The sequence below is a fragment of the Solanum dulcamara genome, chromosome 3 (genome assembly GCF_947179165.1).
Source record: "Solanum dulcamara chromosome 3, daSolDulc1.2, whole genome shotgun sequence".
Lineage (NCBI taxonomy): Eukaryota > Viridiplantae > Streptophyta > Magnoliopsida > Solanales > Solanaceae > Solanum > Solanum dulcamara.
The window spans coordinates 25,598,759-25,670,847 of NC_077239.1; the positions used below are offsets into that span (position 1 = coordinate 25,598,759).

The 72,089-nt window shown below is 38.0% G+C and overlaps 1 pseudogene; it reads left to right on the forward strand.

Moving 5' to 3' along the window:
- Positions 1-36,479: 36,479 nt before the first annotated feature.
- Positions 36,480-36,599, forward strand: LOC129883836 (5S ribosomal RNA; annotated as a pseudogene).
- Positions 36,600-72,089: the final 35,490 nt, after the last annotated feature.

Sequence of the window (72,089 nt, forward strand, 5' to 3'; positions counted from 1 at the left end):
TTCAAGAATAGACTATGCTTGCATGTCTTACTTACAATTCCATGTTTTAAATAATATTTTCATGAGCTCTTAGAGTATAAATATTTTCATATTTCAGATTTATGTTCTTTCATATGCATATTTTAGATTATCACGATTCATGATTTTAGATACTTTCAAATAAAGTGTCTCTCTAATTTTATCAAAATTTTATCAGTTTTATCATGATTCATGAGCTATTCAATTATTATCAATTTATTAGTATGAATCAGTATTATCACACTATTACTACCTTCAGTTAATTGCATATTTCTGTTGGGAGTTGTACTTAGCACTGAGCGAATTTTAGAAATGAAGGATCACGATCAGCGTCCGAAGAGACCTATAGTAGCAATACCTAAGCCCCAAAACTACGTGTACCCATAGGATTTAAAGGGGTCTCCTATCAGTTGAGGCCGACTCCTTAGTCTTATACAGATATTAGCTTAGTGGGTCCAAATTAGCTTAGATTAGTTTGTATACCTTGGAAAGGTATATTGGGCACTTTTGATGGGGATTATACATCAAAATCCATGTTGTACCTATATGATTATATGTCGATTAATTGTCTTTCAAACAGTTCAGTCTCAGATATTGCATAACCTTATATTTAGCTATGTTAATTTTAGTATTTATCGGTTGCATGTTTTACTACTTCGTAATTGCACTAGTTCATCAATTTCAATTGCATATTCAGTTTAGCATCTCAGATTCATCATGCTCAACTTTATAGATTTTCATGCATGTCACACATACCTAACACATTCAACGTACTAATAACATACTTTTTTTGCCTACATATTTCATATGATATAGATTCAGGTACTTACTATCAGGATCCTAGTCAGTCAGATCGCAACTTCCGGCCAGCAGGTGATCAGTTCTCTTAGTTTGAGGACTCAATTCAGTTGTAGTTCTAGTATGTTATTTCTATTCGCATGTATTGATTAAGAGGAGAAAGGGACATGTCCCCGGCTACGTATAATCAGTATTAGTAAAGGTTTCATAGACCATCAATTAGACTTGTTGTATTCAGTATATTCTATTCCAGATTCTTTTTAGATTACAATTGAGGTATACAAAACCCTGCTCCATAGTGGATTGAACTATTATTCCAAATTTATACTACCTTTTAGTCATTTTAGTTCTTTTACAAGTTCATATTTAGTTTCTTATGACTTATGCCAGTATCAAGATGTCACGACCCGACCTAGGGCCTAGTCGTAACACGGTAATCGAAACCCCGAAGGGATCCAACCAAGCCTCTTCATATCATAAGCATATATAAGGTGAAATACAAAAGCGGAAACATCATAAGAGAATCTAAAACATGAATAAAAATCTGAGAATATCTCATGACAACATAGACTCGAACATATGTCCAACTAGATGCCTCTAAACATGAGTATGGGCGGGGCCTAAGACATGTTCCTAGCTCACCCTCAATAAACAACGTAAACAAAAGTCTTTTAAAAAGAAAATAGTAACCAACTTGAAACTAGTCCCGGTCAATGAGGACTCACCATAACACCATCGGATGGAGAACACCTACTAGTTACATGGACAATTAAGATATTCAACCTCAACCCCTACATTATGAGACAATGTAGGCAAAAGTATGCATTAGTACGTTGGAATGTACTAAGTATGAGGGCGTGATATGCAACGTAAATCATGGAATGCAAAGGTCAAGTAAAACACATGATAAGATGGAATAAGTAAAGTCATGAGAAAATCATATTGACCAAAGCTTTTAAAAGCATAAATTCAAAATCATAACATACTTAAGAGATCATACACATATGGGATAGGAACCATAACCGACAATAAGACCATGCGAGCTATAACATGGAATCCGATGATTTCCACATTGAGAAGGAGGAGGCTACATTGCCAAGGTAGACTCCTAATCATGAACATGTGCTATTTATGGATCCACTAGCTAGGACAAAAGACAATCCTACGATGGCACGTAGTTATAAGACAATAGACTTTATATAAGGACCCCTTATTTCGAGCTCCCACCTCAAGTGCACATTCGGTGCTAAGTCAAATCCCATGGAATACATACATAATATAAAATCATAATTTCATATATCATAGTCATGAATCATAGGCTTGAAATCATAAAGTAGCTCATTTTGATAACATGCTTGTAATGTGAGAATTGAACTTTCATCATTACAAACATATTTGCATAATTCATATCGTTAGGCCTTAGGTCGCCTTACTTCATAACTTGCATGAAGAACCATAATTTGAAACATACTTATAATTTATGATCGTAGTGAAAATACATAGTCATAATTCATACTTTGAAAATTGATGACCATAGCTTGTACTTGAAATTTGGGTAAGACATGAATGCATGATCAATTGACTTGAAAATCATGAAATTAACTTGAAAACATGCATGATCATAAAATTTATACCAGCCCATACATAATTCATATTGATGGTATCATTTGAAAGTATAATTGAAAATACTCATAATTTACATCATAAATCCTAGAAATTAAAATAGAAGAATTCATGGAAAAACTCTTCAATTTAATTCAATAACCATCAATTTATATCAAAATAGACTCATGATCATACTTTAAATCAAAATTCATGCAATTGGAATAGAGATCACAAAATCCATAAAATACCATACTTTAATTTGATAGAAAACTTTAAAAAATTGATTGAGCTTCATGGATGAAAGGATCCATGAATCAATACCCACATATCTTGAGTGAGAACACTAATTAATTTGGAAAAACTAGAGTGTTTTGATGGAGAGCTTGAGTGAATTTACTTGAAGTCTTCAATGGAAACCCTTGAGAGCCTTTTTGTAGAGAGAGAAATATTTGATAAATGAATTGTAGAAGAATGAATAGAATTAGAGGTTTAGGTTAATCTATAGAGTTGAATTAGATCCTAAAATCGTCTAGGTTTATTAACTAATAATTTGGGAAAGGTCTAAAATGCCCTTTAAAAAAACTCAACTCGGCTAGAAAACCCTCCTAGTTCCGCGATGCGGACCTGTCGCGGACCCTTCTATTTTGTGAATTCTTTGAAAATCTATCTTAAGATATACGGGTCCTAAAAATCCACCAAGACCATTTTTTTGCAGGTTTTGACCCCCTCATCAATATTTCGAATTCGGATTTTCCAAAAAGATTAAAGATAATGCATTACATGAGCGACCTATTCCCAAGGCATTCTTAAGGTATTTGTGAGCATTTGTGAGGGATGTTACACAAGGGTTACTTGGGGTCATTTGTGACTCTAAGCACCATGTTACAAAAGGGGGTAGTCTCGAGTCATGACATGACACAAACTTGTGTATTTTTTGATACTTTGTATGGTCTCTTTTTAATGGAACAAAGACAATTGAACAATGAAGAATTTGTAACAATTGTGTCATCTACTTACTATATAATGGCTCAACCTTATCTTGGGCGAGGTCTGAGTCTTGGCAATGGCAACTGAGGATGTGGAAGGGTTGGTTAATTGCTTCTACATTACAACCTGGTCATGGGTTCTCTACTTCAGTTCAAACTGCTTCCACAAACAACAAATTCCATTACTCTAGTTTCACGCCCTGAGCCTATACTCTGGACGTGGCCGGCATTTGAAAACCATTATTGATTCCAAGGAAATCACTTGGTCTGGCTAACTCACTCAGCGGAATATTAACTCGAAGAAAGAATAACATCAAGTGGGCAATCACGTAACATTTCCATCAAGCTTTAAATAACTGAAAGAACTCATCTAATATATAATTCATTACTCAATTTAACTTTATGAACATGTAGGGAATGAAGATGAACTTATTACAATATTCTGATAGTCTTACATACCTGGAACAAAAATAATCTATGCGAAAATTAAAGATATCACTTAATAATCTTGAACCCTAGCTCTTCTTCTCTCCAATCCTTTCTCTCAAAACTTCTACGTGTTAATGAGAGAAAAATCCATTTGTTACTGATAAGGGACTGAATTTAGTCCCAAAGTGGGTTGGGTTAAGTTTGAAAAAGGAGGAAAAAGACCAAACTAATATTCATTAAAATGGCTTTGGTCCATCAACGAGCACTTCTTTAGACCGTAGAAAGCCGGTTGTAGAAGCCATCGTCAAAAATTGGACTTCACCAGAAATTGCACTCTTGGGTCTACGACCAACTTCCTACGAGTCATAGATCCTTAGACGGGTCGTCCTGCTAGCTCGTGCGAAAGGTTCTGAGGGCCCTTCTGAAGGTGGAGTCTAGGGGCCATTTTCTACGACCGGTACAACGTCCCACGGGCCAACACTTGGGTCGTAGGAATGGTCCTCGACCACTGGATTTTTTACTAAGAGATAAGGAGTTCTACTACCAACTCCTATGGGGTCGTAGTACATTCAACGGCTCGTCTTGCTCGTTCTTCTTGCATACCACAAGTTTCAAGCTTTCTAAACTTCACATATGAGCCTTCATATGGGTCGTAACTCTTCCTAAGGGTCATATACTTGACTCGTAGGAGTGTTCTGACCCTCATAAAAATGGCTAAGTTTAATGGGGTTCCACGAGCCATTTTTACAACTCGTAGATCACTCTATGGGCCGTAGAACAGGTCATAGACCCCACTGCCAGTTCTCTTCCTCAAGTTTTCTCTGGTTCTCGAACTTAATCTAGGTTATAATAATGCGGGGTGTTACATCTACTCACCCAAGCAATACCATTGGCTACTACGACCATCAGTTGTTAAATTATGGAGGATTCATACATGTGTCTCATGTTTTCCCTTAATCGAGGATTGGGAATGTTAATCGTGATGTCTATAAACCATCTTCTAACCTTCCTAGCACCTACTCACAATCCTCTGAATCATGTCTTACGGACAGCGTCACACACCATCTTATTGTTAATTTTGACAACCTTGCTAGTCACTCTGAATATCAAGATCCTAACGAAGTTGTGGTAGGTAATGGTTCTAAATTACCTATATCTTACATCAGTTCTTCTTCTTTGCTTTTTTAGGTGCTTCCTTTAATTTAAGTAATATTTTGTGTGTCCCTGCTTCTAAGCTGAGTTTAATTTCATTTAGTTCCTTTGGTAAGGTTAATAGTGTTTCTTGTGAATTTTTTTCTTGAATATTTTCTTGTGAAGTATTTGGCAACGAGGGATCTGTTTTTCAAAAGCACGGTGGAATATGGTCTTTATAACCTTCTAGTATCTCCACCACAGGGCCTTATCTAGTCATACTCTACAACATTGGAAACGTGGTATGCTCGGCTTGGAGATGCTTCTCCTTCTACATACAGTTCTTCATTTAGTCTCTAGTTGTTGTTGGAGCTCATTTTGTAAGGCTTGTGTAAAGAGCGAAATTCATAAGTTGCCTTTATCAATGTCTGTATATTCAGGTGGTAGTCCTATAGATTTGATTTGTTTGGATGTTTAGAGTCCAACCTGAGAAATCTCAAATGATGATTTTCTTTATTATGGTCTGAATTTTGATCGCTTTAGAAAATATATATTATTACTAATACATCTAATGTACTTGACACTTTTTATCAATTTTATTTATTGGCTGATAATATTTTAGGCTTCTCTATTAAAAAGTTTCATGCAGATTGTGGAGTTGAGTTTCAAGTCTTGGCTTTCTATTTGAGCACACATCGGATTACACAACGTGTTTCTTGATGTCACTTAAATTGGTTGTTCACTATTTTTCATTCTCATATCCCTTCTAAATTTTGGACAAATGCATATAAAACAACCATCCTTTTTATCGATTGTTTGCCCACCCCTCGGTTAAACCATTAAAGTTCATATGAAATTTTATTTTGTGACAAACCTAATTACAGCCAACTATGTATTTTTGGTTGTTTACATTGCATTGACTTCGTCCTCATTCAAAAAAAAAAAAATTAAGTCCTTGTTCCACTCCCTATCAGATATAATTACACTCAGAAAAGCTACAAGTGTTATAATTGTGTCTCTAATAGATATTTTATCTCACATCATGTGTTGTTTGATGAGCAGGTGTTCCTTTTTCAAGAAATCGATGGTGTGTGTACTGCATCTACTAATCCTGACATAAATCCATCTCTTGCTATTACTACTCCTCATATTGTTCTAGCTACACATATTGTTAGAATATGTTAAAATATATTATGTCTTTAATAATATATTTTGAATATATTTTAATTAATATTGTATTTTTGTATTTATAGCAAGCATATATTTAGCTTCCTTAGTTTTAACTATTAGTATCAATCCTTGTATTTAGCATATCTTGTAATTTGTATATATTGACCAAGTTCAATGAAATTAAGCAAGCAATTCACTTCCTTCATGGTATCAGACTAGTACGATCTCCTAATCCTAGCCTCATCTCTTCTTCTTCCTATCTCCTTTCATCTCTTCTCATGGCGGATTCGTCGAAATTTCATTCCGCTCTCACCGTCACTAATATTAAGTCTCTCGTACCCGTAATATTAGACAATGAGCAAGGCTTGTATCATTCTTGGGCTACTCTTTTCATCAATCTTGCTAGGGTTTATGATCTTTACGATCATTTGGTTCCACCCACGGAAGCGTCGGCTCTGGCTACCTACACTACGGTCAAGTCGGCTGATCCAACTCTTTGGAAGCATTTGGACGTTGTTATATTGCAATGGATTTACACTACCATTGTTCCTGATCTTCTTCTAGCTATCCTCAAATGCAATGACATGGCAGAGGGCGCGTGGAACCGTCTTGAATCTCTTTTTTAAGACAACAAAGCCTCCCAAGTCACCCATCTCGAGGAGGACTTTACGAATGATGTTTTCGAAGGTTTTACCTCAATTGACAGTTATTGTAATTATTTACAATCTCTGGCGAACAGGTTGGCTGATGTTGATGCTCCGGTGACTAATAGTCGCCTGGTTTTACGTCTTACCGGCTCCTTACCAAAGGCGTATAGTGGTACGGTGGATTTTATACAAAATCAAGAGCCATTGCCCCCCTTTGAAAGTTGTCATTTCAGGTTGAAAATGGCTGAGCGTACCATAAAGGCTCGGCAAGCTCGTGAAAATGGTGTGTCCGGAAGTCGGGCCGATAGCGCTGCCATGGTTGCCGCACCTTCCTCCTCTTCGAATGACTCCTTTGCAAGCAACAAAAGAAACAACAATAATAAAATCAGGAACAATTCAAAATCAAATGGCAAGAAAAAGGCGGCTCAACAAAGCCCGAGTGGAGCCAGTCTAAGTCAGCCGCCACATCAGCAGCACCAGTGGTAGCCACATCATCAGGGCACACCACCACAGTGTCAGTCGAGGTGGCATCCTAGTTGGGGAGGTTGGATAGTGCCTCCTTGCCCGTTTCCTGCATTCCAGTGGCAGCCAAGCGTACTTGGGCCCAACGCCCTTCAACCTCTGGGCCAGGCGTACTTGGGCCCAGACCTCCATCTTTTAAAATCGCAACCTTGATCACCATTAATCCAAGAATTCACCTCACCTCATACTCCATCCTATCCGCATATTCTGTTGCACCATCTCTGTCACGGGTTTCTCCTATTTCATTTGGTACTGGATCACATAATTCACAAGTTCAAAGCCTACACATTTTGATTGATGGAGATGAACCTTATTCTCAAGGTGACTATAATTCTAATGGTGCTACTTTATTGGGTTTAGACACACCCAGTAATAATCATCCAATGGTTAAAACAAGCGCGATCATCTAAATCTTAATTCCAAACGTACCTAGTCCTTCTATGTTTCCTCTAGTCTTGCTTTAGATCTCACATGTTATACTTAGGCTATTAAAATTTTTGAAGAAAGATTTTCTATGCCCGCATAACTTATTGCACTTGTACATGAAAGTTGGTTCTACCTCATTAAACAACGAATGTAATTGGTTATAAATGGATTTTCAAGATAACGAAAAAAAAAATAGATGGATCCATATAACAACATTACGCAAGATTAGTTGTTAAGGGCTTCCATGAATGCCCTAGAATAGACATTGCTGATACTTTCAGTCCTGTTGTCAAACTTACAACTATTTAACTATTGCTTTCTATTGTCGTGTTACATTGATGAATTATTAATCAGTTTGATATCTCTGACGTGTTCTTGCATGATAAAATAGAAGATGATGTATACATGGTTCAAGCGCCGGTTTCTGTTGACCCTAATCACCCTAATTACATATGCAAGCTAAGTCTATTTATGGCCTTAAATATGATCCTCAAGTCTAGAATAAATGTTTGGTTGATGCCTTGCATGAGCCTGGTTTCCCAAGGTCTAAACTAGATTCCTCACTCCTTTTTAGAATCACGAGCACTGAACTATTTTTTCTAATCTACGATGATGACATTATAGTCTTTTGCACGTACCGCAACTAGTTGTTTCATTACTTTAATTTTTGCAAATTCATTTCTCCTTGTGCAATTTCGACAAGCTTAATTACTTTTTTGGTATTGAATCCGCATGTATATTTTATAGGTCGTTGTTACATCAGTCTAAATATACACGTGATCTCTTGAAACAAAGTAACATATTTACTTGAAGTGATATTTCTACTACCATGTTCCCGAGTAATAAGTTGCACACCAGTGACAACACTTAGTTGGTGGCTTACACATCTCACTTTCACTAGGACTAATATCTCCTTGTTCATGCATAGTCTGAAAGAGAAACATTGGGAAATAGTTAAGTGCATCTTGCTATTTCTGAAATCCACTTCTTCTCATGGTACTTTTTATTTTAAATCTAAATTAGAATTCTTTGAAATTACAAGGATATTACGATGCCGACTGAGGAGGAAGTATAGATGATCATAAGTCTACTAATGGTTTGCAATTATCTTAGGTTAAGTGCTTTTTTCTTTGCTATTTTCGCAATAACAATATGTGTCGCGCTCCACTACTGAGGTCGAATATCCCTCTCTTGTTGCTGACACCAGTGAACTTCTATATATTAATCTATTGTTTAAAGAAATCGATTTTTTCTTCTGGTTGTGTCTTTCTTGTGGTATGATAATTTAAGTGCGACCTATCCTACCGCTAACCCGGTGTTCCCCTCTCGTATCAAACACATGAAGATCGATTTTCACTTTATTCAAACTTTGGGTTCAATATATTTCTTTTCATGACCAGTATGCGGATATTCTTACCAAGCGTCTCTTGCAGGATCATTTTTGTGATTGTATATGTATCAACTAAATACCTCCTACATGATCACTGAATGACTGAATGTTACATTGAGTTCTACTTTACAATTTTTAATGTACAACTAAATTACCTAATGCTATAAATATTAGTTCCTTTGTCCCAATCTATTTGATGTAGTTTGACTTGACATGTAATTAAAGAACGAAAAAAAGATTTTCGAAACTTATAATCTAAAATAAGTCACAGATGTTTGTGTGGCTATAAATCATTTCATTAAATGTAAAATGAGCATTTTGAAGTAAAATTATTGCTAAATATCAAAAAAAAATTCTTTCTTTTCGAGACTGACTAATAAAAAAAGTGAGTCATATAAATTGAACTCTTTCTTCCTCTCTCTCTCTCTGCACTTTTGAACTCTCTCTTCAATTTCTCTACGCTTGCTGCCGCTCGTGTTCTGCGAAAACCAACAACACCACGAGATACGGAACACTCAGGCGAACAAACCCCAGTTAGCTCCTCTGAGATCTGCTCAGTCACGCGCCGCCAGAAGCCGCAGATCTGCGTCGCCACGCGCTTCACGCACCGGTGCGTGTGGCAGTTTCCGGCCAGTTTTTGACTTCATTTTTTTCTCAGTGTGGTCGCCTCTGCATTCCGATGCTGACCATATATTTGTATTCAGTATTCCCGGTGAGTGAATAGTGCTTTCGACATTGAACAGTGTTTTCGGTAGTGAAGAAATTTTATGTTACATCTCGCACTTTTGCGCATTCGGAAAGAAAAAAATTGACTTGCAAGGAAAGAGGTTATGATTTATTTTATTTAATACCGGTGTAATGTTCAAGGAAAAATTGAGGTGGAAATACGGAGGAAGGCCGAGGGAAAAATTTATGTGGAATTTTTTGAAATTAGTTTTGCAAATTACAAAGTAAAGACTTATAGTTTTGGGCTTAAGGAAAAAAAAGATAATGACAATAAGAGAAGTTGAGGCCCAACACAAGAAATGGCCCAAGTTTTGGAAATTAAGTTCATTAATTAAGAGGCCCATTACCCATATACTATCTATATAGATATATTCTCTAGTTTGCTAGAAACTTCAAGAAAGCAAAGTATAAAAGATGACTTAGTAGTCATCTTATTTTCTATTCCTAGAATTTTCAAGAAACTTGGAGAAAAAAAGGGGGAAAAAATAAGAGAGAAAAATTTGCATAGCTAGAGATTTTATCCCTTGAAATCTTGTTCCAAGAATTATTTTTTTCTAGTATTCCAAGAAATTTGAAGGCCCTAATCAACATAGAGGGATTGTTGGAACAAGAAGACTATTCATTCTTGCAAGGCACAATTCTAGCCAAATTGAAGAACTAAGTGGAAAAGGTACAGTTTCAATCTTCTTTATATGTTATGGATGGTTGTATATGTTGTAGAGTGAAAAAATGGATGAAGTATATGAAAATATGTATGTGGGTGTTGGCCATGTATGTGTGATGTTGTGTGGAAAGAATAGATTAATTTTATGTAGTATGTGGTTGTTGTTGCAAGGTATAGGAATGGATGAAAAATTCATGAAAATATGCATATAGTTGTCGTGGCCTAATATGGGGGTGGTTTGGCGAGTTATGGTGAATTGATTCTATTTAGTGTTTTAGTTGTTGTTATGGATTCTATGTTGCTAATAAAAGCTTAAGGATCCTTATAAAGTTGTAGTAGTTGGAGACTTGTTTTAGAAGTTTGTAAATTTAATATAATGTTCTTGCATATACGGAAGCTAATATTGTTAGTATGATGTGGTTAGTGTGTAAATTATTGGGTTGTGGTAATTGAATTTGAAAGAAGGGATTAGATTGTTATTGTTCTTATTGAAATTGAAAGGTCTTGGAGAAAGTAGTATATTGATTTGGTATGGTTGTTGGTAAATTGACCGAGTTGAAATCTCAGATTGTTGTTGATAAAATTGGTCGAGTTAGATTTTCGGGGATGGTGTATTTACAAGAGAAGTGTTGTCGAAATTTCGGTAGACAAAATGTTAGTTTAGAATGAGGTTCTTGGATACGTATAGCTAATGTTGGCATTCATTAATCTTGTTATAAATTTTGGGAAGGCCAAGAGTTAAGTGGGATTGACTAAGGAAGCGAACAAGGTATGTAAGGCTTACCCTTTTCTTCCAAGGCATGATCCCGATGTTATGGTTTCATAAGTGCTTCCATATTTTCTTTGTTTTCAAAAGTTAGGTGTCAATGGTCCCAAGGGAATGACTACTTTTTCTATAATTCGTCAATGTTTTCCAAAATGTCTATAGCTTTTCAAGAAAAAGGTTTACAGTATTACAAGCTTTTATGATAGTAACGATAGATATGTTTTACAACGACATTGATGACGTCGAGAATGAGAATATGTTATAATGGCTATGATAAGAACGGATTCATGTCTAAAATGTTCTTGATATTACTCTCGTTTTGATTTTTAAATAATAGTGTCATCTTATAACAATTGTTCCTTCAAGGTGAGATGAAGTGACCATGATTAATCTGTAATATAATCGGAGGTTACCGACCTTCCGTCACTCCGATAAATATGCAACTTTCGTTGGGCTCTCGTGCATGCTGTCTATATGTATATGTATATGTATATGGGGGATATGGAGAGGTGTATATGTGGCGCTATAGACGCATTCCCACCTGATCAGTTGGAGTAATTTTCATCCCGGACGCGGGATGCCCAGACGCGGGATGCCCAGACGCGGAACATATGTGGGTGATATGACATGTTCTATTTTCTATATATATGAAAAAAAATGTTTTTAAAGGATAAGACAAGCATGCATGGCATCCGGCCAAAAAGGCACTCATATATACATGTTACTCTCTTATCTCACTTTATGTTCTATGATTCTATGATATGGTTGTTCATACCTTATGTTCTTTATTATGCTGATTTTCATGCCTTACATACTCGGTACATTACTCGTACCGACATCTCTTCTTGTGGACGCTGCGTTTTATGCCATGTAGGTAGGTAGGCGGACGAGTTTGGTCCTTAGGAGATCCACTGGCAGTAGACCAAGAGCGCTCCAGCTGTTTCGGAGCTTTATTTTATCGGTACTACTTTTGTGTATATATTTGGGCACGGTAGAAATCGACCCTCCTTTTGGTCATATGTATCTTGTTTAGAGGCTCGTAGATAGATATGTACAGCTAGATGTTTTGCAACTTTGTTCATCACTGTGTAATATGTTAGCAAAGTCTATTGACACATGGTTATAATTATGCTTAACAATGGTATCTCTCATTCGGCCCACTTAGTAGTAAGAATAGGATACGTTATAAGAGGTGCTCAGTATAAAACTATCGGGTACCCGTTGCAGCCCTAATTGGATCGTGATAAAGTAGTATCAGAGTAGGCGATCCTAGGGGTTGTCTACGAGCCGTGTCCAGTAGAGTCCTTTTTATGGATGTGAAGTGCGCCACACTTATAAATAGGTGGCTGCAGGGCATTTAGGAAATATGATCTTCTTTGTACTCTAGATCGTGCGATAGAGCTATGTTACCAGGTTTCTATATCCTCCTCTTAATCCTATGTTATGGTTTCAGTAATGCCGGTGAAGAGGAAAGCTATGGAGGCCCTTATGGACAAGACGGTGTATGAGAGAAGAGTTGAGCGAGAGCCACCAGCGGAGGTAGAAGAAGGCGAGTCTCATAATGAAACTTCTTCCCAGACTTCTCTTGCTCTCCCCGGGTCGGCAGAGCAAGAAGGAGCTCCAGCTCCAGCCCAATACCTCCAGTTCCGCCGCCAACAGCTTCGGGCCAGCAGATAACAGAGGCTATTCAGTTGCTGACCCAGTTAGTTGCTGCACAAGCTCAACGGCAAGGTGAGGTCCAGGGAGATAAGACGGTAAGTGCGAGAGCCCGAGATTTTATCAACCTAAAACCACAAGAATTTTATGGATCAAAACCAGAGGAAGATCCGCAAAGTTTCATAGATGAGATGCTGAGAACACTGAGGATAATACATGCTTCAGATACCGAGTCAGTGGAGTTAGCTTCATATAGATTACGGGATGTGGCGGTCCAATGGTATAATAATTGGATATCTTCACGGGGAGCAAATGCATCTCCCCCGGTGTGGCAGGAGTTCACTGAAGCATTCCTGCAATATTACTTACCACCGGAGATTCGACGGGCTCGAGCTGATATGTTCTTGAATCTTAAGTAAGGAAATATGAGCGTCCGGGAATATAGCCTCTGTTTTAACTCCTTGGCCAGGTATGCCCCAGCTATGGTGGTTGATATGGGAGATTGTGTACATCGATTTGTGAGTGGGTTGGGGCCACATTTAGTTAAGGAGTGCTTGATGGCTTCACTCCAGGATGGGATGACTATTGCTCGTATCCAGGCCCACACCCAAAACCTGGAGGAACAACACCAGCCACAAAGAGGTGAACGTTATTCGGATGGAGGTTCTAGAAAAAGAGGCAGATTTTTCGAAACTAGAAGTGAGTACAAAGGGGGACAGGCACAGCAGCATTCCGGGTATTCAGGCCAATCAGCGGCCAGCGCACCTCCTCGATTTACCGATAGAAGATTTGACCGTCCTACCTATTCAGGACTAGAACAGGGTTCTAGAGTTTAAGGGTCCCAATATAGAGCTGATTTTAAAAAGACAAGGCAACCCCCACTACGGTGTCCTCGGTGTGGCAGGCCACACGTTGGGCGATGCTACCTAGATACAGGTGCATGTTTTGCCTATGGTCGGACTGGCCATTTAATGCGTGATTGCCCACTAAGGTATGAAGGAGATAGAGCCCAGCCCGTCGGATCGGCAGTTGGTTCATCATCGACTGTGCGCCCTCCTAGACAGACTTCTCAGGCTTCAGCGAGCCGTGGCCTAGGTAGAGGAGGAGGGGCACCCAGCTCAGCCGGTCCTCCGCACCGTATATATGCATTGGCAGGAGGGTAGGATCCTGAACCTTCCTCGGATGCGACTATAGGTACACTTCCAGCATTTTTCTATGATATGTATGTGGTAATTGATTTAGGTTCCACTTTATCGTATACCGCTCTCTATATTGTTGAACGTATTGGAAATTGGAAAGTCTAGGACAAAAGGTAGTCCTATACATAGGTGAAGGATGAATACTGGGGATTACGAAGGCTAAAATGGTAATTAAAGGGGAAAGATGCGTTACGAGATTGTTTTAGAAGTTGTTAAGACCCTAACCTACTCCATATTACGTGATAAAGGTCGTGCGAGGGAGTGGAGGCAAATATACTGGTATTAAGACACCAAAATGCATTAAAGTTTCGAGGTTAAGTGTGCTAGGATGAGGGAAATATTAGGATGGGAGACCCCCTGGGAAGTGGACTGGAAATTTCATGACTATAGGTATATGAGATGAATATGAAACTAGGGCAACCTAACGTAAGTTGGGGTATGTGAAGCGGTTAGAAACCCTGTAGGGGTCATGTAGGCTGAGATAGACATAGACTGGAAAGTCCTAGCACAGTGGTATTTGGGAACAGAAAGAAAGTGGGTACATAGGGAGTAAGGAGCTTCTGAAATGAATGTGTTAAATAGTCATATATGATAGCTATAAAGGAGACCTCCCTGACGTATTATAATACCATAAGGCCGGTTCAACATTCGGGGACGAATGTTTTAAAGGGGGAGAGGATGTTACATCTCACACTTTTGTGCATTCGGAAAGAAAAAAATTGACTTGCAAGAAAAGAAGTTATGATTTATTTTATTTAATACCTGTGTAATGTTCAAGGAAACATTGAGGTGGAAATACGGAGGAAGGCCGAGGAAAAAATTTATGTGGAATTTTTGGAAATTAGTTTTGCAAATAACAATAAGAGAAGTTGAGGCCCAACACAAGAAATGGCCCAAGTTTTGGAAATTAAGTTCATTAATTAAGAGGCCCATTACCCATATACTATCTATATAGATATATTCTCTAGTTTGCTAGAAACTTCAAGAAAGCAAAGTATAAAAGATGACTTAGTAGTCATCTTATTTTCTATTCCTAGAATTTTCAAGAAACTTGGAGAAAAAAAGGGGGAAAAAATAAGAGAGAAAAATTTGCATAGCTAGAGATTTTATCCCTTGAAATCTTGTTCCAAGAATTATTTTTTTCTAGTATTCCAAGAAATTTGAAGGCCCTAATCAACATAGAGGGATTGTTGGAACAAGAAGACTATTCATTCTTGCAAGGCACAATTCTAGCCAAATTGAAGAACTAAGTGGAAAAGGTACAGTTTCAATCTTCTTTATATGTTATGGATGGTTGTATATGTTGTAGAGTGAAAAAATGGATGAAGTATATGAAAATATGTATGTGGGTGTTGGCCATGTATGTGTGATGTTGTGTGGAAAGAATAGATTAATTTTATGTAGTATGTGGTTGTTGTTGCAAGGTATAGGAATGGATGAAAAATTCATGAAAATATGCATATAGTTGTCGTGGCCTAATATGGGGGTGGTTTGGCGAGTTATGGTGAATTGATTCTATTTAGTGTTTTAGTTGTTGTTATGGATTCTATGTTGCTAATAAAAGCTTAAGGATCCTTATAAAGTTGTAGTAGTTGGAGACTCGTTTTAGAAGTTTGTAAATTTAATATAATGTTCTTGCATATACGGAAGCTAATATTGTTAGTATGATGTGGTTAGTGTGTAAATTATTGGGTTGTGGTAATTGAATTTGAAAGAAGGGATTAGATGGTTATTGTTCTTATTGGAATTGGAAGGTCTTGGAGAAAGTAGTATATTGATTTGGTATGGTTGTTGGTAAATTGAGTGAGTTGAAATCTCAGATTGTTGTTGATAAAATTGGCGGAGTTATAATTTCGCGGATGGTGTATTTACAGGGGAAGTGCTGTCGAAATTTCGGTAGACAAATGTTAGTTTAGAATGAGGTTCTTGAATACGTATAGCTAATGTTGGCATTCATTAATCTTGTTATAGATTTTGGGAAGGCCAAGAGTTAAGTGGGATTGACTAAGGAAGCGAACAAGGTATGTAAGGCTTACCCTTTTCTTCCAAGGCATGATTCCGATGTTATGATTTCATAAGTGCTTCCATATTTTCTTTGTTTTCAAAAGTTAGGTGTCAATGGTCCCAAGGGAATGACTACTTTTTCTATAATCCGTCAATGTTTTCCAAAATGTCTATAGCTTTTCATGACAAAGGTTTACAGTATTACAAGCTTTTATGGTAGTAACGATAGATATGTTTTACAACGACAATGATGACGTCGAGAATGAGAATATGTTATAATGGCTATGATAAGAATGGATTCATGTCTAAAATGTTCTTGATATTACTCTCGTCTTGATTTTTAAATAATAGTCTCATTTTATAACAATTGTTCCTTCAAGGTGAGACGAAGTGACCATGATTAATCCGTAATATAATTGGAGGTTACCGACCTTCCTTCACTCCGATAAATATGCGACTTTCGTTGGGCTCTCGTACATGCTGTCTATATGTATATGTATATGTATATGGGGGATATGGAGAGGTGTATATGTGGCTCTATAGACGCATTCCCACCTAATCAGTTGGAGTAATTTTCATCCCGGACGCAGGATGCCTGGACGCGGAACATATGTGGGCGATATGACATGTTCTATTTTCTATGTATATGAAAAAGAAATGTTTTTAAAGGAAAAGACAAGCATGCATGGCATCCGGCCAAAAAGGCACTCATATGTACATGTTACTCTCTTATCTCACTTTATGTTCTATGATTCTATGATACGATTGTTCATACCTTATGTTCTTTATTATGCTGATTTTCATGCCTTACATACTCGGTACATTACTCGTACTGACGTACCTTCTTGTGGACGCTACATTTTATGCCACGCAGGTAGGCAGGCAGACGAGTTTGGTCCTTAGGAGCTCCACTAGCAGTACACCAAGAGCGCTCCAGTTGTTTCGGAGCTTCATTTTATCGGTACTACTTTTGTGTATATATTTGGGCACGACAAAAATCGGCCCTCCTTGTGGTCATATGTATCTTGTTTAGAGGCTCGTAGATAGATATGTACACCTAGATGTTTTGCAACTTTGTTCGTCGCTGTGTAATATGTTAGCAAATTCTATTGACGCATGGTTATAATTGTGCTTAACAATGGTATCTCTCATTCGGCCCACTCAGTAGTAAGAATAGGATACGTTATAAGAGGTGCTCGGTATAAAACTATCGAGTACCTGTCGCATCCCTAGTTGGGTCGTGACATTTTATTTACTTGGAGTTGGTACCTCCAATAGCCCATTTCCTATATTTTAGCCTTATAAATTTTGCTTGCATCGCCTAATTAAGTACCTATCTCACTGCTATTAGACTATTGCTAACTTGTGCTCTACTATTGATCGTTCGTTTATCTGAGAGTATCCTTTCAATAGCGTATATCTGCTTTTCTGGCTTTAATGAGCGATGGTAGACTAGGGTCACGTTCTCGTTTGGGATCGAGGGCCAGGGTTAGGGGGGCTAAGGGGGCTGAGGGAGCTTCTAGATTGAGAGTAGGGTCTTGGAATATTGAGACTTTATCGGAAAGGTCCATAGAGTTAGTTAAGATTCTTAAGAAGAGGAAGATTAATATAGCTTGCATCCAAGAGACTAAAAGGGTAGGACCTAAAGCTTAGGAGGTGGACGGGTACAAACTATAGTTTTCGGGAAAGTCGAGGTATAGGAATGGAGTAGGGATCTTAGTAGATAATGAGCTTAGAGATCAAGTGGTAGAGGTTAGGAGGATCAATGATAGCTTCTCAGTAGGTGGTATACTGACCACCACTTCGTCCAAGAAGAAAGAGCACTTGGTAACCTTTAGTAGCTCGAGGAAGGCGACGCAAATAGACTTTTTGCTCCTTAGAAAAGATGATAAAATCCTCTGTAAGGACTGCAAGGTCATACCAAGTGAGAACTTTACGACCCAACATAAGCTATTGGTCATGGACTTAGAGATAAGAAGGAAGAAGAAGAAGAGGGTCGTGGATGACCAATTGAGGATTAGGTGGGGTCATTTGACTCTATCTAGTGCCTTAGAGAGGGGGGAGAAGCTGATGGCTATGGGGGAATGGGATAGTAGGGGAGATGCGAGCAGTAATAGGTAAAGGACGGCCAGCTGCATTAGGGAAACAACTAGCGAGGTACTGGGGGTATCACGAGGCTGCCATGGTGGGCACCAAGGGGATTGCTGGTGGAATGGAGAAGTCCAGGTAAAGGTAGAAGCAAAGAAGCAGGCATATATAAAGTTGGTAGATAGCAAGGATGATGAAGAGAAGCGAACGAACAGGGAAAAGTATGAGATGGCGAATAAAAAGGCGAAGATGGCAGTTTCGGAGGCTAAAACGGCAGCCTTCGAACGCCTTTATGCAGAACTAGAGGAAAGAGTTGGGTATAAGAAGCTATTTAAGCTTGACAAGGCGAGAGAGAAGAAGGCACACGACTTGTATCAAGTGAAGTACATCAACGACGAGGATGGTCAAGTGCTGGTATAGGAATACCGCATTAGATAGAGATGGCAGTCATACTTTCACGAACTCTTGAATGAAAAAGGGGACAAAGACTTTGTGTTGGGAGACTTAGAGCACTTAGATAGGCGTCGTGACTTTGGGTATTGTAGGAGAATAAAGGTTGATGAGGTTAAGGGAGCTGTTCGTAGGATGTGCAGGGGAAAAGCGATCGGACCTGACGAGATCCCTGGAGAATTTTGGAAGAATGCAGGTAGGGTAGGATTGGAGTGGCTGACTACATTGTTTAATGTCATTTTCAAGACATCGAAGATGCCGGAAGAATGGAGGTAGAGTAAAATCATTCCCGTGTACAAGAACAAGGGAGACATTCAAAGCTGCAATAACTATAGAGTATGGGAAATGGTGATGGAAATGAGGGTGAGGAGAAGTGTGTCTATTTTATAGAACCAGTTTGGATTCATATCGGGGCGCTCGACTACAGAAGCCATTCATATTGTAAGGAGATTGGTGGAGCAGTATAGGGAGCGAAAGAGGGACTTACACATGATATTCATTGACCTAGAAAAGACCTATGACAAAGTGCCAAGAGAGTCCTATGGAGATGCTTGGAGGCGAATGTATACTGTGGCGTACATTAGAGTGATTAAAGACATGTATGATGGAGCTAAGACCAGGGTAAGGACGGTAGGAGGGGACTCGAAGCACTTTCCTATTACGATGGGGTTGCACCAAAGATCAGCTCTTAGCCCGTTTCTATTCACCCTGGTGATGGATCAATTGACAAGACAAATACAAGGTGAGGTGCCTTATTGTATGTTGTTCGTAGATGATATAGCCCTGATTGACGAGATTCGCAATGGAGTTAACGACAAGATGGAGGGATGGAGACAGACGTTGGAGTCTAAAGAATTTAAATTGAGTAGGACCAAGACAGAATACGTGGAGTGCAGGTTCAGTGGCCTACCGCGTGAGGCTGACGGGGAAGTGAGGCTTGGTACCCAGTCCATTCAAAAGAAAAGAAGCTTCAAGTATCTTGGGTCTATTATACAGAAAGATGGGGATATCGACGATGATGTTTCACACTGTATTGGTGCAGGTGGATGAAATGGAGGCTCATCTCCGGAGTGCTGTATGACAAGAAAGTGCCATCAAAAATCAAAGGCAAGTTCTATAAAGTGGTGGTTAGACCGACTCTATTATACGGGACGGAGTGTTAGCCAATCAAGAAACTCCATGTTCAGAAGATGAAAGTTGCAAAAATGTGAATGCTGCGGTGGATGTGTGGGCACACTAGGATGGATAGAATTAGGAATGAAGATATTCGAGACAAGGTGGGAGTGGCATCAATGGAGGACAAGATGCGGGAAGCGAGACTGAGATGGTTTGGGCATGTGAAGAGGAGAGACACAGATGCTCCAGTGCAGAGGTGCGAGAGGTTGGCTATGAAAGGTTTCAGGAGGAGCAAAGGGAGGCCGAAAAAGTATTAGGAAGAGGTGATTAGATATGATATCGCATAGTTGCAGCTCACCGAAGACATGACCTTAGATAGGAGGCTCTGGAGGACTCAGACTAAGATAGTGGGCTAGGTGACTTATCTTTTCTCCATAGTAGTCGTAGTTTTGTTCTTTTGTTTATTAACATTTGATTTCTGCATTTGATTACTGCTTATATTTGTTGATCCGGTTTACTTTGGGCATCCTATTTATCTATAGTAGTAATGCTCCTTTCTTTTCGGTCTTTCCTACCCTGACTTTCCTGCTCTCATTATTCATATATTTATATTGTTTTCGATATGCTTGGCTCTACTGACCTATGTCTTGTTTTCCTAGTCTTTACTCTCTTGTTCTTCTCTCTTAAGCCGAGGGTCTTTCGAAAATAATCGCCCTACCTTTCAATGTGGGAGTTAGGTCTACGTACACTTTACCCTCCTCAGACCCAACATGGTGAAATTATACTGGGTTTGTTGTTGTTGTTGGTCAATTTGTTCTAGCCTTTTAATTAACTTCTTATTAGTTTTAGCCGTTTCGTTTTCCATGTTACCATTTCAACAGTTTACTTCCGTGTAACAACTCAACTAGAGTTGTATATATGAATGCCAACATATTATAGGGCGGCATATTCCTATAGGGCAAAAGATGTGGCCAAAATAAAGGACTTTGTTTCTCTTTTGTTTATCTTATCTTGATTTTGTTAAGGTTTCTTTTCTCTTTAGTTCACAGTTTTTTATCCTCAACTTTTAAATGGCCCAAAAAGAAAAATGTTCATAGTTTTAAAGTCAACTACAAGTGAGAGTTCAGAATCTATTTGAGCCACAAAAAGATAAAATGGATGCAAATAAGCCATATTTTTATAATGTAATTAAAATAAGCTTAGTGTAGATTTTTCTTTCATTTTATAAAAAGAAATTAACAGCAAACGTTAAATTTGAATGACTAAATTTTATTGTAAAACGAAACTTTTTCTTACACTTTATAAAATGTAATTTTTTTCTTACATTTTATAAAGTGTAATTATTTCTTACACTTTATAAAGTGTAACTATTTCTTACACTTTATAAAAGAAATTTCAATTTACCAAAAACTTTAGACTTTCCTTTTTCACAGGTTTATTTATTTATTTAGAAATATTTTTATATTTTTATTATTTATTAACGCTTTAAGTTTATATAAAAATAACTTTTAATTTTATTTTTAGATTCATACTACTGGTCCTTCATTCACCGTGGACACTAGCCCACGACGACCATAGAAGATGTCGTTTTGGTATTTACTGAGGATCCCTGTGTGACACAGATTTATTTTATTTGTTTTGAAATATTTTTATTTTTTTATTATTTATTAATGCTTTAAGTTAATATATTAAATTAACTTTTAAATTTATTTTTAGATTCACACTACGGGGCCTTCATCCACCGCAGACACTAGAGGATGCCGTTTTGGCATTTATCGAGGATTCCGATGTGACATAAATTTATTTTATTTTTTAAAATTATTTTTATATTTTATTATTTATTAATGTTTTAAGTTTATATTAAATTAACTTTTAATTTTAGTTTTAGATTCATACTTGATTCTGTTGGGCCTTCAGCCACCGCGGACACTAGCCTCACAATGATCATAGATAATGTCGTTCTAGCATTTACAGAGGATCTCGAAAGTGAAAAAGGCAAGTGTAAAGTTTTCAGTAAAGCTTTAGTTATACTTTATAAGTGTAAGAAAAAATTACACTTTTTAAAGTGTAAGAAAAAGTTTCGGTTTACACTAAAATTTAGATGCTAAAAGTTAACGCCTGTTGTTATTTTTATTTTTTTTATAAAACCAAAGAAAAATCTACACTAAGTCTATTTTAGTTATATTCTAAAAATATGGCTTATTTGTGTGAATTTCATCTCTTTGTGACTCAAATAAGTTACAGACTACCTTATACAGTCTGTCACTAAACAAGCAAAAATATTTTTCTTAGTTGATTAATTAGTTCCACAACCAAGTTCATAAGTCATAACCCATAACGAAGTCCTGTCACTTCTAAGTTCTTACTGGCTATCAAAAATGGGTTCTGCTAGCTGCTCATCACTTTAAGATATTTTCATTGAAAATTCTTCATAATTATATATATTTTAGTTCTTAGTTTTCTACGTACGTACTTTTCTTGGAGCTATGATAGCTCGAGATAGTCTATGATCACGGATTAATTCCATAGTTGCTTTATGAATTTCAAAAAACTAAAAACAAACACCATTGCTACCATATTTTTAGAAATAGTTTAGAACTATTATATGGTTAATTAATTTCCATACCAATGTGGTCTAGTAAATATTTATTATAAGAACTGAGACAAAAATTGTTTTATATGATATTTATTTCCTTTTGACTAGAGCTGGAGAACAATACTAAAATGGGAAATATCTTTTACAGAAATAGCAAAACACTTAACGTGCTGTCAACCACTGACGACTTTATTGTAGCCAAAGCAAAGCTAAATAATTTTCTAATAATGCTCTATAGACATTGGAAGATTGCCAGATTGGTTGGTCCCCACTATGAAAAGGAAGGCCGTGATAGATTAATTTAATTGATCAAATTTTAAAATATTTTTTACTAGATGATATTAGAAATAATAATTAAGAAGCCACTGGTGAGCACTTAATATTCTTGTTAGTATTAACTTGTTAGAATTGTCTACGTTAAGGATACTTGCCTGATGATTGCTAGTAGTGGGGTCAGGGGAGACAACAAACGCATTAGGAGGCATTCATTTTCCAAAGGTAATTAGTTACTCCCTTCATTTCAATTTATTTATCTTATTTTAATTTAACGAGAGATTAAAAAAGAAAAATATATTTTTGAATTTCGTGATCTTAAACAAAAAACATATCAAATGTATGAAAATAAACTTTAATCATATGGTATTAAACATGTCATATGAAAAATAGCTATTAAAAAGTTATCAAAAAGGGAAAGAGACATTCTTTATAAAAAAAGACTTAAAAAAATTTAGACAAACAAATTAAAACACAAAAAGAAGGGAATAATTACCGAAACCTTTGGACGACGCCTGTAATAATTTTTTTTTAACTCAAAGCTTCCTTCAAAACTCAAACAAGATTCGAGTTACTTTTATTGTATAGTTTTTATCCTCATCAATTTATCTTTATATTTAGTCGAAGTTTGGATATGCGATTTTATCTCGTGACATAAAATTATGAGATGTAATTAGCATTCAGATATTTGATTTTATCTCATGACATGAAATTTAAAATTCTCCAATAAAGCCTGATTTGAGAATTTCATATCATTATTTCACATTTATCAAAAATCAAAATGACCCACAAGTTCATATATTGCAAAAAAAGAAAAGTACCATTTTATATCTGTTGGGTTTTAAAGGTGTGAATGAGAAATGAAAGGTTGTGACTTTTTGAAAGGTTGTGACCTTTTAAAGTGTTGTGACCATTCCAAAAAGTTGTGACTTTTATAAAGGATTGTGACTTTTCCGATAAGCTACAATAAGAATTTATTATTATTTTTCTTATAAAGGATTGTGACTTTTATAAAGCACTTGCAATAAGACTTTTATAAAGGATTGCGACTTTTATAAAGCACTTGTTCACACCATCTTTGTTCTCTATACATAGAGGATTTTTCTCTCATTTTTAAACATTGAATTTCTCCCTCTTCTGCATATATTTTCTTACAAACAAAGTTGAGTCTTTGTGTGATTTTATTGCTGGCTTTTGAGTTCGCTGAAATTATTAAAGTTTGAGGTACCACTACTTCTTTAATAGTTTATCCATTTTATCTTCGGAGGAAATAATCCATAAAATCAGGTACAGTGAGGGGATTAGGGGATTAAATTCCTTAAGGACACACAGTGAATTTTGTGGACTCGAATACTATTTTTTTTATTTTCATCTTTATAGTTTCTGGTTTACTAACCTTAATACAACAGGAATAACAAACTTAAGAATTTATTATTATTTTTCCTGTATCTGAGATTTTTTTATTGGGGCACGGCAAGTCTTAGAAGTCATTGTCATGGTATTTATATGATTCTGCTATGTCTAAGTAAGTACATTATTAAGAAATCTTAGACTTTATACGACAACGTAGTATTTTGTTATGCCCCGTACTTTTGTACTTTAGAACGCTTTCTGAAACCTCTTAAAAGTTACCACGTGACCCAGATTATCTCTAATGTTATCAAATAACTATAAGGAAGGAAGGATGTGAGGCTCCACAAGAATGAAGGTTGGGAGTAAGGGCTATAAGGATTTGAAAGGAGTTAGGGGCCAAATGACAAGTCGTGGGACTCGACTTACCTGCGTAAGCTACCAACTTGGATGTCTTACATACTTAAGCTATTTAAGTACATGTTGAGCTTACGTAGCAAGGATTACATAGGTTCTTAAAGTGAGATGAAATTACGAATCCACGGAAGAGGTGGAAAGGAGGCGTAGCACCTACTTGAAAGCAAGCAGGTGATGCACCTACTTGGACTAAGTAGGTGATGCACCTACTTGGACCAAGTAGGTGACACACCTACTTGAGGTGGGTCCCATGCTGCCGCATTGCAGCCTTGGAGTGGTGGCATGGATTGGTTGGTCCAATGGGATATGGACACGTGTCACCCTTAGGGGATGGCATGTGTCACCTCTTAAGAAAGGATATATATGTTTCTTTTGATGACTAAGTCATCTTAATATCACTTTTGCACTTAGAAAAAATAAGAGAGAATTGAGAGAAAGCTTGAGAGAACAAGCAAAGAGGAGCTATGGGTTTGGAGGCCAAGAAAGGTAAGGCCCGATTTCGTTCTGTGAATTAATTATTTAAGGTATTCTACGGTGATATAACAGTGTTTAATAATGAAAAATTTTGGTTTGGGGCAGCAAGGAAGGGTGACGAGCAGTTCACTACTTTTCAGCGCGATTAAGGAACTTCCGAGGCTAATTTTTGCCAGTTTTGAACAAGGTAAGTTCTTACCTTTAAAGGTGGAGTTAATCATGTTGATATGGGGTGTAATACAGGTGTTAAATGAAGTTAAAATTAGGAAAAATGTATAAGTATGCTTGGCGTTAGAAACAAACTAAATTGAAGTCGTTCTAGCCGAATTAAAGTTGTTAAGGTTGTATAGTGTTGTTGTGATTGTGGCGTTGTATGTGGAGATGATTTTATGGTGTGTTGCAGGGATGGAATGTGGGTCAAAAGAGGAGTGGGTGCTTCTGGTTGCAGCCACCTAACCCTCCATTCCGCGTGGTTAAAGATTTTATGAATTAACGATTGAAAACCTTATTTTAGTATCGTAGTTTTAAAGTGAGTTCTTTGGAGTTTGTGTTGCGTAATGTTGAAGTGGTTTAATTATATATGAGCTGATGAATGTTGTTGTTTGTTGGCTATAGTAATTGAGTATGTAGTTGGAAGTTTGGATAGGGCAAGTTATAGGGGAAATGCTGCCCGATTTTCGTTAACTTCTTAACCAAATAATAAACTACTTGAGAAATGCCTAAGGAAATGATTCCTATGGATACTTGGTTATAATTTGAGAAGATGAAATGTTGAAGGTTATTAATGTTAGTATTACCTTCGTGTTAAATAGGTTCAGGAGGCGACGAGGAAAGAGTGGTTACGATTACTCGATAAAAGGTATGTAAAGCTTATCTCTTCCTTTCTTTTGGCATGCCTTCAAGTTAAGTTATGTATGATATGAGCTTGGAGGTCATCCCATTCCTAAGTTCTGTATATAACTCATGACTCTTACTACTCGTGAATGTTAAATACCCTATAAGATTAAAAGTCTCTAATTACATAAACTATATGGCATCATCTTGGCATATGCTTCTGATGCCTGAGACTTCACTTGATATGATGTTTACTGACCGTTAGAGGGTACTTAAAACGATTACTACCCTGATCTTCAAGTGATGGTTCACTTGATTACTCGGTTGGGCCTCGGATGGTAATTTAATTATATATGATTACGCGCTGCTTTGCTCACGCATACTGTAATACATCTTGCACCGAGTCCTGGGCTGGCTATAATATATGCTTATACGATCATATATATGTGGACCAGGCTATTGTTCCTCGGCACTATTATTTGATATGTATGTATACGGATCGGGCCATCGTTCTTCGGCACTAATATATGAGATACGAGTCGGGCTGTCGTTCCTCGGCATTATCATATGATATGTGGATCGGGCCATTGTTTCTCGGCGTGTATTTGCTATATACATGGATCAGGCTGTACGTTCCACGGTCTAATAATACACAGGTACTCATGATGACAGTGATGATAGTAAGTATGTCTTTATTTTATAGATGTAGGTACGGTGAATGGCTAAATGTTATACTTGCCCCTTGCATCCCTGTTTTAACTGTAAATCCTTTATAATGTTGTATGCTTACATACTCAGTACATATGTCATACTGACCCCTTCTTTCTGGGGGGCTGCATTTCATGCCCGCAGGTGCTGACACAGATTTTGGAAGTCCACAAGCTTAGGATTCCGCTCAGCCAATTTGGAAGAAGCTCCATTATATCAGAACCTAGTTTTTTTTACTGACCCTTGGTGTATATATTTTCTTTCATTTATTCAAAGATACGGCGGGGGCCTTATCCTGCCATATGTTATCATCACTACTCTTAGAGGTCTGTAGACATGAGAGTGGGTTGTGTATATATATGTGCTTAATCGTGTTTGTATGAGGTATGTTTGGGATGTTCCCTCTATCGTGGCATCCTTATCGGCTCGCATGTATGTATATAATGGGACAACCCCACATGCTATGATAGCCTTATCGGCTTATGTGTTATGCTGCATGAATAATAAGTTGTAGCTTCTCAGGAGATGGGTTGGGCTAATACGTGATCATAGGACAGGCTTACTTACAATTTACAGGTGTATACGCGAGTGTCCATCTTGGGCACCCGGTCACGACCCATGGGGTTGGGTCATGACAAAAGTTGTATCAGAGCAGTTCATCCTCGGAGTGTCTACAGATTGTGTCTAGTAGAGTCTTGTTTATCGGTGTGTTGTGCACCACACCTATAAATAAGATGCTACATGGCATTTAGGATGTTGTATTTCCTTTTTATCTTATATCATGCGATAGAGCTGCAATATTAAGATAATTTTTCCCTAATGGTTTATCATGTTTACAGCAATGCCTCAAAGGAAAGCGACCACTGCCCAGAAGGAAAAGTCAACAGTGGGAGAAACTAGTCAAACCCCGAGAGTTACTAGGGCTCATGCCCAGTCTATGCCAGGGATTGCTATGCAATTTGTATGCTCTACTACGCCGCCACCTCCAGAGGAGCCTAAAACAGCAGTAGCTGCAGATCCTGAAGCTCCAATGCTTGAGCCTCCAACTCCACAGCCAGGGCCGGAAGATAGGGCAATGGGGATGCAGTGCAACTATTGACTAGGATAATAGCAGGGCAGGATTGAAGGCATGGGTTGGGAGAAGATGATGTTGATAAACATAATTGTTTAAGGGTTCGTGACTTCTTGACGTGGAACCCTTCAGAGTTCTATGGGTCGAGGCCTGCAGATGACCCGCAGGATTTTATTCAATAGATGCAGTGCACATTGAGAGTAATTAGGGCTTCTGAGGCTGAGTCTGTTGAGTTGGCTTTATATCGGCTGCGAGACGTAATCGTTAACTAGTATGAGTCCTGGGAATTATTGAGGGGCAAGGTTGCTCCTCTAGCAGTTTGGGATGAGTTTGTGGAAGCCTTTTTTGGCCATTTTCTATCTCCGAAAATAAAACGAGGAAGAGTTGATAAATTCTTATAGTTGAGGCAGAATGGTAGGAGCGTTAAAGACTATAGCCTTGAGTTTGACTCATTGGCGAGGCATGCACACACTATTGTGACCAATATGGCTTATAGGGTGCATCATTATGTGATGGGGTAAGATCGTCACTTAGTTGATAGCTATATGTTCATGGCTTCTCAACCAGGCATGGATATTGCTCGGGTACAATCATATGCACAAGGAGTGGAGGATCGGCACAAAAGACGTCAGCCCGAGAGAGATTTTGACAGAGGCCAGAATAACAGAACTAAATTAGCTGGTTATTATAGCAATTTTTGAGGCAGGAAGCCTCAACAGTATAGTAGATACCCTTCCCAGCCAGCACAGAGTGCACCCTCACAATTCATAGGTAGGAGGTTTGATAGCACAGGGTATTCAGGAGCTGGTTAGAGCTCCAGGGTTTCAGGCTCATAGATGAATAGGAATTTGCATCAGTCGAGGCCACCTTTGCCTCGATGCTCTCATTGTGGTAGGTCTCATTTCGGGGAATGTCATGTTGTTCTAGGTTCTTGTTTTACTTGTGGCCGTCAAGTCCATTTTATGAGGGATTGCCCACTTAAGGGTAATTGAGGTAGTGTAGCCCAGCCTGGGTCAGTTGCTAGTTCTTCGTCTTCGATGACTATGCGCCCTATGGGGCAGGATATTCAGGTACCAGCAGGCCGTGGTAGAGGCCGTAGTGGATCTTTCAGTTCTAGTGGCCTTGCAAATCACATTTATGCCTTGGCTAGTAGATAGAACCAGTAGGCGTCGCCAGATGTGGTTATAGGTATATTATCAATCTGTTCCTGGGATGTATATGCATTAATAGATTTAGGTTCCACTTTACCATACATATATCCTTTTGTTGTGAGTTGAGTCAGAATAAAACCTGAGTCAATAGATCCATTCGAGGTGGTTACCCTGATAGGAGACTCTATTATAGTAAAGCAAGTATATATAAATTGCTTAGTGGGTGTAGGTAGTCGTCATACCTTGGCTGATTTACTGGAGTTAGATATGGTGGAGTTTAATGTTATTATGGGTATGGATTGTTAGCTTTTTGTTATGCCAACGTTAATTGTAGAAACAAAGTAGTTCGGTTCCAGCTCTAAGATGAGCCAACTATCGAATAGTTGGGGAATACAGCATCGCCGAGGGGTAAGTTTATTTCATACCTCAAGGCAAGGAAAATGGTTTGAAAGGGGTATATTTATCATTTGGTGCGGGTGCATGACCTGGAAGCAGAGGTACCGACTCTTCAGTTAGTACCAGTGGTCAATGAGTATCCAGATGTATTCCCAGATTAACTCCCAGGTCTTCCTCCTGAATGGGAGATCGAGTTCACTGTAGATGTGTTACCAGATATTTAGCCTATATCTATCCCTCCTTATAGAATGGCACCTGCAGAATTCAAGGAATTAAAGGAGTAGTTGAGGGACTTGTTAGAGAAGGGCTTTATTAGGCCCAGTACCTCACCTGTGGGAGCACCGGTACTATTTGTGAAAAATAAAGATAGGTCGCTGTGAATATGTGTTGATTATAGGGAGCTGAATAAGGCAACAATAAAGAACAGATACCCTCTCCCCAGGATTGACGATTTGTTCGACCAGTTGCAAGGTGCTAAGTGTTTCTCAAAGATAGACCTACGGTCAGGCTACCATCAGGTACGGGTAAGAGAAGTGGTTATTCTAAAGACTGCGTTCAAAACCTGATATGGGCATTACAAATTTAGTGTGATGTCATTTGGACTGACGAATGCGCTAACAATATTTATGGACCTAATGAATCGGGTGTTCAAGTCATTCCTCAATTTATTTGTAATTGTCTTTATTGATGATATTCTGGTCTATTCACGATCAAAGGAGGAGCATATAGACCATTTGCCGATGGTACTTGGGGTGCTTCAACACCAGAAACTGTATGCTAAATTCTCTAAGTGTGAATTCTTGTTGACCTCGGTATCATTCTTGGGGCATGTTATTGGGACGTATAGCATTCGAGTTGATACGCAGAAAATTAAGGCTGTAAGGGCTTGGCCTAGATCGACGACACCTACGGAAGTACGTAATTTTCTGGGGTTAGCAGGATATTATAGAAGGTTCATGGAGAACTTCACTTCGATTTCCGCACCTTTAACCAGGCTAATTCAGAAAGTGACCAGGTTTCCGTGGACTGATGCATGTGAATGGAGCTTCCAATTGTTAAAGGACAAGTTGACTACGACCCCAGTCCTGACTCTTCTTGAGGGACCGAATGGCTACGTTATTTATTGTGATGCCTCCGGTATTGGGCTAGGTTGTGTGCTAATGTAGCATGGTAGAGTCATAGACTATGCCTTCCGACAGCTCAAGAAACACGAGAAGAACTATCCAACCCATGAATTGGAGCTAGCAGCAGTAATTCATGCATTGAAAATATGGCGGCAAGTTGATATTTATAAAGTTCATAAGAGCCTCCAATACATTTTCAAGCAGAAAGACCTGAATTTACAACAAAGGAGGTGGCTAGAATTGCTGAAAGATTATGATGTCGATATTCTATACCACCTAGGGAAAGCAAATGTGGTGGTTGATGCACTTATCGATAAATCAATGTGTAGTTTGGAAAATGTACAACCAGAGCAAAAAGAGATAGTCCGCAAAATTTGCCAATTAGCTAGCCTTGGAGTCTGGTTGGCCGCGTTGGAGGATGGTGGAGTTTCGCTTCGAGGAGTTGTCAAATCCTCTATAATGGATGAGGTAAAGCATTTCCAGTACAAGGACTCTGTCCTGGTACATTATAGAGATGCAACTCTTTACAAAGAAAAGACTCCATTCGAGATCATGCCGGGTAGGGTACTAAGATGTAGAGGCTGAATCTGTGTAGCTGAAATTATGGGGATACGGCAGTAGGTGATGGGGGAGGCACACCATGCCCACTAATCTATTCATCCAGGGTTGACCAAAATGTATCATGACCTCAAATGTCTGTATTGGTGGGATGACATGAAAAAGGATATCATCGAATTCGTGGCCTAGTGCCTAAATTGCCAATAGGTTAAGATTGAACATCAGAAGCCTGGCGGGCTATTACAGGATATGGAAATCACGACTTAGAAGTGGGAAGCAATCAATATGGATTTCATTATAGGCTTACCTCGCACTCTGTGGAAATATGATTCCATATGGGTTATTGTGGATGGACTGACGAAATCAGCCCACTTCCTCCCAGTTAGGACTACATACTCACCTGAGGATTATTGTCACGACCCAATCCCGTAGGCCGCGACTGGGGTCCGACCTGGACCCCTCGTATATATGTCTATTAGTTGTGGTCACATTGAACTGTAAATAAAACAATATCATATAACAGAGCCTCACTGAGCGATAACATTTTCATAAACCTATAGCCCTTTTTGTTTGTATCACAACATGATAGGGCACGCAAGCTGACAAGGCTGGCATAACATAATAACATATATCATATATCATGTAGACCCACCTAAATCAAACTAACATACACAACCCATATATACATGTCGGCAGACCTCTAAAAATATAAATGACAACATATGGCGGGACAGGGCCCCCGTTGTACCCCCGAATGGACAAAAAAATTCTATACATCACTGGACAGTATCAATAACTAGGCTCCAATACAATGGAGCCTCTTCCAGCTGAGCTGCATAGAATCCTAAGTTGAAGGACTCCCTAAACCTATATCTGTACCTGCGGGCATGAACGTATCCCCCCCACCCCAAGAAAAGGGATCAATACAATATATGTACTGAGTATGTAAAACGTAACATAATACACTGGAGGTATATTTGGAATAGAGAAGCAGGGGAACAAATTATCCAATCGAAGACATGTACCTGTATTCTGTGAATCACAAAAGCATGCATGCTCAATTTATACAATATAGCCGGTCCTTTCAGGGGTCTGATGAATCACATCTGTAGGACCATCATAGGCCCGGCGTCATCACCACCTTATTACAACACATCATCATATATATACATACGTACCCGACCCTCTAGTGAGGGGCTCGGTGAACAATGCAATGAATTGTGCACGATAACGTGCTCGGCCCAGGACTCGGTGAAAGAAGGGTTACAGTATACACGAGTAGAGTAGTGACTAACTATATGCAATTTAAATCATTATCAGAGACTCGACAAAATAAGAAAGTTAAGCTTTTGTTTAAGGACTCGAGTAACGGTGTAGTCATCTCGAGTGTCCTCTAAATGCCATTATGGGTTGTATCAAAAGTAATCTCGAGGACCCAAGACATGTATTAACATAGGGCCAAATCATTTATAGAATCAAAGACACTTAATCTCGTATAGTCTTTAAGACTTAGAGCCTGTACATTTGGTACCTCTTTGACATATAAAAGTTTCCAGGGAAATAGTTCAACTACTATAGAAGTTCAATATTCAAAAGTAAATAAGAGATGTTTAAGAATGGAGTTACCCTGGAGCTCAGATCAAATTCAACTTGCAACTAAGACAAAGACATGCCCAAAAAAAGAAAGAGAATAAGCTTTATGAAGTCTGTACTATCCTTTAGGTGATCTTCATATACATATATCGTACCCGGACCATCATAGGGCTCGGTGAACCATTATGGCATCAAAATCTCATTTTCTTATGAAATACATATCAAGGGAAATGAGAGATAACTGTACGTACTTATACCAAAATATGCCAAGAGAAAGCTTTACATACCTCTTGTGAGTTACTCTTTATTCTGTTCGCCTCGTCGTCCTTTGAACCTATTCAAAATGAAAGTAATACGAATATCAACCACTCTTAGCTTTCCATCATCTTAGGTTGCACCTTAGCATTCCTGGAATCTATTTCCTTGCTCGTCTCTTCGACTAGTTCTTTAATTAGGTAAGGCGTTAACGAAAATTGGGCAACACCTCCCCTATAATGTGCCCTATCCGAATTTACAATTCCACTCCTAATACCTACAGACAACCAAAAACAACAACCTTAAACATGTATACAAGCAATTCACACCAACATTACACAATACAAACTCCAAACGACTTGCTCACAAATACGATATCCAAAATACGGTGGCTAGCCTTTATTTTGTAACATCTTTAATTAACGAAACGAGGGGTCATGTGGTCGCCACTAGAAGAAAATTAACCCTCTTGAGAACCTATTTAGTCCCTGCAAAAACACACGACACCCCTGCAGCAACAACTCACAAGAACAACACTTTACTTCGACGATAATTCAACTATAACGACTACAATTTGGGTTGTCTCCAACGCCAAGCATTCCTATACTATTTTCAAGTTTCCAGCCACAAAAAAGGTGTATAAAACACTACATAACAACACCAAGTTCAAATTAAAAGGATAAACTTTACCTTACCCGAAATAGGCCACAATCCGCCAAGACGCGCCTCGGAACTTCTCTAGACGCGCTGAAATTATGTGGACTGTTTGTATGACTTCCTCGCTGCCCCAAATTGGAATTTATTGTTATTAAACATCATTATATAAATGTAGGATACCATAATCAATTAATTCATGAAACGAAATTCGGAGGCTTACCTCCAAAGGGCCTAACCCGTAGCCCCTCTCTTCTTGCCTCCAATGGTTTTTCCTCTTCTTTCTTTCACTTTTTTGGATGTAAAGATGAAGATATGGTTCCGTATACATTTTAATATACATATATTCATATCCACGTGGTTGAGGAACACCGTAGATAATTAATTTATGGAGGAAAATTGGAAAACTTACCTTAAACTTTCTCAAACCATGGCTGCCTCTTCCTCTCACATTTTCTCTCTATTCTCTTGGTTGATTTTAGATAAAGATCAAGTGAAGAGTCATATACCATATATATATATATGAGTTGACATGTGTTGCCCCTAAGGGTAACACGTGTCAATCCCTTATTGGGCCACCTCAACCATGCTGCCAATAGGATGTTGCCACATGGCAGTGGGGTCCACCTCCACCAAGCAGGTGGTTCACCTACTTGACCCCAAGCAGGTGGGTCACCTCCTTGGTTGAGGTTCTGCCACATGTCACCTTCCTAGGCTTCCATGTGTCACTTTTTTTTCTCCCTCGTGGGTTCGTCATCTCATCTTATTTGAAGAGCTCGTGTAATCCTTGCTACGTAGTCTTGGTATGTCCTCTAGTAGATCAAGTATATAAGACTTTTTCATTAATAACTTATGTAGGTAAATCGAGTCCTACGACTCCTTACTTTGCCTCCAGTTCCCTCTAGATTCTTATGACTCTATTTCCAACCTTCTCTACTGTGGGGTATCACATTCTCCCTTCCTTAAAGTCGTTAGATAGTGTCGTAGCGTATCCGGCTCATATGATAATGTCTAAGGAACTTATGGGACATTCCGAATTTAAAAGTTTGGGGTGTAACTTCTTTTCCCCCTTTAGAACATTCGTCCCCGAATGTTAAACGAAACTTCCCTTAGTACCTTATACAAATCGTAGGGAGATTGTTTTGTTTCCATAACACCTACTTCTATCCACGTACTTAATATATGAATTTTAGGAGTTGGGGTTACTTGCTGACGTCGAGAATAGGTGCGAATACCTGTGTTTCATATTCCCTTTAGTTTCCCCGATCATTCTCTTTCTGGTTTTGGTTTTTCCAGCGTATCTTGACGGAAGGCACGTCTTTAGTCTACAATCTTCCAGTTTGTCGGTCTAAGATGGTGATAGTTTTTTTTCTCACATGATTCTATCCCTGGATATCCTCTATGGAATATACCCTAGGTGACTCGTCAGTACCCTTACGAAGCATTCCTATCTGATGGACTGGGCGCATAGTTTCCAAATAAGGTGGTAAGCTCAACTTACCAGCCATGTTGCCCACCTTATGAGCAACTTGATACAGTCCAACATATTCTGGGTTAAGTTTCCTTTTCTAGGTGACTCTACTATGAACATCCAATCATCAGTTTGAACTCTGTATGTCGATGTCGATTATCTGTATATCATTCCTGCCGACTCTGGGCTTTTAGTCAATAGCTTACTTAATCATGCCGGGGCCTTTTTAACTTAGTCTTTCTAACATCTACCCGTCCAATAGGGGACTTACACGTCTTACTCTACCAGTCTTGTATGGAGTCATTGGGATACCAAAGTGGTAGCCATTATGGTAGTTAAACTCAATAAGTGGTGGACGATCATCTCAGTTACTCTTAAAGCCAACCATATAATAGTATGCTCAGTCGATTCAGCAGCTCAAGGAAAAATGCGGTACGAAGACCTATCTGTGCTCCCGAGCTTTTCTTGGACTGATCTCTAGACGTTAATCATAATTGAAGTCCTTCTATCTGAGATATTAGCAGGGGAAAACTCATGGAACCTTATTACCTCCTTGTCCTATAACTTCACCTAGTTCCAACTGCATAAGTGGTTTTGTTTGAAAGCAAATGAACTGATTTGTTAGCCTACTCGCAATAACCCATATAGCACCCTACTCTCGAAGGGTATAGAATAGGTGCGTAATGACGTTGATAATTTGGGAATCGTTAGCCTTATATAGTCCTTCTCGACTCTTTTCAGAACTTTAACTGGCACTCTATCTTTTGGGTTCTGCTTTTCAATCCTTAGAGTTGGCTACTAAATAATGCTGCAGTCCCCTCATATAATGGCTCTCGCAGTCGTTCTGTGCTTTGTCTAACATGATCTGGTATAATTCCGAAGGAATTTTGGCATATAAGCTCGTCATCCTGTAGTAACCAGTTAGTTCTGCCAGTTTTACTTAGACCCTTTCACAATTTCCCTTACTCCCGCTTGTAATCCTCTAGACTCATTATCTTGTGTCATTCTTTACCTTTATAAGTATATGAGAGGGTACAAGAATTATCCTAGCGTTACCTCGCTAGTTCTCATGTTTTACCCTGCCTTTTTCTCTCTTATCCTACACTCGATGTCGGGGTAGATCTTTGGTCCACTCGTGGCCATGTATTCCACCCGTAGCACTAATTCCATCTCAGTAATTTGGCTTACCCTATCTTTGTATCTCTCGATAGTTAATTGCAACTTGGTTTCCCTTGCCTAGGACAATAGCTGTGGGGACTCCGTAAGGTCCTACCACTCTTTTACTCTACAATTTTACACCTTCTTGGCGGAGTAGGTAACCTTTGATCGAAGGAGCAGGGACTAACATTAATCCACAAGTAACATTCCCTCCAGATTCATCTGGCGCTGGAGTGCGAAGTGAGTTTTGTAGTTCTGGTCATATTGTGGAATTTTTGACCTTGGGTATTGCTTCCTATCATTCGTAAATTACATCAGCTGGTACACTTACCTTTTGTGTTTTTCTTTTTCGCCCTCAGAGTTGGCTGCCAAGTGTTGTCGAAATTCCCTCGCCCACTGGCCCATATAGTCATTCTGCGGTTTTCCTCTCATTAACTGGTTCTATCTTGAAGAGTTGTGGCATTTGAGTGCATCGTCAGTTAGCAGTTAGCTAATCCTTCTTGTCTTGCTTAAATCCCTATTACAATACCCTCAACGTAACGTATAGTATTCCAGGAACATAATCTCATGTCGTTCCTCTGCCGCTAGTTCCGATTCTTGCATCTCGCGTGATCATACCAGCACTAACGCATTAAGTTCCATCAGAATTTTGAGGTTAAGCGTGCTGGGGTGAGAGTAATACTGGGATGGGTGACCTCCTTGGGAAGTATTCGTGTTGCGTTTCATTGTAATCCTTTCCATAATAAGTGGGGCACTCAACTTAGCTCCAGATTTACCTCAGCGTTGTCTCGCGAGTCTTTATGTTTTGCCCTGTCCTTTCGTCTATTATCTTGCATCCCGTATCGGCGTAGACCTTTTTCTTTGGTTATTTATCTATCGCAACATCATTTGCGACTAACTTTATAACCAACATTTTGGCTTTTGGTGTAGTATGCTGTCATTATCCTTCATAATGTCTTTTGAGTTATTTAATATCCTTTCATTGGTACATTCTTCTGTTTTTATACGCAGCCGCCTTCTCGTGTTATGTTGTTCAGGGTCTTGTTGGAAACTTCTTAACATTACCTTATGTAGCATTTTGGTTTCCATCCAATTATTGGTAGCTTTCGGACCTATCTAACTTGGTTCAGCAAGATATCTTATTGAAGTTTAGACGTCTATCTCAAATATATTGTCATATCAATTGCCGCCTCCTACTTTTGGCATTTTCTCATTAACTTCCCTTCTTTAGAGGGTACTCGTACTTTTATCTGCTTATACCTCGCTCTATGTCTCTTTGTCCAGTCTAAATTTCGCCCAATCTCTTCCTCCAATCAACTTGGTACTGCATCATGTCTCCGTCTATCTTCATATTTTATAATCGCACTATCCGCGTACGGAGCCTTGGCTAAATTACAAAGCGAAGAGAACCTTTCCATATTTAATGTGATGTCCTGCCTACTAATTGGTACTTGAATAATGTGACCCAAGGAACAACTCATCTAAGGCCATCTTCTACTTTTCCTTTTCCCAGAATTACTTCGCACCTGTAGTCGTTCCAATTCTAATTAGACAGTTTTAGTATTCCGACGATAACTATCTAAGATTTTCTTGAAGTAGTGGTTTTGTCCCAACCTCCAGCCTTTGTTTCTTGGATGAATAAAAGTTGCGCCATTTATTCCTTAAGTTTGTCATCCTCGTCCCGTTAAGGGTTCCACTATTTTTGGGGCGACGTTGTGTACACGCGTGCCTTTTTGTATCTTAAGATCCATGCTCTTACTGCGTTCTCAACGCAGGCTTTTAACTTAGTCAACGCATACTAAGTGCGCCCTACTAGTGGTCCCGCTTTGTCCCTGCATCCTCGTATCACACTTCTCAAATCATACTTATATATCCCCTTTGAGTTCATATTCGTGTTCAGTTCCTGACATATTTTTTGAGCTGCTCCTATTCGAAGCTTTTTCCCTAATTAGTCGGTGGAGAACTATAACCTGAACTTCTCCCCCTTTTGTTTTTTTTGTTATAGCACCATTACGGTCGGAGATACTGCGGTCTGAACTGTACTGCTCAGACAGACTTTTGTTTTTCTAAAATAAACTTCCCCGAGTAAGGAGGGTGTCCCTTATTGACGACCTAAAGGGTACCTTTTATAGCTTTAGTCTAGCATCCTATGGGTACTCGGTTTCAATTTTCGAGATATGTTATAAACTATGCTTTATTTCCTTTTTCTTGTATTGGGAAAATTTCGGCAGAGTTTCCTCTATAATCTTTACTATTCCACAACCTGCACACAAAAAATACCAACAACGCCTCACCAGGACAACATATATACATATATTCGTTTCATATCGTATCACCGCCATAATGCCTCACAGGGCTAATATACACATGTGTTTATCACATTTCATGTACGGCCGCATAGGGCCTCCTACATTATATCAAAACAACACTGGCAAAATTACCTCATATAGTCAACAAAACTTCACCTATCACCTTCGTGTACTTGTAGCCCGTTTAGTCCCTTGTTCGGCCCGGTGACCTAGGAGGTGAAGTATACTCTTCCTCCTCATCCGCGTGCCATATACTTGTCTGTCCCTCATCATCTTCCTCACTTGAGACCACAAGACATGAATAACGCGGTGTCCCCTGGTTTACCGAGGTCCAAGATAAGGGGCTCGAGTATGCAGTAACACTTATCGTAGAAGCCGGCCTAACAAAGTACTCCGTCATCATAGCAACTAGCGTGGCTTCCAGAACAGCTTCCTAGGTCATCGGACATTTTGGGGCTATCGTCGTTGGGCCTTCCAAGGAATCAGCCTTACTAGTATATTGGAAGTCCTTTGAAGGATCAGTCTCGATCGAATAATTGGGGTCCTCCGAAGGGTCAGTCTCAATAGAATAGCTCGGACTCTTCCTGCTCGGTCCTGGAGCTGGAGATCTTAGTCCCGAAGGCATCCTAGGTCCCTTTCCCACATCCCCTCTGCTGTCTGGAGCTAGTTTTTCCATCCTTCACCCCAATCTGTACATATCTATGAGAAAATACATCAGAAACAATCTCCACTTTAGAGATATTACCGTACACATAATAGTTTATTAAGGAGGGATTATCCTAATGACACAGCTCTATCACACGATCTTCGATATGAAAGAAAGCTAACATCATAAATGCCCAGTAGCTTCCTGTTTATGGATGTAGCGCGCAACACATCGATAAACAAGACTCTACTAGACATAGTCTGCAGACACTCTAAGGATGAACTGCTCTGATACCACTTCTGTCACGACCCAACCCCGTAGGCCGCGAATGGGGTCCGACCTGGACCCCCCATATACATATCTATCAGTTGTGGTCACATTGAACTATAAATAAAACAATATCATGTAACAGAGCCCCACTGGGCGATAATATTTTCATAAACCTGTAGCCCTTTTTATTTGTATCACAACATGAAAGGGCACGCAAGCCGACAAGGCTGCCATAACATAATAACATATATCATATTTCATGTAGACCCAGCTGAATCAAACTGACATACACAACCCACATATACATGTTGGTAGACCTCTAAAAATATAAATGACAACATATGGCGGGACAGGGCCTCCGCTGTACCCCCGAATGGACAAAACAATTCTATACATCAGTGGACAGTATCAAAAACTAGGCCCCGATACAATGGAGCCTCTTCCAGCTGAGCTGCATGGAATCCTAAGCTGACGAACTCCCAAAACCTGTATCTGTACCTGTGGGCATGAACGCAGCCCCCCGAGAAAGGGGGTCAGTACGATATATGTACTGAGTATGTAAAATGTAACATAATACACTAGAGGTATATTTGGAATAGAGAAGCAGGGGAACAAATTATCCAATCGAAGACATGTACCTGCACTCTGTGAATCACAAAAGCATGCATGCTCAATTTATACAATATAGCCGGCCCTTTCAGGGGTCCGGTGAATCACATCTGTAGGACCATCATAGGCCCGACGCCATCACCACCTTATTACAACACATCATCATATATATACATACGTACCCAGCCCTCTAGTGAGGGGCTCGTTGAACAATACAATGAATTATGCATGATAATGTACCCGGCCTGGGACTCGGTGAAAGAAGGGTTATAGTATACACGAGTAGAGTAGTGAGTAACTATATGCAATTTAAATCATTATCAGAGACTCGACAAAATAAGAAAGTTAAGCTTTTGTTTAAGGACTCGAGTAACGGTGTAGTCATCTCGAGTGTCCTCTAAATGCTATTATGGGCTGTCACAAAAGTAATCTCGGGGACCCTTGACATATATTAACATAGGGACAAATCATTTATAGAATCAAAGACACTTAATCTCGTATAGTCTTTAAGACTTGGAGCATATACATTTGGTACCTCTTTAACATATAAAAGTTTCCAGGGAAATAGATCAACTACTGTAGGAGTTCAATATTCAGAAGTAAATAAGAGATGTTTAAGAATGGAGTTACCCCGGAGCTCAGATCATATTCAACTTACAAATAAGACAAAGACATGCCCAAAAGAAGAAAGAGAATAAGATTTATGAAGTCTGTACTTTCCTTCAGGTGATATTCATATACATATATCGTACCCGGCCCATCATGGGCCTCAGTGAACCATTATGGCATCAAAATCTCATTTTTGTACCAAATACATATCAAGGGAAATGAGAGATAACTGTACGTACTTATACCAAAACATGCCAAGAGAAAGCCTTACATACCTCTTGTGAGTTACTCTTTATTCTGTTCGCCTCATCATCCTTTGAACCTATTCAACATGAAAGTAATATGAATATCAACCACTCTTATCTTTCCAGCATCTTAGGTTGCACCTTAGCATTCCTGGAATCTATTTCCTTGCTCGTCTCTTCGACTAGTTCTTTAATTAGGTAAGGCGTTAACGAAAATTGGGCAGCACCTCCCCTATAATGTGCCCTATCCGAATTTCCAATTCCACTCCTAATACCTAAAACCAACGAACAAAAGCAACCTGCAACATGTATACAAGCAATTCACACCAACATTACACAATACAAACTCCAAACGACTTGCTCACAAATACGATATCCAAAATAGGGTGTCTAGCCTTTATTTTGTAACATCTTTAATTATACGAAATGAGGGGTCATGTGGTCGCCACTAGCAGAACATTAACCCTCTTTAGAACCTATTTAGTCCCTGCAACAACACACCACACCCCTGCAGCAACAACTCACAAGAACAACACTTTACTTCGACGATAATTCAACTATAACGACTACAATTTGGGTTGTCTCCAACGCCAAGCATTCCTATACTATTTTCACGTTTCCAGCCACAAAAAAGGTGTATAAAACACTACATAACAACACCAAGTTCAAATTAAAAGGATAAACTTTACCTTACCCGAAATAGGCCACAATCCGCCAAGACGCGCCTCGGAACTTCTCTAGACGCGCTGAAATTATGTGGACTGTTTGTATGACTTCCTCGCTGCCCCAAATTGGAAATTATTGTTATTAAACATTGTTATATAACTGTAGGATACTACAATCAATTAATTCACAAAACAAAATTCGGAGGCTTACCTCCAAAGGGCCTAACCCGTAGCCCCTCTCTTCTTGCCTCCAACATTTTTTCCTCTTTTTTCTTTCACTTTTCTGGACGTAAAGATGAAGAGATGGTTCTTTATACATCGTAAGATACATATATACATATCCACGTGGTTGAGGAACACCGTAGATAATTAATTCACGGAGGAAAATTAGAAAACTTACCTTAAACTTTCTCAAACCATGGCTGCCTCTTCCTCTCACATTTTCTCTCTATTCTCTTGGTTGATTTTAGATAAAGACCAAGTGAAGAGTCATATACTATATATATATATGAGGTGACACATGTCATCCCCTAAGAGTGACATGTGTTAAGCCTTTATTGGGCCATCTCAACTATGCTGCCAATAGGGTGTTGCCACATGGCAGTAGGGTCCACCTCCCCCAAGAAAGTGGGTCACCTACTTGACCCCAAGCAGGTGGGTCACCTGCCTGCTTGAGGTGCTGCCACGTGTCACCTTCCTAGGCTGCCATGTGTCACTTTTTTTTTCTCCCTCATGGGTTCGTCATCTCGTTTTATTTGAAGAACCCGTGTAATCCTTGCTACGTAGGCTTGGTATGTCCTCCAGTAGCTCAAGTATATAAGACTTTTAAATTAATAACTTACGTAGGTAAATCGAGTCCTACGACTCCTTACTTGGCCTCCAGTTTCCTACGGATTCTTATAACTCCATTTCCAACCTTCTCTACTGTGGGGTATCACATTCTCCCTTCCTTAAAGTTGTTAGATAGTGTCGTAGCGTATCCGACTCATATGATAATGTCTAAAGAACTTATGAGACATTCTGAGTTTAAAAGTGTGGGGTGTAACATCTATGCAACATTGTACATCAAGGAGGTGGTAAAACTTCATAGGGTCCCCACATTGATTATATCAGACAAGGGAGCTCAATTCACCGCTAACTTCTAGAGATTGTTTCAAGAGGGATTGGGGACGCAGGTAAAACTTAGTACAACATTCCACCCTCAGACGGACGGGCAGGCTGAACGTACCATTCAAACGTTAGAAGACATATTGTGGGCTTGTATTATTGACTTTAGAGGCAACTGGGATGATCATCTACCGCTTATCGAGTTTGTCTACAATAATAGCTATCACTCTAGCATTAAAATAGCGCCGTATGAAGTTTTGTATGACAGAAAGTGTAGGTCACCAATTGGATGGTTTGATATTGGCGAGACATGACTAATAGGCTCAGATATAGTTCACAAAGCGGTGGATAAAGTGAAGCTTATTCGGGAAAGATTGTTAATAGCTCAAAGTCGACAAAAGGAATATGCAGCTAATCAACATCGACCTTTAGAGTTTTAGGTGGATGATTAGGTGTTCTTGAAGGTGTCACCCATGAAGGGAGTTTTGAGGTTCGGCAAGAAGAGGAAGCTTAGCCCAAGATACATTGGTCCTTATCGGATCATCCGAAGAATAGGCAAGGTTGCCTATGAGTTGGAACTACCATCGAATCTAGAAGCGGTACACCCGGTCTTTCACTTATCAATGCTTTGAAAATATGCCGGTGATCCTTCCAGAATATTCCCTGTGGATGATATCTAGGAGACTGTGGAACTCTCGTATGAGGAATGTCCTATAGCCGTACTGGATCGCCAAGTCAGGAGATTGCACATCAAAGACGTGGCCTCTATCAAGATGCTGTGGAGAAATAAAAATAGAGAAGAGACTTGGGAAGTTGAGGAAGAGATGAAGAATAAATATTTGTACTTGTTCCCGATGTCTACATGTAAAATATGGGGGTTCTTTGATTGTGATAAAAACAAAATTAGCCTTGGTGACTAATTTAAATGTGGAAGCACAAGATATGAAATTGAATGACATTCTTATATTTTGTTAGACCCATAAAATTTTTGGTGTATATTTTGGTCGTTGAGTTTCTATTTTACTAGTATATATGATATGACTAGTATGAAACTACCAAATTATATATATGTACATACTCATTCAAAAGAGTTGTGATCTCTTATGATGAAAAAGTGTCACTTAAATACATGTCTAATAAAATACAATTATTTGTATAGACATGAATATTAATTTTTTTTAAAAAAAACCATGTGTCATGTTTTCTGTTATAAAGAAGCATTCGGTTCATATGCTCTTATTGGACCCGATGAAACTATGTTCATGGGTAATTCTGCAACAATCAAAATTGAAGGTTATGAAAAGGTCCTCTTGGAAAAGATAACTATCAAGGTATTGACTTTAAACAATGGCTGTATTTGACAAAGTTATAATAAATAAGAACAAAATATTTGTAGAAAAAGATTAATCTCACGGAGGATCTTTTCAAACTCAATATTTCTGGTCATTCTTACTTGCTTGAATCAAATTATTTATGGCATGAACGTTTGGGAAATGTCAATTACAAAACCTTGTGAGAACTAATCAACTTAGAAGTTTTACCTAATTTTGAGTACAATAAATCAAAATGTCAAGTTTGTGTTGAATCTAAATATACTAAGCATCCTTGTAAATCTATTGAAAAGAATAATCCCTTAAAATTGATTCCCATAGACATTGGTGATATGAAGTCAACACCAACTCATGGTGGGAAAAGTATTTTATAACTTTTATTGACGATTGCACTAGATATTATTTTTTCTATTTGTTAAATAGTAAGGATGAAGCAATAGAAACATTTAGACAATACAAAACTGAAGTTGAAAATCAGTTGAATAAAAGATAAAAATGATATGAAGTGATAAAGGTTGAGACTATGAATCTCCTTTTGTAGAAACATATTTGGAAAATGGAATCATCCATCAAACTACTGCTCCTTATTCACCTCAATCAAATGGAATTGTAGAAAGGAAGAATCGAACTTTAAAGAAAATGATAAATGCCTTACTTATAAGTTCAGGTTTACCACAAAACTTGTGGGGGGAGGTCATCCTTACAGTAAATCGAATACTCAATAGAGTTCTCCACAGCAAAACACAATCTATTTCATATGAGAAATGAACAGGAAGAAAATCAAACTTGAAATATTTCAAAGTGTGGGGGTATTTAGCCAAAGTCCAATTTTCTAAACCTAAGAGGATCACAATAGGACCTAAGACTGTGGGTTGTGTTTTCATTGGATATGCTACAAATAGTAAAGCATGTCAATTTTTTGTACACAAGTCTGAACATCGGGATATTTATGAGAATACGATAATAGAATCAGATAAATCTGAATTTTTTGAACATATCTATCCGTATAAAAATAGATTTGAAGTATCTAGTTAACGGTCTAAATGACCTCGAGAAGAACCAAAGGAGAATATACCTAATAAAGAGAATCCAAGGTGAAGTAAACGTCAAAGGACATCTACTTCATTTCGATTTGATTTTGTAACATTTCTTCTTGAAAATAAGCCTCAAACATTCAAAGAAGGTATGTCCGCTGCGGACTCATCTTTTTGAAAAAAGGCTATCAATAGTGAGATTGATTCAATCTTGAGCAACCATACTTGGGAATTGGTTGTCTTACTCTAGGAAATAAGACAATACTTGTCGTCAAAAGATTTAGACAGAAAGAAGGCCTTGATTATTTTGATACATACTCACCTGTAACTAAGATTACATCCATTCGGATATTAATTGCACTAGCCGTAGTATATAGACTTGAAATTCATCAAATGGATGTAAAAACAACTTTCTTAAACGGAGAATTGAAGGAAGAACTTTACATGGAACAACCCGAGGGCTTTGTGGTTTCTGGTAAAGAAAATAAAGTTTGCAAACTTGTTAAGTCACTTTATAGACTAAAACAAGCACCCAAACAATGGCACGCGAAATTTGACCAAACCATGTTGACAAATGAATTTAAGATTAATGAGTGTGATAAATGTGGGAGTGGCATCGGTGAAGGACAAGATGCGGGAAGCGAGACTGAGATGGTTTGGGCATGTGAAGAGAAGAGACACAGATGCTCCAGTGCGGAGGTGCGAGAGGTTGGCCATGGATGGTTTCAATAGGGGCAAAGGGAGGCCAAAGAAGTATTGGGAAGAGGTGATTAGACATGATATGGCACAGTTGCAGCTCACCGAGGACATGACCTTAGATAGGAGGCTATGGAGGACTCAGACTAAGATAGTGGGCTAGGTGGCCTATCGTTTCTCCATAGTAGTCGTAGTCGCGCTTATTTGTTTATTAACATATGATTTTTGCATGGGATTACTGCTTATATTAGTTGGCCCAGTTTACTTTGGGTATCCTATTTTATCTATAGTAGTTAATGCTCCTTTATTCCCGATCTTTCCTACCCTGACTTTATCACTCTCATTATTCATATTTTTATATTGTTTGCTATATGCCTGGCTCTACTGACCTATGTCTTGTTTTCCTTGTTTTTCCTCCCTTGTTCTTCTCTCTTAAGCCGAGGGTCTTTTGGAAACAGCCGCCCTACCTTTTAAGGTGGGGGTTAGGTTTGCGTATACTCTATCCTCCCCAGACCCCACATGGCGGGACTATACTGGGTTTGTTGTTGTTGTGTTGTTGTTGAGTGTGATAAATGTGTTTACGTTAAAGACACTCCAAAAAAATGGTCATTGTTTGTTTATATGTGGATGATATGCTAATAATGAGTAACAACATTACAAACATAAATACTACTAAGCGTATACTTTCACAAAACTCACAAAACTCCTCAAGGTCTAGCATTGTCTCAAACTCATTATATCCAAAAGGTACTTGAAAAGTACAAATACTTAAACTTCAAAAGTGCAAAAATACCAATTGATGTGAACCTTGATCTTGCTAAGAATAAAGGTGAAAGTCGGGCTCAATTGGATTATGCAAGAGTATTGGAAAGTTTGATGTACATCATGAACTATACACGACCAGACATAGCTTGTGCTATAAGTAAATTGAGTCAATACATAAGTAATCCCAACCAAGATCATTAAATGGCAATGAAACGAGTTTTGGTGTAGTTAAAACATACTCAAAACTATATTTTGCATTATAACAAATATCCAGTAGTACTAAAAGGACATAGTAATGCAAATTGAATCATCGAGTCAAATAAAGTAAAATCCACGAGTGGATATGTATATACTCTTGGTGGAGGAGTAGTCTCTTGGAAATCTTTCAAACATATATGTATCACTCGCTTTACAATGAAATCTGAGTTTATCGCTCTAAATAAGGCCGGTGAAGAATCTCAATGGCTGTAGAACTTGAAAGAAATTCTTTTTTGGCCCAAGTCTTTGGCACTTGTATGAACCGTGATAGTCAAATTACAATATGTAGGGAAGGGAGCATGATATATAATGAAAAGTCTCATCATATGGGACGAAGACACAATATTGTCAGACAACTACTCTCTAGTGGAATTATCACAATTGACTATGTAAGGTCAAAGAATAACATTTCGAATCCACTTACAAAAGGCCTAACTAGAAAGGGAGTTGAAGAGATCATCAACGAGAATAGAACTATGGCCGAGGACAAATCATCATGGCAGTAACTTTACCTAGAAGACTGGGGATCATAAGATCTAGGTTCAAGGAGATCAAACAAAGTCATTGATGACGGTTCAAAATTATCAAAATAATTTTTATGATCCATTCTCATGATGCGACAATGTTCAGTAACAAGGATAAGACATTACGACCTTTTAATGATGTCTAAGTTTGATACAGGGCATATCAAATGGTGTTTCTATGGGATAACACATTTAGATCTCACCTATGTAAGTGTGAAGTGTAAGCAGTTTCAAGGAGAATACGGTAAGGCCAGTTCTCTACGCACTTATGAACCAAGAAGTGTTCATAGCTGAAACGAACAAAACAATGAGAACCAAAAACAGTTAAAGAGCTAATTGTGTGACTTATGTTGTCTAGATATACACCAAAGATCGACGGTTCAAAGATATCAAATCTACCGATTAATCGAGTATATAACTGATATATGTTCACTACGGAAAGTTCAAAGGGAAACCTACTTATCTAGATGCAATTAATTCTTACTTACAAATCACACAGGTTTTCATTCATATGTTTTAACAATAGCCATTTTCCATTCATGTGGGGGATTGTTGGGTTTTAAAGGTGTAAATGAGAAATGAAAGGTTGTGACTTTTTGAAAGGCTGTGACCTTTTAAAGTATTGTGACCATTTCAAAAGGTTGTGACTTTTATAAAGGGTTGTGACTTTTTCGATAAGCTACAATAAACACCTGTTCACACTATCTTTGTTGTCTATACATAGAGGATTTTTCTCTCATTTTTAAACATTGAATTTCTCCCTCTTCTACATATATTTTCTTACAAACAAAGTTGAGTCTTTGTGTGATTTTATTGCTGACTTTTGAGTTCGCTAAAATTATTAAAGTTTGAGGTACCGCTACTTCTTTAATAGTTTATCCGTTTTATCTTCAGAGGAAATAATCCATAACCTCGGGTACAGTGAAGGGATTAAATTCTTTAAGAACACATAGTGAATTCTGTGGACTAGAATACTTTTTTTTATTTTTATTTTTATAGTTTCCGGTTTACTAACCTTAATTCAATAGGAATAACAATATCTATTTATCAACTGTTTATTTCATATGTAATAAAAATTTATAGTTGATATTATTACTTTTCTCAACTTTTAAATCATTTATATTGAATGTAACTATTGTTCGGACCAACTAAATTTATAGTTGATAATTTACAAACTTTAAATTATTTATATCGGATATAAGTTTACTCTCACCAATAAAAACTTATAGTTGATATTATTACTCTTACAACTCTTTAAACTATTTATATGGAGAAATGCATTCACAAAGTGTGAATATTATCGGTACTATATAAGATGACTATATTAAAGGATAGTAACGGTACAACTCATGTTCAATTTTTCTTTTTTATTGAAATGAAGTTCGATTATTAGATGTTGTATTTATTTAGAATAACTTTGTAATTATGTATTATAATTTTATTATGAACCTTTGCTTATTAGGTATGATTGTATAGAAAATTAAGGTAATTTAGATTTCTTTCATAAATTATGAATTTTTTATATCTATTTATGATAAAGAAAAATACAACTTAAATATTTAAATTGCATGTTCAACAAAATTTTCAACTTTATCTCATATAATAATCATGATATGACCAACATGAGTTGTTGTGCAGTGTTGAGACTGTTTCACCCTTAAACAGAGGTCTCGGATTCGGGCCCTGGGCATGGAAAAAATCTTTTTGAGAGCACCACTGTCATGCCCCGGGAAGGTACCCTAGGCGTGGCCGGCACTCGTAGGCCATTTCTGACCTCCGAGTGAACCACCTGGTCCAGTCACCCATTCATTCAATCATATTCTCTTAGCGGAAAACTCAATTAATGATATATTGTTCATAAATTAGGGCCAAAGGCCAAACAATCATCAACTCGATGAGAAATTTTAAGAAGGGCTACTAAAAAGAACAATTCAATATTTCTACACTCCGGTCTATGAAGCCTCTATCTACAATTTAGAAAGTGCCCATGACAAATCCATGGCTACCAACAATCAGGACAAAGTAAATGACATCAAAATTATACAAAAGGGGCTTAATATCCTCCGGAACTAGGAGGACTCACCGCTAGCTGGGAGTGGGTGTGGATCTTTAATGGAGCGTCGGTTGATGATCTCTAGTACTTGTCTCTGCATCATGAAATGATACAGGCCAAATGGTGTCAGTACGTGAAATGTACTGGTATGTAAAATGGCCAAATGAAATGACATAAAGGAAACATCAACCCCACTCGGAACTCAAATCAAGAGAAATAAAAACTCAATCAAGTGTCCTAGGTCTAAACAAGAATACGGTTTAGACGGGACCACTCACATACCATTCAACTCAATCCGACTCAGAGTACTATCAAGACTTATGTGGGAGTTTCTCTTATCCGACAACCATCACTTATGAGCCAGTGACAGTACAATAAGCCGACGTTGTTGCCGCATCCGTTCATGCTTTGCCAGGGCATGAACAAGTCAACCAATCATGGATCCAATCCAACCAAGTCCTATAATGTCAGGACAAACATTTTGGGGAAACATCCGACTTTAACGGTTTAATCCCCTCCTATGTTTGGCGACGTAGTTATTGGGTTCGAGTATCGACTTTACTCTTACCCAATTTGGTGCTCGATACTCCTTCCAAGACTCAATGCTCATAAAACTCCATTCAATTGACTCAATCAAATCATATCGACAAGTCTCATTTAAACCTTGTCAACTCATCCTCTCTAGCACAATCAATCATCTCTACATCATATCTTTCAAGAGAAATTTAAAGGAACATTTATAGCAACATGTAAACATAACCAATAATTTCTTCTATCCATTTACTCAATCTTTGAAAACTCATCCCTACTCCAAGGCATTAAATCAACAATTCAAGATAAGCATCATTTTAAAGAAAATAGCATCCTTTATCATAATCCACATAGCTAAGAAAAATTAATAGAACATATTTAACAACTCATCTTCATCAACTCATACTCACACAAAGACTCTTTTTGGAAGTTCTTGACTAAACCTCATCAACATAGCAAGAATTACTCTAATAGACAACAAAACTCATTTGAACACAACCCTAGCAAGAAACTTCATTTCTATGGGCATTTATCCTCAAAGAAGGTATAGGGCACATGGGTGGACTCAACCCATGTTTTAGATAGCCTTACATACCTTAGTGAAGACTTTGAAGAAAACCTTGTGGTTGGGTCTTCAATAGAGAACTCGAATCTTGAAGCTCTTGAAACAATTATTTGCTAAAGGGGGACTTGGAGAAGAAGAGAGAGTTTTCTAGGGCTTTTCTAGAGAGATAGTGGGGGCTGAAAAGTATGTCCCCAAATGTTCAAGGAGGATACATATATAATTTAGGACAATTCCCAAATTGCCCCTTCTCAAAAGTTCTGAAAAATAGGCAAAAATGCTACTGGCGCGATAGTGGCGCGTCGCGCCATTGCAGCGCCAAGCCGATTACGCCTAAAACCTGCACATCTCATAGTGGCGCACCACGCCAGGGGCCAAAATACTGAGGCATGTTCCTAGCGCGATAGTGGTTCATCACGCCACTGCGGCGCTAAGCCCAGTTTTCCAGCAATTACAACCCAGGCCTGAAAATCCCTACCATGCTAGTTCATCTTAGGATCATCATATCTTTCGACTCTGAACTCCAAAAATTACATTCTTGGTGGCGTTGGAAAGAAGACTCGACGACCTTTAATTTGATAGGTCATAGGCCATCCTGATTGTCGTCTTTCAAAAAATAGGGTCGTTAGAAGTCTACCCCTTATACAAACTCATCCCAAGACTTAGCCACGATGAATCTCTTGGATTTAATTTGGTCCTAAGGGCCCCTTGTGACCCAACATCACCTCTAACATCCTTAAATTTCTTGGGGACTCATCCTAGCTCATGTATACGCTTCTCAATACTCGGGTTCGACCCTACCCATATACAAGAAGGGTCTGAATCTTAGGGAAAATTTTTGAGGGGTGTTACATTATCTCGCCTTTGGGATCATTCATCCTCGAATAACGAGTAACTAGGAATGGACTCAGGGTACAAATCACACTCAAAAATTTTCATTCATTCAACCAATCAAATTCTCAAACAAATATCAATCAAAACCCAAAATGCACAAATGAATTCAAGTCAAGGAAATGGATATTACCCTCAACATTCTCCTCGGTAGGCACGAATAGATGTGGATATTTAGATTTTATGTCTTCCTCTGCTTCCCATGTGGCTTCCTCAACAAATTGATTCCTCCACAAGACCTTGACTGAGGCGACCTCTTTGTTCCTCAATTTGCGAATTTGGCGATCAAGAATTTGGACCAGAACCTCTTCATAAGACAAGCTATCCTTAATTCCAACGCTATCAATGGGCACTACCAACGAGGGATCGCCCAGACACTTTTTCAACATCGAAACGTGGAACACCGGATGAATAGAGGCTAGCTCTAAGGGTAACTCCAGCTCATAGGCAACACTCCCAATTCGCCTCGAAATTTGGTAAGGGCCGATATATCGGGGACTAAGTTTCCCCCTCCTTCCAAACCTCATGACGCCCTTCATGGGCGACACCTTCAGGTATACCCAATCACCCACCTCAAACTCTAAGTCTCTCCTCCTCACATCGGTGTAAGATTTTTGGCGGCTTTGGGCTGTCTTTAGCCTCTCTTGAATAACTCGCACCTTCTCCATGGCTTGATGAACAAAATCGAGCCTAATTAACTCGGCTTCACCAACTTCAAACCACCCAATGGGCGATCTACACCTCCTCCCATACAAGGCTTCATAAGGAGCCATTTGAATGATTGCATGATAGATATTGTTATATGCAAACTCTATGAGAGGTAAGTGATCATCCCAATTTCCCTTGAAGTCAAGCACACATGCCCTCAACATATCTTCCAATGTCTGAATGATTTACTCTGCCTGGCCATCTAACTGGGGGTGGAAAGCTGTACTCAAGTTCACCTTCGAACCCAGTCTCTTCTGAAAGGATTTCCAAAATTAGGAAGTGAATTGAGCTCCTTTGTCTGAGATAATAGACAAGGGAACCCCATGCAGTCTGATGATCTCTTGAATGTATAACTTTGAATAATCTTTTGCGGTGTCAGTAGTCTTAATCGCCAAGAAGTGAGCTGATTTCGTCATCCTATCCACAATTACCCAAATCGAATCGTGTTGCTTTTGAGATTTTGGCAAACCAGTGATAAAGTCCATGTTGATCATCTCCCACTTCCATTCCAGAATTTCTATGTTTTAGGCTAAACCACATGGGCTTTGATGCTTATCATTCACCTATTTGAAATTCGGGCACTTGGAAACAAATTCCGCAATATCTCTTTTCATCCCCCTCCACCAATAGATTTCCCTCAAATTATGGTACATTTTTGTAGAGCCCAGATGAATAGAGTATCTAGAACTATGCACTTCGGCCATAATCCTCTCTCAAACATCATCGACATCAGGCACACACAATTTATTTTGGTACATCAACACACCATCACCCCCTTCGGTAAAAACCATTACCTCTTGTTTGTGAATAACTCCCTTCAATTTGAGAAGGACAGAATCTTGGTCTTGTTTCTCCTTTACCTCTGCCATAAGTGAGGATATAGACCCATCCTGAACAGTAACTCCACCTTCATTGTTCTCTTCAAGACGGACTCCCAATCGGGCTAATCTATGTACTTCCTTCACCAATTCTCTCCTCCCCTCCTCCACTGGGCAGTGCTACCCATAGACAACCTACTAAGAGCATCAACAACAATATTAGCTTTACCTGAATGGTATAGGATGCTCATGTCGTAGTCCTTGAGTAGCTCGAGCCATCTCCTTTGCCTCAGGTTGAGTTCCTTCTGGTTGAAAACATATTGTAAGCTCTTGTGATCGGTGAATACATCAACGTGCACTCCATATAAGTAGTGACGCCAAATTTTAAGGGCGAACACCATAGCTGCCATCTCAAGGTCATAAGTTGGGTAATTCTTCTCATGAACCTTAAGCTGTCTTGAAGCATAGGCTATCACCTTTCCCCTCTGCATCAGCACACAACCCAAACCAATTCTAGATGCATCACAATAGATCAAAAAACCCTCTGTTCCATCGGGCAAAGTTAGAATAAGAGCAGTGGTTAGCTTGGTCTTCAATTTCTGGAAACTCTCCTCATAAGCATCGGACCATTGAAACTGTCACGACCCAAGCCTAGGGCCTAGACGTGACATGGCGAATGAGGAACCCGAAAGTACCTCAAACAAGCCTCTTAGCATTCTTTTAGCCTTTCATAGGTAATGATGATAAATAAACAAGCGGAAATCATAATAATAAATCTTCAACTTACATATGTCCAACAATACCTCTAACTATTAGATTTAATGGGGCTAAGACAAGTTCCTAGCTCACCCTCAATCATAATAGAAGAAATGCCATAATAAAATATCTTAACATATCATAAGCTAAAAAGACAAAGGAGTATTGTTCCCGGAACATGGGAACTCACCAAAAGTAGTCTTCAATGGAATATCAACTAGCCACGTGGAGGAGAACGAGGAGGAGCAGCGATCCCTACATGGTGATATCATGTAGGCAAAAGAGTATGCGTTAGTACTTTGAATGTACTAAGTATGTAAGGATGCATGAACATTGAGAAAATATTATAACATTTATGTAATATGGAACATAATGCAATACATGCATAATAAATCATATGGATATCCTTTAAAACATTCATTTTTGTGGGAAGCTAACCATAACCGACATTTAAGACCATGCGAGCTATTACATGGAATCCAACATAACCCCCTACGTTGGCCGGGGAGACTACTTGCCAGGTAGAACTCCGTCAATTTCATTCATTTCTTTAACTTTAACTTTAAGGGCTATTTATGGATCCATTAGCCTAAGCCTACAAGGGATCCTATGTTGGCACATAGTTAATGAGACAAGGGGTTGCTACTAGGATTCCTTTACCGAATCCCACCTCAATGCCTCATTCGGTGCTAAGTCAATCCCACGGAATAGTTTAATACTTCAAAATATTCATAGCATATAACTTGAGAATTCAAACATCATATTCGGTAGAATAGCTCATTTAAACATTTAATAATTCAAATATGCAAGAATTGTCCTTATTGCATAAAGAATTCATCATTAATATCATTTCATCATTCTTTCATTTCATAAGACTCCTTTTTTTATCATAGATATTTCTTTCATAAACATTTATTTGGAGTCAAAGCTTTCAAGTCAAACTTTATTAAAAACATAGTAAAACTAGGTGGGTTCAAATCACTTCAACTTGCAAATATGTATGTAAATAAATATTCATAAATACTTTGAAATCCATTAATTAAAAATCATGCTTTAAACAACCCACCATGAATTTCAACAACCTTTAAAAATATAAATAAATAAATTACTTGCAATTCATCAATTCATACATATAAAATTATGTTGTATCAAAATAGACCAATAATCATTAGTTTAACCATGATTCATACTATTAAGTAAAAATAAAAATTACCATAACAAAAATATTACTTGAAATCAAGAGACTTAATTGAAAGAGTTTTTGGACTATATGGATGGAAGAATTCATGGATAAACACCACATAACTTAGAGTAAAGCTTAAAGAAAATAAATATAATTTATCATATAATTAAAATAATTTAGACATGAGAGTGGAAGGAATACTCTCATTGAAACCTTACATACCTGGAAACCGAAGCTTTAGTTGGTACCGGAAGACTTAATGAACACTCTTGAGTCCTAGCTTCTCTCCTTGCCGGAACGTTTTGTGTACTACCCGGAATATATGAATCACCGGAATAGTATTTCTTCACTACAAAGAACTAAAACTATATTTGAGAATGTGTAAAGAAGTGTATAGAGAGAAGATTTGCTTGAGAAAGCTTGATGAATAAAATGAGGAAATAAGGTGGGTATTTATAGGTGGGAAAGAGGGACCTAACAATAAATAAAATAATTATAAAAAAAATCTAAAACTTTAGTGGAATATATTGATGTCATGGATGATGTTAAATGGAGGACAATTTATGTCATGAGTGATGTCAAATGTATCTAGATCTTTCTATGGTAGGTGAAATGAGTTATTTTTGACAGAATACTCTTTTTGGGAGCTGCGTTTGAATAAGATAAATTCCTTATTAGGATTTGGTGTCTTCATAAGAATTGTAGATATGGAAGTCTAGTTTCATATCGTTCAAGAATCAACCAATTTGGATAAATCTACAGTGAGATATGATGTTTCTTCTATAAACACTCATTTCCGTCACAGCATTCTACCTTACAAAGATTAATTTATTTGACCTATTTAACTCCGAATCTTAAAATATGGTCTTCATAAAAGTTGTAGGTAATGATATTGTGGTTACTCATAAATTTGAATCACTCAATTTGGATATTCCTAAGAAAAGTTATGACCAAAATATAGAGGATGTATCATGTTTAGGCAAAAATTGAAACATCGTATACAACGTTTTTAGGGGATGTTACATTATCTCCCCCTTGGGAACATTAGTCCTCGAATGAGAAAAGACTTAGCTTGAGTAGAGTAGAGTGTTAACAAACAACCTATCATTAATGCAATAGTGTAATTTAAAATATCGTTTAAAATATATTTCATAATTTTGCAAGCATATGACAAGAAAGGTTGAGATGTAAAGATTTCAAGTAATTGAGCAAGGACAACTTAATACCTTAGGTTTGGGTAGAGGGGAAAAGATGAGGGTATCTCTTAATCATATCCGCTTCCGCTTCCCATGTTGCACTTTCTATTTGTTGATTCCTCCAAAGGACTTTAACAGATGCAATTTCTTTGTTCCTCAATCTCTTAACTTGCCGGTCCAAAATTTCCACAGGAACTTCTTCATAGGTCAAGTTTTCTTCAATATTCACTACTGCCATAGGTACAATGGAACTAGAATCACCCACATGTTTTTTCAACATAGACACGTGAAACACCGGATGAACCATGGCCATTTCCAATGGTAATTCCAACTCATATGCAACCTTACCAACACGTCTCACAATTCTATAAGGCCCTACATATCTAGGGCTCAATTTCCCTTTCTTACCAAATCGAACCACACCTTTCATGGGTGAAACCTTCAGATACACCCAATCATCCACATTAAACTCAAGATCCCTTCTTCTAGTGTCAGAATAGGACTTTTGACGACTTTGAGCCGTCTTCAACCTCTCTCTAATGATTTTCACCTTCTCTAAAGCATCAAGTACCAAATCGGGGCCCAACAAGGTCATCTCACCTACTTCGTACCAACCTACCGGTGATCTACATCGTCTCCCATACAAAGCCTCAAACGGTGCCATCTCAATACTTGAGTGGTAACTATTATTATAGGCAAACTCGATGAGAGGTAGATGATCATCCCAATTCCCTTTAAACTCCAATACACAAGCCCTTAACATATCCTCTAGTGTTTGAATCGTCCTTTCGGCTTGCCCATCCGTTTGAGGATGGAATGCTGTGCTCAACTTTACCTTAGTACCGAGGCCTTTTTGAAATGATCTCCAGAAGTGAGAAGTGAATTGGGTACCACGATCCGAAATAATGGATAATGGCACACCATGCAACCTCACCAACTCCCGAATATACAACTTGGCATAGTCTTCGGCACTATAGGAAGTTTTAACCGGTAAGAAGTGAGCTGACTTAGTCATTCTATCAATAATTACCCAAATCGAGTCATGACGTTTCCGAGTATGAGGCAAACCCACTACAAAATCCATATTCACATTTTCCCATTTCCAAGTTGGGATTTGAATGTCTTGGGCTAGGCCACCCGGTCTTTGATGTTCGGCCTTCACTTGTTGATAATTTGTACATTCGGACACAAACCTTGCTATGTCCTTCTTCATGCCACCCCACCAATACAACTCCTTTAAGTCTCGGTACATTTTTGTTGAACCGGGATGAATGGAGTATCTAGAATTATGAGCCTCCATCAAGATCAAACTCCTTAGGCCATCAACATCTGGAACACATATCCGACCTTGGTAGTATAGAACCCCATCTCCCCCTTGGGAAAAGACTTCTATCTTCTTTTCCTTTACCAACTTCTTTAACTCGATAAACTTTGGGTCAAGATCTTGCTTTGATTTAACATCCACCACCAAAGAGGATTCAGAACTATTTTGAACAACCATACCCCCATCATTAGTACTACCCAACTTCACCCCTAATCTAGCCAATCGGTGAACATCTTTTACCAACTCCCTCTTCCTTTCATCCACATGGGCCACACTCCCCATAGATATTCTACTAAGTGCATCAGCAACCACATTGGCTTTACCCGGATGATAGTGCACACTCATGTCATAGTCCTTAAGGAGTTCTAGCCACCTCCTTTGCCTTAGATTAAGGTCCTTTTGGGTAAACACATATTGAAGACTCTTATGATCAGTATATACATCCACATGCACCCCATAGAGGTAATGCCTCCAAATCTTCAGAGCAAAAACAACAGCCGCCAATTCAAGGTCATGGGTAGGGTAGTTGCGCTCATGCACCTTTAATTGCCTAGAAGCATAGGCTATTACCTTGCCTTTTTGCATTAAGACACAACCTAAACCAATCTTTGAAGCATCACAATAAACTACAAATCCTTCTAATCCTTCTGGGAGAGTCAAAATAGGAGCAGAGGTAAGTCGATCTTTTAAGGTCTGGAAACTCTTCTCACACTCATCTATCCATATGAATTTGGATTTCTTTTGGGTCAATTTTGTCATAGGAGATGAGATGGAAGAAAAGCCTTTGACGAACCGTCTATAGTACCCGGCTAGACCTAAGAAGCTCCTAATGTCTGAAGGAGATAATGGTCTAGGCCAATTTTTGACTGCCTCTATTTTCTTAGGATCAACCTTGATTCCATCACCGGACACTATGTGACCAAGAAATGCTACCTCCTTTAACCAAAATTCACACTTACTAAATTTTGCAAATAATTGTTTATCCCTCAATGTTTGAAGCACAACTCTCAAGTGATTTTTATGTTCTTCCTCACCTCGAGAGTAAATTAAAATATCATCAATGAAGACTACTACAAAGGTATCAAGGTAAGGTTTGAACACCCTATTCATCAAGTCCATAAACACCGCTGGTGCATTCGTCAACCCAAAACTCATCACCACAAACTCATAGTGACCATACCTTGTTCGGAAGGCTGTTTTGGGAATGTCACACTCCCTTACCCGTAGTTGGTGGTAGCCGGACCGAAGGTCGATCTTGGAGAAGTGACTTGCCCCTTGTAATTGATCAAACAAGTCATCTATTCTAGGGAGTGGGTACTTGTTCTTAATGGTCATCTTATTTAATTGCCGATAGTCTATGCACATTCGAAGTGACCCATCCTTCTTTCTTACAAATAGAACGGGAGCACCCCATGGCGAAATACTTGGTCTTATGAACCCCTTCTCTAACAAGTCCTTTAATTGTTCCTTCAGCTCTTTCAATTCTGCTGGGGCCATGCGGTAAGGAGGAATAGATATAGGTTGGGTATCGGGGAGGATATCAATACCAAAATCAACTTCCCTTTCGGGAGGGATACCGGGAAGGTCATCAGGAAAGACATCGGGGAATTCATTGACTATAGGAACTGACTCAAGAGAAGGACTTTTGGAGTTGACATCCCTAACCCTCACAATATGGTAAATACATCCCTTAGAAATCATTTTGCGAGCCTTAAGATAAGAAATAAACTGACCCTTAACCACCGAATCACGACCCTGCCATTCAATAACAGGCTCATTTGGAAATTGGAACTTGACTCGACGATTCCTACAATCTATGGAAGCATAAGATGCATGTAACCAATCCATCCCAAGAATGACATCGAAATCTACCATATCTAGCTCAATGAGATCACAAGGAATAACTTTATACAAGATAGACACAAGGCAATCCCTATAGACCTTTCTAGCAATAACTGACTCACCAACGGGGGTAGACACCAAATAGGGCTCTAATAACATTTCAGGTAAAACATCAAATCTATTAGCAAGGAATGGAGTAACAAAAGATAAATTTGCACCCGGATCTAATAGTGCATACACATCAAAAGAAAAGACCTTTAACATACCGGTAATGACATTGGGTGCATCCTCAACCTCTTGTCTCCCATGCAAGGCGTAAAAGCGGTTAGTGCGTTGGACACCTCCTTGGACTTGTTGACCATGAGCAATTTGGCCTTGAGTCCTACCACCACCATCTCTACAATCCTTAGCATGGTGGCCCAGCTTGCCACACTTAAAGCATGCATTGGAACCAGCTAAGCATTCCCCTTTGTGAGTCCTTCCACACTTCTTGCAAGCAGGGAAAGTTTGAGTAGCAACATTCTCTCTTGGAATCATTGGTTTACCACTCTTGTCCTTGTTGAACCTTGGAGGAGGAGTATTGGTGGAACCTTGTCCCACAAATCGTTGCCCACCTTGACCTTTGCCATTGTTACCATAATCGGACCTTTGAGGGTTAAACCCTCCACCATCCACTCTAGCCTTTTTGAACCCCCTTGATCTCTCTCTAAGCTTCTCTTCTTCAATTTGTTCTGCGTAAGTCATTAACCGAGAGATATCCATCTCCTTGATCAACATGGCCGTTTTGCACTCCTTGGACACCAAGCTTGAGACACCGGAAATAAACTTGCTCATCCTAGCTCTTGGGTCGGAAACCATAAAAGGAGCATACTTTGACAACTTAGTGAATTTGAGAGCATACTCCCTCACGCTCATACTCCCTTGACGGAGGTTGATGAACTCTTGGATTTTGGCCTCCCTTAGCTCTAATGGGAAGAAGCGGTCTAGGAAGGCACCTTTGAACTCTTCCCATCCTATCGACCCTATTTCTTCATCCCTCTCAACAATCCATTGTTCGTACCATACTCGAGCCACACCTTTGAGTTGATAGGCCACTAGCTCGGCCTTCTCATTTGGTGGCACACCCATGATAGCCACAATCCGGTACACCTCATTAATGAACTCCATAGGGTCCTCATCTAGTTTAGAACCATCGAACTCGGGTGGATTCATCCTTTGGAAATCCCGAATCCTAGAGGCTGGATTTTGCATTTGGGGAGAAGGAACACCTAGATTCCCTTGGTTAGCTACGACTTGAGCTAACAAAGTAATAACACTGCGAAACTCGGCATGGGTTACCCCGTCCTCATGATGTTGGGCATTAGGAATCGGAGGAGTTTGGTCCTCATCGTCAACCCTTGCTCTTCGAGGTGGTCTTCCACGAGTCATTATCTAGAGAACACAAAATGGGTCGTTAGTTAAAGGAAAGCTTAGGACACTCTAAGGCACGACATGAATTTGAAAGAAGTGAAAATTTTCCGAAATGCCTCATAGTCTCTTATTCATAATTGTGGCGCGCTTCACAACCATGAACAAGAAACTATTCGACGCGGCATGTTGGACTTCCAAGGATCATTCAAAACCTCGGGCTCTGATACCAAGTTTGTCACGACCCAAGCCTAGGGCCTAGACGTGACATGGCGAATGAGGAACCCGAAAGTACCTCAAACAAGCCTCTTAGCATTCTTTTAGCCTTTCATAGGTAATGATGATAAATAGACAAGCGGAAATCATAATAATAAATCTTCAACTTACATATGTCCAACAATACCTCTAACTATTAGATTTAATGGGGCTAAGACAAGTTCCTAGCTCACCCTCAATCATAATAGAAGAAATGCCATAATAAAATATCTTAACATATCATAAGCTAGAAAGACAAAGGAGTATTGTTCCCGGAACATGGGAACTCACCAAAAGTAGTCTTCAATGGAATATCAACTAGCCACGTGGAGGAGAATGAGGAGGAGCAGCGATCCCTACATGGTGATATCATGTAGGCAAAAGAGTATGCGTTAGTACTTTGAATGTACTAAGTATGTAAGGATGCATGAACATTGAGAAAATATTATAACATTTATGTAATATGGAACATAATGTAATACATGCATAATAAATCATATGGATATCCTTTAAAACATTCATTTTTGTGGGAAGCTAACCATAACCGACATTTAAGACCATGCGAGCTATTACATGGAATCCAACATAACCCCCTACGTTGGCCGGGGAGACTACTTGCCAGGTAGAACTCCGTCAATTTCATTCATTTCTTTAACTTTAACTTTAAGGGCTATTTATGGATCCATTAGCCTAAGCCTACAAGGGCTCCTATATTGGCACATAGTTAATGAGACAAGGGGTTGCTACTAGGATTCCCTTACCGAATCCCACCTCAATGCCTCATTCGGTGCTAAGTCAATCCCACGGAATATTTAATACTTCAAAATATTCATAGCATATAACTTGAGAATTCAAACATCATATTCGGTAGAATAGCTCATTAAAACATTTAATAATTCAAATATGCAAGAATTGTCCTTATTGCATAAAGAATTCATCATTAATATCATTTCATCATTCTTTCATTTCATAAGACTCCTTTTTTTATCTTAGATATTTCTTTCATAAACATTTATTTGGAGTCAAAGCTTTCAAGTCAAACTTTATTAAAAACATAGTAAAACTAGGTGGGTTCAAATCACTTCAACTTGCAAATATGTATGTAAATAAATATTCATAAATACTTTGAAATCCATTAATTAAAAATCATGATTTAAACAACCCACCATGAATTTCAACAACCTTTAAAAATATAAATAAATAAATTACTTGCAATCCATCAATTCATACATATAAAATTATGTTGTATCAAAATAGACCAATAATCATTAGTTTAACCATGATTCATACTATTAAGTAAAAATAAAAATTACCATAACAAAAATATTACTTGAAATCAAGAGACTTAATTGAAAGAGTTTTTGGACTATATGGATGGAAGAATTCATGGATAAACACCACATAACTTAGAGTAAAGCTTAAAGAAAATAAATATAATTTATCATATAATCAAAATAATTTAGACATGAGAGTGGAAGGAATACTCTCATTGAAACCTTACATACCTGGAAACCGAAGCTTTAGTTGGTACCGGAAGACTTAATGAACACTCTTGAGTCCTAGCTTCTCTCCTTGCCGGAACGTTTTGTGTACTACCCGGAATATATGAATCACCGGAATAGTATTTCTTCACTACTAAGAACTAAAACTATATTTGAGAATGTGTATAGAGAGAAGATTTGCTTGAGAAAGCTTGATGAATAAAATGAGGAAATAAGGTGGGTATTTATAGGTGGGAAAGATGACCTAACAATAAATAAAATAATTATAAATAAAAATCTGAAAATTTAGTGGAATATATTGATGTCATGGATGATGTTAAATGGAGGACAATTTATGTCATGAGTGATGTCAAATGTATCTAGATCTTTCTATGGTAGGTGAAATGAGTTATCTTTGACAGAATACTCTTTTTGGGAGCTGCGTTGGAATAAGATAAATTCCTTATTAGGATTTGGTGTCTTCATAAGAATTGTAGATATGGAAGTCTAGTTTCATATCGTTCAAGAATCAACCAATTTGGATAAACCTACAGTGAGATATGATTTTTCTTCTATAAACACTCATTTCCGTAACAGCATCCTACCTTACAAAGATTAATTTATTTGACCTACTTAACCTCCGAATCTTAAAATATGGTCTTTATAAAAGTTGTAGGTAATGATCTTGTAGTTACTCAGAAATTTGAATCACTCAATTTGGATATTTCTATGAAAAGTTATGACCAAAATACAGAGACTGTATCATGTTTAGGCAAAAATTGAAACATCGTATACAACGTTTTTAGGGGATATTACAGAAACTTAGCCTTCTTTTGGGTCAGCTTAGTCAATGGTGATGATATGGATGAGAATCCCTCTACAAACCTTCTATAATAGCTGGCCAAACCCAAGAAGCTCCTTATCTCTGTCAGGGATGTGGGTCGAGGCCAATTCTTCACAGCTTCAATCTTCTGAGCGTCAACCTGAATACCATCTCTAGATACAATGTGTCCTAGGAAAGCCACTGATGCAAGCCAAAATTCAAATTTGGAGAACTTTGCATATAATACTTGGTCCTTCAGAGTTTACAAGACGACTCTAAGATGATGGGAGTGCTCCTCCTCATTCTTGGAGTAAACCAAAATATCATCTATGAATACAATCACAAACATATCAAGATATGGTTTAAATACCCGGTTCATGAGATCTATGAAAGCTGCGGGGGCATTTGTCAACCCAAAGGATATGACCAAAAATTCAAAGTGGCCATAACGAGTCTGAAAAATGGTCTTCGGAATATCACATTCCCTCACCTTCAACTGATGGTAGCCGTATCTCAAGTCTATCTTTGAGAAACACGTGGCACCCTGAAGCTGATCAAATAAATTATCTATTTTGGGGAGAGGGTATTTATTCTTTATGGTGACCTTGTTTAGCTGGCTGTAATCAATGCACATTCTAAGGAACCCATCTTTCTTTCGCACAAATAGGACTGGAGTACCCTATGGTGAGACACTCGGCCTAATGAATCCCTTATCTAACAAGTCTTTCAACTGTTCCTTCAACTCCTTCAACTCGGACGAAGCCATTCTATATGGAGGGATTGAGATAGGCTAGGCATCAGGAAGAACATCAATCCCAAATTCGATCTCCCTATCCAGAGGGACTCCAGGCAGATCTTCAGGAAAAACGTCAGGAAACTCATTAACAATCAGGACCGACTTAATAGATAGGGGCTCAATATAGTCATCTTTCACTCGGACAATGTGATAGATACACCCCTTTGAGATTAGCTTCCTGGCCCTAAGGTAAGAAATAAACTTACCCTTAGGCATAACAGGACTACCCCTCCACTCTATGACAGCTTCGTTCGGGAATTTAAACTTGACAACCTGAATTCTACAATTAATAGAGGCATAACAAACATAAAGTCAGTCCATGCCAAGGATCACATCAAAATCAACCATGTCCAACTCAACTAGGTCTGCCAAGGTATCCCTGGATAGCTAGATGAACTTCAGGCCATACTCCTTAACTGTCATACCTTCTTATTTCAGGTTCATAAATTTCTCCACTTTCGCTTCCCTCAATTCTCGGGGAAAGAAGTGGTCAAGAAAGGCTCCCTCAAATTCATCCCACCTAGCAGGTTCAGCATCCTTACCCCTACCTTGCTCCCATTGGTTATACCAGATGTTTTCCACATCCTTGAGTTGATAAGACACCAACTCAACCCCCTCAATTTCTATAGCATGCATAGCTTTTAGAATTTTCCACATCTCATCAATAAAATTTTGGGGGTCTTCATCAACCTTAGAACCCATGAATGCCGGTGGATTCATTCTCAGAAAGTCTTGAATTCTGGCGGCAACAAACGGCTCTTGGGGACTAGATCTAAGAGTCAGCAAACTCTGGTTACCATTTCGGGCAGCCACTAATTGCATGAGCATTGCAATTGCCCCACGAAATTCTGCCTCTGATATGGGCGCATGTAGAGTAGCAGGCACTTGAGGTGCCTACGCATACCTCGCAGGTCGACCTCTAGCCCTTGCTGGACGTACCTCTGATTGGGGAATCTCGACGTTATCAATGTTTCTCTGGCTAGCCGTACGTTTAGGAGGCATTATCTATAACGTACAAACGCATGAATTAGAAAGGAGTTTTATAGAGTTTAACTATATCGCACGAATTCCAGAGTATGAAAGAATTGAAACAATTCCTAATGTCTTATAGCCTCCTGATTATAAGTGTGGTGCACAACACACCCATAAGCAAGACTCTACTAGACACGGCTTCATAGACTCCCTAGGACTCTTGAACTCTGTGCTATGATACTATGTTTGTCACGCCCCGAGAGGGTACCCTAGGCGTGGCCGGCACTCGAAGGCCATTTCTGACCTCCGAGCGAACCACCTGGTCCAGTCACCCATTCATTCAATCACATTCTCTTAGCGGAAAACTCAATTAATGATATACTGTTCATAAATTAGGGCTAAAGGCCAAACAATCATCAACTCGACGAGAAATTTTAAAAAGGGCTACTCAAAAGAACAATTCAATATTTCTACACTCCAGTCTATGAAGCCTTTATCTACAATTTAGAAGGTGCCCATGACAAACTCATGGCTACCAACAATCAGGACAAAGTAAATGATATCAAAACTATACAAAAGGGGCTTAATATCCTCCGTAACTAAGAGGACTCACCGCTAGCTGGGAGTGGGTGTGGATCTTCAATGGAGTGTCAGTTGATGATCTCTAGTACCTATCTCTGCATTATGAAACGATGCAAGACAAATGGAGTCAGTACATGAAATGTACTGGTATGTAAAATGGCCGAATGAAATGACATAAAGGAAATATCAACCCCACTCGGAACTCAACTCAAGAGACATAACAACTCAATCAAGTGTCCTAGGTCTAAACAAGAATACAGTTTAGACGGGACCAATCACATACCATTCAACTCAATCCGACTCAGAGTACTATCAAGACTTATGTGGGAGTTTGTCTTATCCGACAACCATCACTTATGAGCAGTGACAGTACAACAAGCCAACATTGTTGCCGCGTCCGTTCATGCTTTGCCAGGGCATGAACGAGTCAACCAATCATGGATCCAATCCAACCAAGTCCTATAATGTCAGGACAAACATTTTCGGGAAATATCCGACTTTAACGGTTCAATCCCCTCCTACGTTTGGCGACATAGTTATTGGGTTCGTGTATGGACTTTACTCTTACCCAATTCGGTGGTCGATACTCCTCTCAAGACTCAATGCTCATAAAACTCCATCCAATTGACTCAATCAAATCATATCGACAAGTCTCATTTAAACCTTGTCAACTCATCCTCTCTAGCACAATCAATCATCTCTACATCATATCTTTCAAGAGAAATTTAAAGGCACATTTATAGCAACATGTTAACATAACCAATCATTTCTTCTATCCATTTAATCAATCTTTGAAAACTCATCACAATTCCAAGGCTTTAAATCAACAATTCAAGATAAGCATCATTTTAAACAAAATAGCATCCTTTATCATAATCCACATATCTAAGAAAAATCAATAAAACATATTTAACAACTCATCTTCATCAACTCATACTCACACAAAGACTCTTTTTGGAAGTTCTTGACTAAACCTCATCAACATAGCAAGAATTACTCTAATAGACAACGAAACTCATTTGAACACAACCCTAGCAAGAAACTTTATTTCTATGGGCATTTATCCTCAAAGAAGGTATAGGGCACATGGGTGGACTCAACCCCTGTTTTAGATAGCCTTACATACCTTAGTGAAGACTTTGAAGAAAACCTTGTGGTTGGGTCTTCAATGGAGAACTCGAATCCTGAAGCTCTTGGAATAATTGCAACCCAGGCCTGAAAATCCCTATCGTGCTAGTTCGTCTTAGGATCGTCATATCTTTCGATTCCGAACTCCAAAAATTACATTCTTGGTGGCGTTGGAAAGAAGACTCGACGACCTTTAATTTGATAGGTCGTGGGCCACCCAGATTGTCGTCTTTCAAAAGATAGGATCGTTAGAAGTCGACCCCTTATACGAACTCATCCCAAGACTTACCCACGACGAATCTCTTGGATTTAATTTGGTCCTAGGGGCCCCTTGTGACCCCACATCACCTCCAACATCCTTAAATTTCTTGGGGACTCATCCTAGCTCATGCATGCGCTCCTCAATACTCGGGTTCGACCCTACCCGTATACAAGAAGGATCCGAATCTTAGGGAAAATTTTTTGAGGGGTGTTACAACCACCTCCGAAAAGGCCATGCAATGTGCGATCCGAATTTAGTCAGAACTCCACGGGTTCCAAACATCAGGTGGAAAACTAAAAAAAATAAAAAACAATAAAAAAAATAATCATGATAGACCAAGCAGGACCTAAAACTTGGTCATTTTTTCATTATAATTGTTCTTCCTCTTTTGAATTAATAACTTTATCAAGAACTCGTCATGCTTTTAAGGAAAATACATATATTTAAACAAATCACTTTAGCCCCGAAAGAGAATGAAAGTGGTGTGTCGGAAAGAGTTTGAGCTTCTTGGAGTGTGCTTCGTTAATTAATTGTTAATGATCTGAGAATCATTCATATTAAAAACGAATTTAAAATATACACACACTGACAATATAATTTTTTTTACTAATACAAGTACAATTAAATTTATTACAACATGTTACTTCCCATTTAATTTATGTTACCAATTAGTACAACTCCATTCGTACCATATTATTTATCCACATTATTACAAACACTTATCTTAAATTACTTGATAATTTAAAAAATGGAAAAGGGCGTAAAATATTTCTCAACTATTTGAATTGGTACATAAATATTCTACATCCACCTTTCAACTCTCAAATATACCCATGACAAAAATCCTTTGGCTCAAAAATACTTTCGGTATTAACCTTTTGACTCATATTTTTTCTTATTTTAACATCTCCCTTAAAGTAAAATCATTAAATATTTATTTGTTATGTTGCCTAATTTAATTGATCAAAATTAAGCCCTTCTCAAATAAATAATAAAAACAACATATGATTTATATTTTGACCTGATACGCTTGAAAATAATATTAAAAAAAATTCATGATATCTTCATATTGTCCTATTTTTAAATCAACCTCTAATTCATTATAACACAACTCATAACAAGGGATCCAATTAAAATCCACATCTGATTGTCCATCTAAAAAAAATTATTAATATAAAATTTTCTAACAATTATCCAATTGTTTTGTTCGTTCCAACTTTCTATTCTTTAATTTAATCTCCTATTTTTATTAGGATATCGGAAACTCAAACTTAAAATGAGCTTATATGTTCATATTCTTTTAATTTATATCATTATCATGGTGAAAGTCATGAGGTGGGTCTGGATACATACAGAAGAAAAATGCAGTATACATATGTGGTTGTTTAATTAAATTATCTTCTGCTGAACTACTTATTTTTATATGAATTTCGTCGTTATTTTTCTTCTTTTTTCTCCCTTGTTTTGTTATAAGTTTTAAAAAATGAAAAATTAAAATCATGGACATGATCCAAAAAGAAAAAAGTAGAAGAGAGAGAAAGCGTGGGGGGAGGGGGGGAGGGGAAGATTTTACCGTGGAATGCACCAATATCAAGCCAATAGTATGAGCTCATATATTAAGTAATTTCAAACTATTTAATGAAGAAGGACCTAAAATGCCTTTATGAAATTTCATACCATATTGTCCTCCATCCACCTTACGAGTGAGGGCCGTTGGAAATAAGAGTATTTTTGAGCCAAAAGATTGACGTAAGAGGTATTTTGGAGCCAAAAAGTGGACAAAAAGTAATTTTATACCATTTCAAATAGTTTAGAGACAGTTTAGGCCCTTCTCTATTTAAAAAACTAAGATACAATTAATTAAAAGTTCTCCATTTTTTTCTCTTACAATTAATTTTTTTGAAAGTGTAATGTTCCTCCATTATTTTATCTTTTCATGTACACATTTAGTCAAGATAGTGCACTAAAACCGGGATAAGGTATTAAAAAGAGTTGAAAGCTAAATAAATAAAAATAACTTTCTTATTTATGATTTTTAAGGAGCATGTAAAAGGTAATTAAAATGGATAAGTAATATGAAAGGGAGGGAATATTAAGTTACTTGTAAGTATCAATTAAGTGGCCATACATAATATTTTTTTGTCTTTGTCATTGCATATATTGAAATGACACTATTAAAAATGTTAAATCAAACTACATTGAGAAGCCATTCGATGAGCTGCAGAGGCAACAGCTTTGCCCATAAAAAGCGATAATGGTATTAATTTTATTACGAGCCAAAGAGTATGTTAAGTATTATTGATACTAATGTCACATTTGCTGTTAAGGTCCCCCCAAACGGTGAATTGAGGAATGTGATATGTACGAATTTTTCTTTCGAGCATGTAAAGAAACTCTAATTGGTTTGCAGCGGCATCTTTGCACCTTGTAACGTGCGTGCCTAACTCACAACTAATGAATGTGATTTTCCAAGTAATTATTATGATGTTCTGAAGTCATATGGTGGTTTTTGCTAATCTTAACTTCATTAATTCACGTACTTTTTTTTTCTTTTTGCAAAATGAACAAGCACTTAATTGATACTCCTTGTCCTTTTGAGAATTCAAGCAGACACTTTCCATTATTAAGTTTGTATATATATATGTATGAGGAATTTAAATGAATTAGATAAATAAAGATGATTTAGATGAGATTTTTGTTGAAAATAAGTTTGTTTAATCAAATAAGTTGTAAATCCTACTCAGTACTCCCTCTCTCGTTTAGTTTTATCATGTTCGTCTGTGATGTAAATCCTAAATTTCCCCGTCTTTACTTTTTTTTTTTTAATTTTACCCTGTTCATCTCTCTCTTTTAACATATGTACGTTTTTAACAACTTCTTCTTTAATCACACCCTGGATATGTGTTTGGCAACAAATACGTCCTTTTGTTTAGGCGAACTTTCAAGGCCAGCGTTCTTAGGACTTTATAGGTTAATCCATCGTTGTTATTAAGAAGTTAACGGGTTAACCATATACTAAGGGTAAAGGATTGTAATCACATAGAAACTTTAAATATGAAAACTAGCAATTTACACATAAGAAAGCAAAAATATAATTTTGGGGGAAATTCGGGTATAAAGCATCATAAAGACTTACATGATTTAACTGAGAGAGGTTTCCCTTTCAAAAACCCTCGAAGAACTTGCAAAAAGCTTGAAGATTGTAAACAAAAACACACACTTATTATTATTCAAGCTTGATTACACACCAAAGGAAATTGGTTTTTGGGTAGGAATATTAAACATTAAGGAAAGGGGAATATGTTGTGAGTTAGACTTGTTGGTTTTTTCTCTCTAAGTTCTATCCTTTTTGTACATACAACCTTCTCTTTTAGATGAGAGGCCGACCTATTAAGATAAGATTCTCAATAATGCAAGTCGGTTGAACAGTGGGCCCCATCATCATATGTATTATTAATAATAATTTTTTTTGACTGATAGACGATAGATGCGTTCTTGAACAGTTGTTTTCTTCTTGAGGGTAGTGATAAAGAAAGAACACTTCCACGACAAATGTGGGCATACCCACATGGCACATTATTTATACCATTATTAATATAATACTTGGTAGTTCCGCTGCCACCTAGTCTTATCTTTATCTTATCTGATCATCTTGCTTCTGAAACCAAGTCTAGGTATCCAAGTTGTGTAAAGCAATGGAATCAAAACTCATTCCTGAGTCAGCGTCTTTAATGGATCTTGAGCGTCTTGATAATAAGTATGGCCTCCACAGGTCTTATCCTCTTCTAAACTTGGAGTTGTGTTTGGGCTATTAACTTCATCTGTGTTTGGCACTAGTCTATGTGTATTGAGACTTGGACTGTCTTTACTAATAACGTGCTTATCTTGTCCTTGATTCTGAAAAATTATTCTAAAGTTTGTTTAATTAAGGATTCTATTTTTTTATTTTTTTATTTTTTGAAATTATACTTTTTCTAGAAATGTCTTTTTGAAAAGATATGCCTAATCTTCTTCGTGAAGAAGAACACCCTTCATCCTCACTTTTTGGCAAAGTGACAGCCTTTAACGGGTTTGATAAGTCTTTACCAGCTACCATTTGAGCTGGATTAGCCGTATCTACATCTGGATTTCTTAACATTCAGTAGGGAATACACATCCTTCTCATCCATTTTGTCTTGAGATGAAAAACTCGAGTCTGGAGTCCGAGTGCTGACATTCGTCTGAGAGGCAAACTTGCTCTTAAGTGTGTTTACCTGTTCTATTAGTTTGGCATTCTTCTGAAGGAGGGATTCATTTCTAGCATTGAGTATTTTGAAGGCCTTAGTAATGGACGAATAGTTATCATAGAAAATTATTTTGTCTGTATCTTTCTAGATATTGTATTGAGGAATTTGGTTTGGTTTTTGTCGGAGGGATGGAGAGATATAGTAGTTTGGCCCAAGGATTTCTCTGGCATAATCTAAAGCTTCATTAAAATTATTAAAACCTTTAAAGAGTAGTTTTTTAACCCCATTTATAGAGTCTACTATTTCAATCAAAGTCTAAAAAATATCATTAGTCTTTCCATGTATGACCACATAGTATTTAGATTTATTTTATCGACTTTTGTCTAAAAACTATTGGCATAATGCATTTGTTACGGCAATAAAATATTTAGTATCTTTTTTATTGTATGCTATCTATAAATTGTCTACTAAGCATTTCTGAGTTTTATCTAGGGTACAGTCTGATAGTATTCTAAATGACAAGTTACATTGTGGATAAGAAATTAGGTTGAACTTACCAAACTAAATTCTTTCCATCATTTCTACCGAACTTTGGGGTCTAAATTTATATTACCTAACAAAGTCTGAGCGTATGAGTCTTGAGCTAGGATTATGCCCTTTCCTTTGTCTGCTGGCTGTTGGCCAGTTGGTCTCATCCTGAAATAGATGTTATATTAGTTAGTTTTGAGTTGTAATCCACTTAATTTATCTGCTAAATCATTATCTTTATCTTTAACATATTAAAAAAATAATATTATTATATATAGATATGATATCCATGAAGTTAAGACATCGTCTCTTACTGCTTGCTTTACTGTTTATCATCTAGTGGAATTTAACTCTGGCTTCGCAGTCTGTTCTCACTAATACTTCATTTTATTTAAAATATATAGTTTAAAACTATTTAGTCAGTATATTATTGCTAATATTTCTCCGTCTATACTACTCATATTTCCCTTTTCTTTATATTTTTCACTTTGATATGCACAAATGTTTTCTTCATTTTTGGGACTGTATTTATTAGGTCTAGATTTTAAGACCGCTCCCCATCCTAGTTTACTTCCGTCAATTTAGAAAATTAGATGATCAGATTCTAATGGTATCTTTAGGTCTAGTATATTTTAACCTTCTTTTTAATTTGTTGGACTAATTTAATATCCTCCATATTAAAATGTTTCTGTCCTTTAATTCATGTTTTTGCATATAACGGTCCTACTATATTTCCTAGATCTTTAATAAAACTTCTTGCATAATTCACAAGGCCTAATAATTTTTGTAAATCTTTTGTATTATCTAATTTATCTGGCATAT